Source organism: Etheostoma cragini, chromosome 8 (genome assembly GCF_013103735.1).
Source record: "Etheostoma cragini isolate CJK2018 chromosome 8, CSU_Ecrag_1.0, whole genome shotgun sequence".
NCBI lineage: Eukaryota > Metazoa > Chordata > Actinopteri > Perciformes > Percidae > Etheostoma > Etheostoma cragini.
The window spans coordinates 7106663-7177549 of NC_048414.1; the positions used below are offsets into that span (position 1 = coordinate 7106663).

The following is a 70887-nucleotide window of genomic DNA, read 5'->3' on the forward strand; positions in this document are numbered from 1 at the left end:
AAAAAAGGCCTACTAGTCAATTAGCAAGACTGAAGGTGATCTGTGACAAAAATGATGACAAATTAAGGATGTTGGGAACATTTTCTGAACAGGGATTTTAAATCCTGTTTTTGAAAAAAAAAGGGAACATGTGACTCAAGAAGACCAAAACATTTATGGAGGTAGGCCTAAGCCTAATTTTAAAGGGTTCATCATCACATCTAGGGTAGAAATTGTGTCAACAGCAAGTTTTAGCCATCCAGTCAGAGGGGCAATTATAAATATAAATACCCAAATTATCTGTGGAACATAGAATGTGATCTAAACCAGTAGTTGTAATCACACTAGCTGTACATGTAAAAAATAGGGGAACTGGAAAGAGTTTCATAAGAAGATCGTAGAACATACGTTTTTTTGTAGGCCAAACATTCAATAATGGATTTCTCTATTAATAGTATTGACAAAGAATATCTGGGACAGCTGTATTGGATTAATCTCAGAAGGTTACATTTGAGGGGAATTAATAAATATGTTAACTATTAGCTAGTTTTGTGTTATTTTAATAGTTATTCAATTAAAGAGTTTTTCAGTTACTCCCGTGTGGTGTACACGTTTATTATTCAATGCTTAATATTCACAATGTTTTGATAGTGTAGTAACTTTTTGTTTAAGAAATATTTTGTATACTTTTATTTTGAAGTTTCTGTGTTGGAGGTCCAGCATTCCTCAGACACTGGCCATATGTGTCCAATTTTCATTGGATAATTGACATCTTGTCTGTGCATACATTGGTTAAATGAAGAGCAGACTCTTCCTGTTTAAAAATAAATAAATAAAAGGTTTTAAGAAGGATTTTACTGGTTACACGCGTTTCAGAGATGGGTTAGAAGCGTTAAGCAAGGAAAATAGAAAGCAGCAACAGTCATTACTTATCACATACGTCATAAGTGCCAAGCCTGTAGCATTCTACATGAATTACATTGCGATAGAGTATATTTGTTATCAATTATTAACCAACCGTCAAACTGTAAATTATATTTAAAAATCTTCAGGACGGCTAACGGGCTAACGTTAACTAACGGTAGCCAGCTTTGTCAATAATGTTTCCTATTCTTTATATTTTCCTGGTTAACACACAAGCAGGCCGGGACTTCAATGTGTACACAGCAATGCCCTGTGGTAAATGTAGTCCTAAATAGAAGCTAGCCAAGTTGCTAGCCAACCTCTCTGTTACTCCCTCATGTAAATGTAGTGGCAAGCTAGTAGTCTGTCCAAACAACCATGTCAACATTAAAACAAATAACCTTTACTTTATAAGCTCAATTAAAAAAAATGCATGCTTTTTTTCGTGGTGCGGTCACCAAGCTGACACGGAACTTCCACTGTCAATCTGTGGCTAACGTCAGCGTTAGCATGTGATGAATTAACTGATATTATATGGCTAGCTAGCTAACCGAAATCATGAAAATAAAATGATGCAGGGACCAAGCACGTTAGCTAGCTACGTTATTTCTAAGTCGACTAGCCCTGGCAAGTTGGACAGTTTAGCTAATTAGTTTTCTACTGCATTACATAGACATGTACTAGCTAGCTTGCTGCATCTCTGTCAGTGGTAGCTAGCATCAACCAATCGAACCAAGTTAGCATTTGATGGCTAGCTGTGACAAGCCTACACAAGTAGCGCTTGATATGGTTACTCCGATCTGACGGTGGAGCGGTGTTTTTTTTCCAATCGAAGAACTCCCGTTGGCTAAAAACAAAAACCCCGCCCACCCACTACACACTGTGTATTAAAACGCGCGTCCCCACCATGAAAACAGACAAGGATAGGCCTGTGTCTCTTTAGGAAAACGTCTCAGTTTAACACAACAAAAGCGATATAGTTGACTTTGTTGAAACAAAAGCTTACCATTTGAAGTATACGTCTGAGCATGTCTTCGACTTTGTTTGTCCCGACTCAAAATCCACTCAGTTTTCCTAATCCAAAGTTTACGTCGCTGTACAACGAACACCTGACCAAGATCAGGCAGCAGCGGCGGATGGGCGGGTCACGGAGAGGATGGTTCAACAGGACACAGTCTGGCTATATTCAAGATTATAAAACATGCTGTCATATTCTAGTGCTCTGATTCAAACAATGTGGCAATGGGGATGATCAATAAACATTTTTTTATTTAAAGATTTTATGTACAACACCATGGTACACTGGTACACTGCATAATAATAATAATAGTTTAGTCACACATACACAAATAGAAAAAAGGTTTATAAATTATATACCCTATATGCTGCGAAGTGCACGAGCCAATTCTCAATTAAATGAATTTAGCACATAATTTGCGCTCCCTTTCTGTTGTATTCTCGACATAATTCTGGCACACTGACCATGACTTCCTGTTGTGTTGACTAAAAATCTGTAAATTGCATTCTGAATAAAAAAAGACCATGACTTCCTGTTATAGTTTCCTGTTCATAGAGGGAGTATTTCCCTATTAAAACCTAAATAAATAAATTAAATCAATGCATACTAAGTACTGTACATTCAACTGTCGCAATTGCAAGTTTCCTTCCTCAACATCCTTGTGTTTAAATCTAAAAACAGCTGAGAAATATAAGGGTAGGGTTTCAACTGTGTTGTACTGCTTCCAGTCAGTGCTGTTGGGTTTAAAGTATTTAGAAACTAAACCCAATGTACTATTGTGTTGGTGAAGGCAGTTAGAAGAATAAGACTAAAGCACATTGTTATTCTCCTCTAAAACCAAGGCTTGTCAAACATTAACAGGACTTCATATTTGTTAAATGCACTTATAATAAGTGTCTTACTCCCAGTCTGTAGTGTTGAATACTGTCTTTCTTTGGCACATTTGTGAGTTTTGATGATGCTGACTGCAGTTCTGTTCCACTATACAAAAGCTGACATTTATCTAACTGTACCAATATGCTGTAATTTGTTCAATGCAACAGTCAGTATGACAATATTAACATTATGTACCAACAAAAGGATCTTTGAGTAAGAACTGTTCAGGTCTCCATTCCAGTATGATGGCTGGTTTGCAGATATTTGCCTACTCTTTATTACAGTGTTACTCTGTTGATAGTGCTTGGAGATGGTACTGCATGTAATTGTAAGATGGTAATTACAGGAGGAGAAGTGTTGTTCACTCTTGTATCAAACAGACTTTTCCATTAGCTCTCTTTTTGTGAAATACTTCACAAGTTAAGTTATAGTGAGGTGACATTTGTTTTACTGCCAAAATGTGTCATAACAATTCACACAAAAAAACTGATTTGTAGCAAATTAGGGCATTATTCGGCACTGAGTCATTGTGGTGATATGACATTCTCTGAAAGCAAACACTTCCCAGGAAACCACCCAAACACTTGTGTGCACTGCTAGTAAAATATTCTGCATTGAAGACTAAACAGAACCTTCACATTGGATAATCAGCACACTGAAAAAAATCCATTTAAAGCTGAACACTTTAAAAGGGACACATTTGCTTTATCACCTGGTAATGGTTGTTAAAAAATACACATATAAAAACTTAAACATTTTGGCACTCCCTCAAAATGGGTTTAAAATCAACTTAAAGGAAGTCCATGCTGTACACATTAAGAGGCTGCGTTAGTAATGCAAAAGTCTTTCTTTTATCCCGGTGTTGAGCTGCTTGCCCTATCTCTTGGCTACATCTGAGCCCTGTGTGGAGCAAAACACGTAGTGAGGCGTGTTGTAGTTCATCACTTGGGAGCTCGGGGCGTTGCTATGAGTTGGGCTACACACAGGATTGCAGGCGGGGTTATAGGTGTTTGTGAGCCTGCATAGGTACTCTGCGTGAACAGGCTTGTGACTCTGCAGCACCCTGATGGCTTCGTCAACATTGAACCACTTCCTCTTCCTTCCTGTGAAAACATTCAAGAGAGGACAATGGCTGATCAACAGGTAGAGGTTAGGTGTTGTGCTCAATGCCAGTTGGATTATACTAAATCATCATAGCCATCATTGGGATTGAACCTGAGATCTTGTGGTATAGAATCTGCCAAAATCTCAGCATCGTAAAAATAAAAATAAATAGCCTTGCCTATTCCATATTTTGTCGATTGAACAAGCATACTGTTTGGTATATATTAAGCATATGGACCCTTTAAATGAGACGCTGAATAAATAATAGATGATAATATATGGATAACTAGAATCTGTACTGCCCCTCATTCAATTCTTGCCCTCAACTTGTAGAAAACGTTCGTACTATGATAGATAACCAAGATAAAACTGCCACTGCTCTGCAGCCCATGACAACTTCAGCAGTATTACTGAGTGTCTGACTGAGCAGTGAGTACGATTGCTCAACAAGCAAAATAACCAAAAATTGCTAAACCACAATGTTATACAACAAGCTCAAGGATAAACTGTTCAGCACATGTTGCAGTACTAAAGTTAGAGTGGAAATGGACATTGCTGATGTGCTTTAGTTAGTGTTTATGAAGCCCTCATGTCACCAAACCTTCCTAAAAAGCACCTTCCATAAAAACGATGTGTGTCCAGTAAAGCGTCAGCTGGGAGGTGTTAATACATTTCTTCAGTCCCATCATTTACTCCCATTCAATTTAAAACAGCCTTTTGGTGAAGGACTCTGCCGTGGCCTGTGATTATCGGAGGGTCGTGTGGGAGGGGAGGGGTTTGCCTACTTTACTGTATGTTGACACCCTGAAGTACACCACTGCTGGCCTTTCAGCAGTGGGGGAAAGTAAGCTACACCAGCTCAGTCCCTGCGCCATGCAGGGCAAGAGAGGACAAGTAAGGAGGGGGCTGTGGTGAGACAACTGGGCACAGTAAACAATCCTCCCCCTTGTGAACCGGCAGAACTCTATTTCTATGGGTAAAGGGAGTCAATTATTACTGTTTTCCAGATGAGTTGGTCCCAAGTCCCAAGTGATGCGTTAGATTTGAAATGTCAAAGCCATTCAAAATCACTTGTGACCACACGCTTTTACATGATCCACATTACAAGAAGCGATAAGGGTGAGGGGGGTGTTTTAGGGCTAAAACTAATGATTATTTTCGTTATTAATTATGTTATCTATAAAACGTTTGAAACGCATTTCTTAAAAGTCTTAAAAATGTCAAGCAATTAACGGATTATCAAAGTGTTGCAGATTTCTGTTGATGATTAATCCCAGCTCTAATGAATTGCCTCCAATACGACACCTCCTGATGTTTGAGAGAAATGGGACAAAATATCAACATGGTGGAACATACTTGCAGTGATAGCTCACTTAGGAAGATAAATTGTTGCTACGTGTTTTTTTTTCGGTATTTGAGGACCGTAAACAATGTGGATTGGGTGGTTTGACTTTATAGATAAGTATTTTTCTTAGTTTCTCAGTTTAAAAAAGTGATGACTGGAGGGACACCCCAACAGTCTTTCGCAACCGTCACCTCTACCGCCAAAGAGACAACTAAATCATTTGAACTGAGTGCGAGTCAGAATAAGTTCTTTATGCCGTTATGATTGTGCACAGAAACACTATGAACTGTGTATTGATACGATTTGAACATAAATATTTTAATTTGACTGAAAATCTAAATATATGGGCTTGACAACCTCAATAAAATTCATTTAGTAACAAAATGATCATCCAGATGGAAAGGATTCGCATGCAAAACCTTAAAACACGAAACCGCTTTCTGAGCATCTGGGGACCAGTCATTGACTATCTTAAAAACATGTTTTCTGTAGAGATGTGCTCTTGACTGTATTGCAACTTGTATCACTATAACATCTGGCCGTGTAGATAACAACAATATGACATCCATCCAAGACCCGCTTTTAATCTTAATTTTCCCGGCAGCTCCGTTGTTTGGTTGTTGTCGTTTTTTGTTGATTGTGTTTTTGTTTTGCTTTTTGCTTTCTTTTTTCTGTCCTTTCTCCAAAAAAAAATCATTTAGTGTCAATAAACCCCTGGAATAAAACTAAACGCCTTTTCCCGTGTATGGGTAAATTTCAGCAGCATAATTTATGCAAATGGACGGTTCTTATATAGAGCTTTATTGGTCTTAACAACTACTAAAAGCCCTTTAACATAGTACAGGAACTATTCACACACATTCATACACTGTGATCGAGGCTGCAGTTCGAGGTGCCACCAGCTCATCAAATAAACGCACACATTTACACTCCGATGGCGCAGCATCGGGGGCAACTCAGGGTTAAGTGTCTTGCCCAAGGACACTAAGATATGGTATTGCAGGGCCAGAGATCGAACCACCAACCTTACAATTGGAAGGCAACCGCTCTACCACTGAGCCACAGCCGCCCCATTCGATGACAAAATGAGACTTAAATGTAAAGGCATACCAATGTTAACAGAATCCTCCCAGTCTTCCAGTGTCTCCGTCACTATGAGGGTGTAGACGTACGTCCTGTGCTTTCTGTCTTTATTATGCTGGAAAGGTTTAAATAAAGACACTACTTTATATCACTGCAATAAACTGTGTCAATGCAAGCAACACTTTCATATACAATGTGAACACAGTACTGTTTCTTCATAGATGCAACATGAACTAAAACATGTAACCTGTCTTTGCTTGCCTACATATGTATCCCAGGCATGATAGGAGGGTAACTAGCTAAGTTGATGCCGGATTTGAATCGGTACAATATTATGTATTATAAGCCACTTTTGGGTTTTGAAGAAATTAGTTTGACGCTTACCTCAAAAATCCCGAGTAGTCTACCAAGCTTTCCCTTCACACCAGCCTGAACACACATGAAGAAAACTAATCAGGTGTCATTCAATACATTTACATCTGAGTGACAACACAGTGTTTTTCGCCAGTACTGAACATTACATGTAACTCATTAAGTAGATTTGTTCACTTTTCACAGGGACTGATCAATTCGTACCAACAAAGCTGTCAACAAAGCTGTCCCTGTTTCACTGATATTTTCACACAGCTGCTACACAGCGAGAACAGCTTGTCTCTGTTTAGATATGTATGCACATTCTTAGTTGAACATTTCTCTCATTTAGGACATGGAAGCCTTTGGCGCAAGCGGGTACCATCCTAGCATCGCCGCATGCTTGTGAGGCAGCATAGCAGAGGCGACCAGGTAGACCTAAACTTAGTCTGAGTGACAGGATGACGAGACAGCAGGGCTTAACACACGCATGGTGCACGAGTCAAGATCTGGTTCTGCTTATGCACAGCTTGTGACCATCATACTTTTTTTTTTTAAAGACCACGGCCCCTGAATTTAGTGGGGAAAACATCAACAACTCACATGTATCCTAGAGCAGTGGGCTCCAACCTGGGGATCAGGAAACCCACGAGAAGTTCCAAAGTCAATGGAGATGATTAGTGGGGTAAAAAATAAGACAAGAAAATCAGCTTTAGAAAATTAAGTTTCATTATCCTATTGGATACTGAAGTGTTCACATACTGGTTTTATCGCTTCAGGGTGCTGAAAAATATTCTATGTCACTCTTTATTTTACCTAGTCCCAAACTGATAGACTAACTATATCCTGAGATGACGGGTCACAAGAAGAAAGTGCTTTGATCCAAACCTTTTTTACAGGAAGAAAAGGAACCACCATGCTAGTTTTTGTCATTGAAGCTAGGGAGCTTGTGGAGCATGTTCCGAGTCAGCAGATACCGCTAGCATTAATAATCAACTTTCTGTTACAAATAAAATAAATAAAAATCTCCCCCTGCTGCTGGCTGGACAGCCCACAGAGACACTCCAGGAGCTCATGGCTTGGTTTGGCCCTTGCTGTGCAGCATATTTCGGACTTGGCCTATCACGTTTGATCAGTTAGGATGTCTAACACCCATAGACTGCACAACAGACAGAGACAATTGTTGTGTCCCAATTCCATACTTTATATTAATTGCATACAGTATGTACTGTTATACTTGTCTTCATTGTGTATTATATTGTTTTCACAGTAAATATTCAAGACATCCACATACTTCAAACTTTACAAAATAATACCAAATAAAGCAAAATGTCTTTCTTGAGGCAGTTTAACCACCATCTGCGATATATTTTAATGTGGCGCAGCTGGAAGCAGCTCCTCTAATTTCCTTTGTGGATAGCTTTGTGGTACAATGGTCTACATCAACACACTTAAAAATCACGCGTTTTTCAGTACATTGTGCATGCTGTTCATTTTTGAGAATGCTGTCACTTTTCCGCTTTTCCAGTTGAAACACATTAGATACTCCTGCTTGGAACTGGTATGTAGCGTGGAACTGGGACACAGCTATGGTCTATAGTGAGGGATAAAAAAACACCAAAGATCTATAATGGTTTTATTTGCAGTATATTTGCAAGCACTTTTGTCAAACTGTCATCTGTAACTGTCTTAGTGATTTTACAAAAAGAAAGATTTCACAATTAAATTTGAAAATCGCCTGATAGGAAAGAAAAACCTTCACAAATGAAAACTATCATATTGACATTTATCTTGACAGCAGGGTAATAAACATGAAGTTTTGAATTGTTAGCTTGTCACTGCAGTTGGTGTGAGCTCATCTATATTCAGGTACATGTCTGGTCTGGGAGGCACAGGATGTGGGTAACTGGAAACCCTCCCTAAATGTCACTGTCATACTTCAAAATCGTCAACACACTACTATCCAAGGCAGGGGCTCACAACTCACTCCGCTCCAACTACCAGCAACTCCCTTTACTCAACCACAGAACAATCAACTGGCAATGTACAGTGGGTACGGAAAGTATTCAGAGCCCTTTACATTTTTCACTCTTTGTTTCATTGCAGCCATTTTCCAAAAATCAAAAAGGTTTATTTTATTTATTATTAATAAACACTCAGCACCCCATCTTGACAGAAAAAAAACATAAATGTAAAATATTTGCAAATTTATTAAAAAAGAAAATAAAATATCCCATGGTCATGAGTATTCAGACCCTTTGCTGTGACACTCATATTTAACTCACATCCTGTACATTTCTTCTGATCCTCCTTGAGATTGTTCCACTCCTTCATTGAATAATATTGACCATGTGATATTTCAGTTTTTCTTTTTTTAATAAATCAGTTTTTTCTGTCAAGATGGGGTGGTGAGTGTTCACTAATGAGAAATAAAATGAACTTTTTTGATTTTTGGAAAATGGCTGCAATGAAACAGAGTGAACAATTTAAAGGCGTCTGAGAATTTTCTGTACCCACTGTGTGTAGCTTGCCAAATCTTTCCCTCTCTCATCTGGATCCCTCGATGATGTTTATTGCCTCAAACGTCGCCTTCCAGACGAACCCTGACTTTAACCCTAACTATTGCCGCGGTGCCTGGAAGGAGATGTTGGGGGCAAAATACACCAAACACCATCTGGCTTATAGAACAGTTGAGGCCTTGCATACTGCAACCAGTGACAACAATACATTTCAAGAATTGTTGCTATACTCACTTTGTTTCTATACTTTGTTGCTATTATGTTTATAATAATGATAATTATGTTTATAATAATGATAATTTTTCCGTGCCACTAGTCTGTCAAAAGCTATTATTTTTAAAATGACGCATCAATTATGTATTTTTTGCTCATATTATGTAAGGTTTTAGGGTCATACCAGGATTTAGTTGGATTATTAACCACATTTACACCTACTGAGTCTGGGTTTTAATAATGTTTCTTATGCTAATGAACTAATGCGTTCACAAGCTTGTGCAAAGTTCCAAAATCTGAGTCTTGGGGAGTTTCCCCACTGAAGACCTTTTGAACATATGAAATGCCCTAGTTCACAATCTCTTATTTGCTTAATGATTTTTTTACTTTCATTTACATAGCTTGTAAAAGCAATGCTGTTTATCATCTGACTGTCATTACTCACATGTTGGAAAGTCCCACAACCACTTGAGCTCACCAACAACAAAGTCTCCTACTTTCAGCTGCATTATCATGCAGCAGCATTATACATTTAACTCCCTTAAAAATGTTATATATGACAAATAGGCAATCTCAAGCAAGTTCCAAGACAAGTTGATTTTGAAATGTCTTATTATTTTCATTTTCACACTAGCACAAATGGAAGCAGTGGCTCCCTGGGAGGGAGAGAATAATCTAAATACATATGGAGAGTATGCTTTGGAAAACGGCCAGTAGCATCAAGTGTATGCAATCTGTAGGTAGACACACACACAAACACTATGGACATGTAATGGTTTTACAGGCTGCTTTGAAGTATTGTCAACCCCAAAATGTAGAAGAACAGTCACATGATGTTTTCTTCAGTTTTTTCAGTAAGTGAGCTCACCTCTTCGTACACCTCCCTGACGGCGGCCCCACAGGGCTCCTCCTCAGGCTCCATTCCTCCTCCTGGCACGATCCATTGGTCTGGATGACGACTGCTGCTCACCAGTAGCACCTGCCAAGGAGAAAGACCTTCATCATGACTCTGCTGAGTCCGTGATGCCAAAAACACACCAACGGCATGCCCAAGTTTAGAGTCCGTCACCACTATACATGTTTGGTGGCGGCTGAGTGTGGTGCTACTCATTCAGCAGAATGTGTATCAAACATCTCGCATGTCATGCCAGTCATTCTCTTCATTTACTTAATGCAATATGAGCGTAGTGTGGATGGGGCTGCTTAGCATGTGCCTCCACCTTATTAAAACGAGTGAATGAAAGTAAACTGTTGCATGATGTTCTTGCATTAAAAGCACAAAACATATATGTGAAAAACAGCCATCTTCAGACTGAATATTACTGTGGGTAAGCTACATTTAATTTGATATTATTTCCCCAACACTAAAGCCTTACTCACTTGTCCTGCCTGAGAGTTTTGCAGTCTGAGATATGACCACAGCGGGAAAAAATACAAGCCACACCTGTAAGTAATACCTGTTATTTTATTGTTAAATATTTCCATGACAACAACTTTAACATTAAATACAGTTGAAAACAAAATCCACTATGAAAGTTTCCAACAAGTAATACTACAGTAGCCCATTTCAGCCGTCATTTGTTTAAAAAATATTAGCTTGAGGAGCTATTAAACATGACAAATCAGCAGTCTAATCACAAATAATCTAACTAAAGCCCCACAATAAATGTATTTTACTGACCTCCAACACATGCAGTGGGGTCCTGTTTGAGCACGGTGCCCCTCTAGCGATGCAGTCACTTAACCTTAAACCCTATCTGGCACCACACCAACCCACATTAAGTTTGTATGAATACTTTCAGAATCCTCTCGGACATGTGACGCCACTACATTCTCTAGCACTGGATTAGCCAGATTGGCTCTCTTGGCAGCAAAGATTGATTAAAAGCTAGCACCAAAAATCAGCACACGGCATGTGGAACACTATAGGTGAACACAACTGTCAATTGTCCCAGCAGAGGTTTCCCTACATTAAGATGTGTCTGCATTCCTCCTGGGACCTGATGGTGGAAGCATGGCATACTTGTGATGTAATGATAACAACTTCACTGCCGTCAAAGGTGGTCTCTATTGCACAGAAATGACAGTGATGAGTGAAACTTCATGCTGTACGACTGAGCTTGACAGTAATTCAATTCTGTAACAAAAAGGTCAGGAGTAAGATAAAACCCCCAAACAGTCTCACTGTTAGATTCCTCAGTCAGCACACGATCACGAAAAAGCACACTATGGAACTACAACTAAAAACTCACAAAGAGCTCCTGTTAATGGTCTACAGGCTTTGGACGACTAACAGACGGTAAATGCTTAAATGCATGTGCTTGTCTTTCTCTGGAGACCGTGTGGACCTATGTTAAGAGAGTCATGCAACTTATTCTTAACACAGGCAACTCCGTCAATACCTGTGGATGGATCCCAAGCCAAGTTAAAAGGGACAAGTGATTTAACTGTCAGGTAATCTGCCTCAGCCACTTACTCACTCGTAAACCTGTAAAGACAGATTGTTAACTCTTTATAGGGCAAAATATGGATGCCAAACGATGAAACACAATGATGCATCCCTTGAGGCAATCCTGCCAATCCACCTCACTAATTTGAGGTCTTAGTTAAATCAGTAACGAAGCAGAACTTTACCTAATACATTTCTCTCAGCTAACCCAGAAGAAAAAAGCACATAAAGTAAAAGTAGTTGACCCCACTTGGACGTTTTTGTGTTTTATTGTCCCACAACATTGAGTCAAAGTAGATTTACTTTGGCTCATTTGACAGCCTTTAATGTCAAAGTGATATCAGACTGCTCCAAATTGATCTAAATACAGTATATCAAAGATATAGACACTGTACTACTGTATTTAATGTCCAAAAGGAGTGTTACCAGTGGTCAACGGATATGGATTTTTCAATGTCCGATACTGATGTTTAGAAAGCAGAGCGTCCAATGGCCGATATAAATGCAGATATTGTGTTTTTTGTTCATCTGATAAAATACAATTTAATGATAATTTTAAGTTCACTTGTTATTAACATTTATTTAACACCGTTATTGTCTGGTTTGTCTCTGTTTTTAGTTGTAGACTGAAACTTGCAGCATAGTTTTGAAAACACAAAGGAAAAATGTTGTTAAAACTTTCTGTTGTTATGTGGACGGCCCCTAAAGGCTTCACACTTACACTTGCTTACTGTGCCAAACGCATCCCATATGACAAATCTGATGAATGTTTTGTTCGTCGGGGGTGAAGAAGTGGACGCCTACACAATGGTTTTTCAATCCCTGTAAGTAAGCCACTACATTTTCTGGTAATCAGCCCCGTGAGCCCATGCATCGACCGGTGCCTAATATCTTAAAATGGCAATAATAAACCCGATTAATAGGTCCATCACTTTGTGTTAAACTGTTTGTGGCATTAATGTGGAGCGTTTGCTGCTGATGACTGATGTGGTAGTAAATAAAAGCTGAAAGGGATGAGAGCAGAGTCTCATTTGAGTCCCTGCGCCAAATCCAAACAACACACACATGCATGCCCAATTTTACACAAACGCCACGTGAATCACGTAGGCACTTCCACGTACACAACTACTCACAAACACACACACTCCCAGCCAAAAGGCTTTTCAAAAAACACTGGATCAGCAATCGTTTTTCTGTATGACAACAAAAAGCTCAGCAGAAGAGGGCTAATGACCCCAACAGGCATCACACACCTCAGTGAGAGCTCAGTCAGGAGTGCCTCCAATGCACACAACCACATCAGCTTTAAAGGGGATCTACATCCCATCATAATACACCTAAGATACTGATGACAGATATTATCCTCGGATACATGTTTAAATAATTTTGTCTTGATGTGATGCTTAACCCAGTGGCTACTGTCCAGCCAAAATGCTAAATTTGATATTAATTTTGGAAACAGTTTTTCTACTAGGTTACATTATATTGCAAGACCTACTGGTTAATTGGAGAAATGTTTCCTATTTCCAGAGTACTTACTAGTAACAAAACTTTATACACCATTTACAGCATGATGCTGTATATGGTATAAGGCAGAGCACTTCAACACGGGGTTTGGGACCCCTGGATTGACCCCAGAGTCAATAAAAGGGGGCCTCCAATTTATTATATTGTCAATTTTTGACAATTTTTTTTCAAAAATAGGCTTACTGGCCTCTAGGTAAGGTATAGTCACTAAGATAGCCAAATCCACTAAAGATCCACTGTGCGCTGTGAAATATGATTTATTAAAATGATGCCAACCATTAATATTTTAATAACTTAGAGTTCTATGCACTGAATGGTACAGTGTGTACAAAGACTTCAGGCCAGACTACACATTATTGTAGGCCTAGTTTAATTTTCAACTTAATTTTGTACTATATGTAGCAGGGGGTCTCTGTCTATCTCTCGTTTAATTAAGGGCTCCTTGGTTTAAAAAACAAGTGTAAAGATTGTGTAAAGATTAGAAACATATGTAATATTGTTATTTTACGTTGAATTAAAGATGAACTGAAGGTGCATAGTTTTTCTGAGTACAAACAAAATGAAGTGATGCTGTCTAGTATTCTTCCGGCAGACTTTTTCCTGTCCTCCTGGACTCCAGCTGACATGAAGAGGAAGTGAATGTAAACCAGGCATGCAGACTGGATGGATAGTTTAGCACATGAAATGTGACATATGCAATCAAAGCACAGACATGGCAAATAAAGGACGAGATCAGCATGGTATGTGAGAAAATTTCATCATCCTCCAGTACAATTAAAAATACTCAAAAGTTACTTTAGATATATGTCAGCTATCCAGCAGGAGAGAGAGAGAGAGAGAGAGAGAGAGAGAGAGAGAGAGAGAGATGGGTAAGAGCAGGAGCAGGAAGGCAAATCTGTCAAGGGACAGCAAGTGCCTGCACCTTGTTTTTATAAATCACAGCTGATAGGTCACTTGGTGTTTGGCACACAGTGTTACACTCAACCAGCCCCCTACAACCCCCTACTCCCCCTATCGAATGTGGTCCTGAGATGGGCTGCCGTCACTAGGCAGACTTGTTGGGATCTAGGACAACCGCTGTCCCCAGTGTACAACTTCAATAGTTAATAACTTCTATACCAACTCAGTCTTAATTACTACCAACTAAAAAAAAAAGTTAGTAGCATCAAATGAAATGAAAGGTTCTGGAAACACTTATTACATGCTTAGTTTAGGAGTTTATGTTAGTGGGAGACATATTCTAACATAGTAATTTGTAATGTCAGTGTGCATATATTGTTAAAAAGTATCATTAGCTACACAACTAAATAGGTGGCAGGATGCATTTGATATCAGTATATTCATTATTATTAACATGTCACATTTAATGTTTAACCATAGCAGCCCTCTATTTAAGGAAAGCATTTTTGAGTGGGTTTGTGCAAACTGAGCAGATATAGGACAGGTCCTGCTGCTTATGTTAACTTAGCTGTATGACAAATAGGAATGGATGAGACAAATGTTGCAGCACTTAATCAACATCATAATACAGTTTTGTGACTGCGTTCTGTTTCATGGTTGCACATTGGATATTGTCAGAAATGCAGCAGAGTGAGTGCGTTGCCTGGTGCCTCAGCAATGGATTAGTTATTTCAAAGACATACGTTGATAATTATAAGGCCCTGTACAATAACCACATCAGCGGATGCCAGTGTAAATTACTAAACAGATGCCACCTATATGTGCATAAATGTAGGCTAGATGCATAGTTTTATAATGGTAGATGGTATTAAAAGGCTAAGGTGCATTACATACCCAGGTGCCACTAAAGGTTATGGACTATTATGCAATATTAGACCTATAGGAGCTACATCTGCAGATACAACCAAATAAATTATTGAGGATGCAGGACTGTCAGTGGCCTGCACAGTTTGCACTCCCAGGAAACAATGAGGATGCCTATCTTTATGAATTATAAGTTATATGGATTGCCTCCACGACAGGAAAGGAAAATGATGGTCTCCTGTTGAGTGCTGGTTACATACAGTGAGTGCCAGCTTGTTGTTTGATAGGTCAAGTATTTTGAATTTTAGCCAAGTTATGTTCACCTCTGCCCAACACCTCAATTACAGACTGGGAATGCACCTCACACACAATATTAATCTGCAACTCTCTGTGGCATGTCTGTTCGAGTACAGTGTACACAGATAAAGCGTCCAGTATAGATAGACAGCCAGAGTTCAAACTTTAGCCGTCTTACTTAAGCACCTCTTACCTCGTCCTCCTTCTCGTTTTTAAAACACAAACACGCCGCCCTTCTCTTGAACCCTTCGCCGTCGTACGTCCTGGTCTGGTTGGGCTTAAACTTCATCATTTATTGTATCAAATCGTCGAATGCCCGAAAGAAAATGTCAGAAATAGCGAAACTCTGGATTCAACCAGACACTGAGTGGAGTGGCTTCGGGTGTCCCAGGACGGGGGAGTGGAAGAGCAGCAGCGGCGTAAAACTCCCCAACTTAAGCTTCTTCAGATAGTCCAAGTTACAAAGTGTGTACTCGGTTCATACATTCCTGGACAATGTCAGACTGCTTCTGGTCGTATATTGTACCTCCCATGGTGGTTTAGTGCCGCTGTCAACACGAATGATTCAACAAACTCGCTCCCATCTGTGGTCGCTGAGCTACCAGCTGACCTGAGAGCTGCGCAACAAGCTACCTGTTCGCTCCTACGTTACACTTAGTTTCTTGTTAATCCTTAAAAACACGATTAATGAGCCAAACATGGATCAAGTCTTTATACAACTGCCAGCTTCACGCGGCCGTAGTTTTCATGAAAAACGCCGCGTGCGTGTTTGATGCTTTTCTCAGAATTTCTAATGCTGCTTTCAAGTGCCGCTCTTGAGATCCAAAATCCCTAAACTGAGATAGCCTACTTTGAAGACAATTTGAGTGTCTTCTACTATGAGATACGCACACATTTGTGATAAGAGCGTTTTATTTCAATAATTATTCTTTCAGTTTTGTTTTATTATTATAAAACGTTATTCTCCATCCTATAACACTTTCTTAATTTTCCCCACACTCCCTAATATAATAATTCCCTACCTATATATATATATATATATATATATATATATATATATATATATATATATATATATATATATATATATATATATATATACATATACATAGGTAGGGAATTATTCCTTTCCACATTCCACATCTACAGAAACCAAAACCAAATAGGCCTACCCAAAATAAACAAAGAGGCCAACATAAAAACATAAATAGCCCAAAATAAACCGTGCCTCAATATTTACTGTTTTCTTTCATACCAGAAATGATCTACTGAGGTTCATGTCTAGCGCAAAAAAAATCTCAACCAATAGCATTTGGATTACCGTGATTACTAAACTTCCCACAGTAACTGAAGAGGCAGTTCCCTGCCGGTTTAAGGTCAATCAGTAACAGACCCATATCCACAACAATGAAACGTTTAGTTTCTGTGCAGCAGTCTGGTCTGGTGCTGTGGTGGTAACACTCACCGGTAGTGGTTATTTACAGCAGCATGCTGAGCATACACAGGTACACATGTACAAAGCTCGGGGCTTCCCTCTAGTGGACATGGACTGTCTTTAAACCACAGGATGTGTTCCAGGGTGAACATGTTTCGAGGTGTTTAAAAGTAACACTCTCTGATTAGCTGGATGTGTATTTTTATTGTAGACTTTTCAAGGCTGTCCACAGTCAGGACGTGGTTGACATTCAAAACTTTAGGACACTGATATCTGGTAGAAACCAAACAAAAAATGCATTTAAAATAAGACAGGGCTTTAGTAAAAAATGAATAAACAAACTAAAGCCCAAATCAGCACTATGGCTCACATGAGGATAAAAAATGAACCAGACCACGCTCGCTTTGCAGAGATAATTATTAAAATGTCATGGGCATGGGAGCATACAGGCTACAATTTTATCGACTTATTTATTTATAAGTAGGAAACTTCATACGTTAAGTTTCCAACTTAACAGGCTACAATTTAACTATTAAATTGGAAACGTTGCGTACGCACGAAAAGCACGTACGCTGGTTTTTCAAGAAAAATGAACTTGACGTGAGAATGTGCTGGCCGTCAGCAGCCCTCTCTGGCTCGGTGACGTTGCACAATCAAACGGAAAAGTGCCAAAAATCACCAAACATTACAAAATAACTTTTCCACTTCACTTACTGGCATATGTCTATGGAAAAAAAAAATATTGATATTCCATAAAAGTTTGATCATTTATGTGGATAATATTTCACACAAATATTTGTTTACTTCGCAGGCTGTCTCTGTGGGGATGGGATATCCACTTAGAAAATATTTTCAGTAATCCTCTGTATTTCTCATGGATGAAATGTCTTACTCACTGTGCAACAAAAACATAGGCACGGGAATTTTTCTGTGCGTAGGTATACTTATCAAGTTTTGGCCGTACGCCATCTTCTGGTGTGAAAGCTGCGCAGTCTTTTTTGCATGAAGCCCAAGGGCACACTTCTAGCAATTTATGTGTAGTACAATTTTAACAAGTCACAATTGACACAATAAGCTGCATACATTGTTCTGAATGGCATTAGCTAGTTATTAACTGATAGTAATTAATAGTTATACTTAATTTGTAATTTCCTGTTTTTAGAACCTGCATGTACATAGTCTAAAAATAAACAATTTTGGTGAAGTTACACCCTTTCTTAGTGGTTGAAAGTAACACAAGTACTGTATTATTGACCAAAATGTACTAAAATATGTCTGAGTATTACAATTTACCAACTTTAACCCCACCCCCGCTCCTTATCAGGCACAATATGTGACATGCATGTGTCAAATCAAGAAATACACCACCCAGACAACTACTTATTTATTAATCAACATATTTTATTTACAGGACATAAAGGTATGCAGGGGGACTGTTTCATAGCATTCTGAGAGCAGGAAAACATCTCCTCCCCAGATTAATAGAAATAATGAATTTACAAACAGTGACTTGAATACAGACTTTTCAAGGACCAATCACAACAGTTGAATCAAAGCCTTTAGTGACCTTTTTGAGTTTAATCCTGCATCAACTCAGCATCTCCTCTCAAACAGATCCTACATACCCCACCCCACTCATATCTACCACCTCTCCCGTCAAACAACTGACATCAATGTAACCACTATATTGTGAAATAAATGCCATTGGAATAAGTGAACCACTGAGTCTTGTACAGTAGCATTAAACTGTGATGACATATGGGGGGAAAAGCAAGGTAGTTAGTATGGCAATAGCAAGAAAGATTCACATATAAAAGACTGGATATATTAAAACGTGTGCTAAAACTAAGGAAAAACTAAGGAAAGGTCTACAGCGTCCACCCTGGCCTCCACTCTCTCCCATGCCATTCAGAAGCCTACAGTGAGCGAGTGGGTGGAAAAAGTTAATGTGACAGGCTCAGTTTGTTTTCTTAGTCATTTTATTTTGTATTGAAGGCAGCCAGGTATGACTTAAAGAAGAAGCAGGGCTATGATATACTATGCGTCCTGCTGGGCAAAACTCTGGTTGGTCGCCCTCCATGTGAGTGTCTAAATACAGTGGGCTAGTAGTAGTTAGCTGCAGGTTTTTCTTTTAATAAACAAATCAGCAACACGAGGAAACCAAGTTAAAAGAAATGTAAAAAGTATACAATATTGACCGCATCTAGTCAGGCCCCAGGGCACCCAAACTCACACACCCCCTCCCCCTTAAATGTGCTCGTTAAAGCAGCGGTTGACAAAAGCTTCCCAAAGTCAATGGCCAAAGAAAGCCAGGTGAGTAGATCTAAAACCTCTGTCCATGCATTTCAACAGTGAGTAAGGACAAGACGAGTCATTTCATTACTAGTGCGCATTTAAATCACCAATTGTCAGCAGTTGTTTTTTCCTTTACCATATTTTCACGTTTATTTTATAATATCTATATATTTTTATATATATTTAAGATGATGTCCTTTAAATGTAACTGAAGTAGGAAGAGGTCTTGGCAGAGCATAGGGAATCACACTTGATTTCCCCTTGTTGAGCTGCTTTACACTTCATTTCTGCTTCCAGCATAAAGCCTGGTCCATGACCTGGCTGCAAAGTTAAACAAAACAACTGACTTTAAACATGAGTTACATCAAAATTATTTGCCAATATGGCCTTTTTTTCTCTCTTTTTTTTAAACAAACCTTACATTAAAACAAGTTCATCATAATGAATCCCACACAATTATAAATATTTTCACTTTAAGTGATAAATAAAATTCGACACAAATTAACTGACATTAACTACAACAGACAACTCCTCATCTTATGCCACTTTAAGAAACATAAATATAAATTATTCTAGTTGAGATATAAAAAATTCAAAAAGTAATATGACACCAAACACAAAAGCCTTAAAAAGCAAAGTAAATTGTATTTAGCATATTTTGGTTTTGTTCCTGTGTGTATTTAGGCTGGATATTCCTATAATTCAAAAGACAACAAGGAAAGGGAGAACTAGGCAAGAGCCGGACGGAAAGTGTAATAAAGCCTCTGTTGACCCTCTCACCTGTTTCTATGGCTTCAACTTCGTTGGACTTCCACTTCTCTGCAACGTCATTTGCAAGGGGATCATCAGGGTTGGGTGCACTTAGTAATGCCTGGATTGACAGCAGCACTGTGCGAATCTGCAGAGCTGGTGACCATTTATCTGACCAAATGAAGAACAGAGGAGCTCAATAAGACTAAAATTGAGACAGAGAAAAGCAGAGGAACAATAGAGTGTTTTAAGCTGCAGGGGCTATGAAGAGACAGTGCTGACATGCAGTAGTAGTGGCACAAAGCTCCAGTTAGGGGCCACAAGTGTAACATAAGCGGCCTTTGATCTTTTGAGCAAGATGAAATTTGCAAATCCCTCAATTCATTCACAGGCCAAACATTAGAGGACAGAATACAAACAGGCTTTCCTACAGTAACAGGCCTGACTCAACAGACCAAAAACAGAACAAGGGAAAAGACATTTTCTGTCAGTTGAAAACATGTCCTTTAAGGTAAAGCACCATCTATCTTCCACATAGATGGCCAAGCACAAACTGTGACATTACAGAGAATTGACTTACCTTTCAAAATGTCTAGACATATTCTCCCCAACTTGTCTACATTGGGATGATATATTTTGGTCATGAAGCGCACTTTCGGAGCAGCCATGGGATATTCCTCTGGTAAAAAGAGCTCGAGTTTAAATGTACCCCCCTCAAAAGGTGAGTCCTGAGGTCCACAAATGAGCACATGAAAGTAGCGGGCGTTGCCTTCATCTGGCTCTGCCTCGATGCCTGGGACAGGCTCTGCAATCAAACGTTGAGTTTCCTGGTACAGAAAAAGACAGAGAGAAAAAAAAAAAGAGAGAAAAACGTTATGATGGTGCCACTTTATTTCAAGTCATTGCCACAAAGTGCTTTCACTTTGCACTGCAAAATGCACTGTCACTACCCTAATAAGGTTTTTCAGGCGGAGATGTGTGTTTAAGGAGGAATGCTTTTAAACTCTATATTTCTGTAGGGATGCAACGTCTAGTGTTCAGGTAGTGAAGGGGTACTCAGACATGATTGCACAAGGTGATAAAACTAAAAAAATATTTTAATTTTTAAAGAAGGTGCAGCATAGAGCATATGTCAAACCACACATGCAAACCAAATAAAGCTGGGATTTATAGAGATCTAGGCTACACTTGTATCAAGCATTACAGTTTAACTAACTGGAAACAACACACCATTGACTCTAAACAATATATGCATGTCATATTAAGGGAAACATCCTATAAGAATGTTTAATAATAGTAAAACTTGTTATTAATTCAACATTATTCATTCAAAAGATATATAAAAAGCCATTGCCCACACCTGAGAGCTGTCAAAAAGTTGTGCCACTATTGAATCTTTTCACAACAGAGATGTTAGGCAGGAGGTGGACTGTAGTCTGCTTAGCTTTTATTCTTTAACACAGAAGGCAGGGGGGTTGTGACTGCAGTGGCGGCTCAATGCTGAAGACTCTCTGTGCACTATGTAACTGTCTTTTAGAGGTGACACTGACTCAGCCACCGCACCACAGGAGACCATTACTTTCATACCCATCAGCCACTGCAGCAAGGCTTCTCCCAACTTATAGTAACAGCCAAGTGACCTACAGAAACACATTTTCGCTGTTAAAGAAGAACTTCTCTTGTGGTATACACGAGGCAGCATGAGAGTGCCGCACCTGATAAGGTCTTGAACAAGAAAAGTTGCTAGTATGCACATGCAGGTCGGCAATATAAATGATGAACTGCCGTGTTCTCTACTCTTCTTCACTTTACAGTCACCATTCTCCAAAGTGTAGTGCTGATAATAATCCTGGTCTATGATGGCCTTTATTTTCCCAATCTAAAAACCAAGTATGTACTTGTGCCTGTTTGAAATGCATCCTTGTGCAATAGATGCATCATTCATCCCAACAGAACAATAAATAACTGACATAATTATGGATTAAAAAGAAAAAAAATAGCATCAAAGAATGTTTGCCAACCGCCGGCACTCTTGTGCTGGGCGTTCTTTTCCTGAATACAACTGAGAGTGAGATTCCTGAAATGTTTCAGATAACCCATAGACAAAACCATGCAGTGAAAACACAGACGGGAGAGGGGCACCCGGTCCCAGTCACACGCTCTGAGGGCTCAAGGGCTCGGTCAGCTGAGTATTGTTCCCAGCCCTTCCACCTTTTCCCACCAGCACTAGTCCCCAGTCTGCTTACTAGGGGTGCAAGATATATTGACCCAATGTAATTAGCGCAATATCACGTTACGCATTATTATATCCAGGGGTCCGAGACATATCGACTCAATATCGCTGTTGCAATATATCGCAAGTGTCGTAATAAGAATGCTATATCATGTTTATTTTGTAGAGCGCTGCGTCCCGTCCCATGGCTGTGTGGCTTAGTTATGTTTGATTTAGACTTCGCTTAAAACACTAGAAATCATGTTTCATTGGTCAGTTACCGTGCCACTTGTACATGTTAGTGCACATCAGAACATGGGTCCACTACGTGAAAAACCCTTTGGAGCGTACCATGTGAGTGTGTGTGTGCATATTTCAACAGAGTGACTGTGTAAGTGAAGAAACAGATAGAGAAAACTAAATGAATCGAAGAGAAGGAAAAGTTGTCCTCTTCTCTTTTTTTTATTAATTTTTGTACTGTCCAACCAGTAAAACATGTCCTGTTCTGTAGACATGGTCTTTTTTTATTTATTTATTCATGTTGTACCAGTCCAATATGACAGTCAGCTGAAATAATACTTGTGTTATGAGAAAACTTGTTCAATTTGTTATAAATCTATTTTTATGTGTTTTTCCGTAACTTTTGTAATTTCACGTTTAAAAATATTGAAATTAATATGGATATCGCAATATCCATGATCAATATCACATTTTGTCAATTATGTGCAACCCTACTTGTTACTCACCCACCTGTGCAATCTTCCATTAGACAACTGTTTTGACATATGTTGCAATTATGATATGATTGTGATATTAGAGGGTATGATAATTATTCTCATCTTTATTGAAAACTGTTAGAACTAGTAGGCACATTGCATGATTTTTGTCAGGATCTGTATCAAACAAAGAAGTTTTTCTTAAGTTTGTTGAATATGAGAATATGTGTAGGCCAAGACATCTCTGCAGCACAACAATATTTAATTTAAAATGTTATTTTGGCACACATTTTACAGCAGTTAATCGCAGTAGGCCATTATGTGATTTCCATACCATTTTGATTCATTGTGTAGTCCTATCTTAGACACCTTCATGTTCCAATAATGCTCTCTCTATAAACTCAACACAGGCTAAGCACTAATCCTTTACCAATCATAAGATGTAATTTCATAGAATATGCACAAAAGCAATGACTTATTTGTAGATCCACAGACTTACAGCAAGGGCACTTCAACGGTTCCCCAAAGAAAAAGGAAAGCGTAAGTGGCATCTGAAAGGCTTGTCTACATTTAGCATCTACACAGGCTTGTGTATCTAAAGAAATATTACTAAATTAAGAATCAGCTACATAGTGGGTTTACAAATAGAAGACTGTCAATGTTTGTGTTTCATAAGGTTAAAAATGACATATTTGGGGACTTGTGGCTGGTGGTCAGACAGTGGAAGCAGTATCAACCATTACCAGATCAACAAATCACCCTGGTACCTTGTTTTTTTTACATTTTATAGGCCAAATGATTAATAATTTTATTCATATTAATGCATAATAAAAACATGACGTGCAACCCTAACTGACCACTTCTGAACACATAAGATAAACACGGACAAGCAGTTTGCCAAGTAATCTGAGCTCCTCTCAAATCCTTTGTGTCCATTAAAATGTCATAATATCGTAAAGGTAAAATGCAACTACTTTTTTGACCTTACTTGTGAACACACATTTTTGCTGAATACAATGACTGTCGTAACATTAGCCAGTTCCGGTGCTGAATTTATGAGTTTGCATTTAGGAAGTGCAGGAAATAGAAGGCAGTTGTCAAGCGACACTACTGTATGATATTGATTAAGGCTGCGGATGTAGCTAACTAATTAGCATCTTTAAATATCTGCTGAGCAAACATCTCACTTGTGGTTAGATTGCGCAAATCACTTTCTGATGCTACCCAATTGAGTCAGTGAGAGGTCTGCAGTGGAAGTTATTTCTGACCACAGGCACAAACTGTTCACAAATATCACTTTGTTAGGTTAGCACATGTACGACTATGATATGGTAACGTAGCTAGCTAGCTAACAACTAACGTTTAACTCCTAGTTGGTTAATGGCACACTTAAGAACTTCACTAGCTAGGTAACTTAGCTAAATGAAAAGGCGAAATGGTACAGAAGAAACTACTACAAAAGGAAAACATCCAATATTTGCTAAATACATGTATGCTTAGCTAAATGAAAATTAGAGGCAAATACAGAGAGTATCACGCTACCGGGTTAGCTTTAGCTTGTTCCTGTTTTAGTTTTTTTAATACAGTCCAAACACAAATTAAGCTAACAAACTAGTCAGCATAGTTAGCCAGGTCAACACTTTGTTGAGTAGCAACTGGAGAACATTTGTCCTTGTAAAATATATTTAGAAAAGATCAGCCCGTCACACAGTACATTAATCTGCCATTTTCACGAAGGGTTGATGTATTTTTAACCCACCGTGTCGCGGTGTATCTGAAACGGAAGTTAATTTAGCAAACTAGCGCTAGCGAGCTGGCTGCTAACGTTAGCGCACAGAACTGGTAACTGAGCAGAGCACTGGGACTTTAGGCTGTTTAGGTACAAGTTTGGCCATGATATAAAAGTGACATATGCTGCTCCTTAAAGTGAGAAATAATTACCTTAAGGATCCTACGGGGCAGTCCTGCCATCTTGTCTTAAATGCGGGGTTTCAGCTGTGCCTCCTCTCTGTCGTTGGCATTGACAGCAAACACACGTCTTCCGGGTTCTCTGCGTCACAGCAGTGGATGGACAGGAGGACTTACTGGCACTCAAATCCAATTGAAAATGTTTCCTTGAGTTCTGTAAAACCTACTGAGAGTCCATAGACTGTCCACACCACGAGTGGAGAGCAAAACTCAGACAATTTCCCATCTTAATTTAAATTTAAGAAGAAACAATCAATCAAACAAATTTATAAAAATAATTTCGAACATACAAAAAAAAATAGGACTAGGTTAGGCAAAGATAATGAAAGATATTTTGAGCAATGAAAAACAGAAAGCCAATCAAAAAACTAGACTGCTATCACTTCGTGGGCAGAGAATTTCAGACTAATTCAATCCCTTCTGGGAAAAAACAACACTACAGTAGAACTGGCAGGAAAATATGTTACTGCATGCCACAAAGCAATGCATATTTTTGCTTTGTCAGCATGTTTATAGCATAACATCATGTCATTACTGGCAATAAATAAACACAAATTGTAGCTATGTACCTATAGCTAACTTTATCAATATAAAGGATAAAAATATACCAACATATACATTAGATTGTGCTCAATAGCCCTGCAAATCCTTATGGTAAGCACAAATTGAATATTCACTTTCACCATTTTAACTGGAAATCAATTTGGTCTTTTAATAAATACATTTTGTCACAGAGTCAGAGAAATGTATTTTCAGAGAAAGTCTGAGAAAGTCCAAGAAATATATTTACCTAACCAACACATTTCTAAAAATAATGTCACTTCTGAATTCTCTGGATTTTGTGATATATTGGCAGAGAAATAATTCATTTATTATAAATTTAGTTCTGTGAAATGTTTCTCAACTGATGTGGAACATGCATTTGAAATGCTTTCTGTGGGATAAAGATTCGGCAATGCTGAAAACAGTTTTTATGAAAACAACAAAATGGACAGAAGTCATGTGTTTATTTTTCATGTTCTTAATTTTAATAGAAAAGTGTTATCTGAAAAAAAGTTAATTTTCTTCTTTTCTCGTTTAACCTTCATGATTTAACACCAAATGAACCAAATAAAGCACAACATCAGACTGTAACCTGAAATTATAATAATAATACCACACTTTTCCACACAGATACTTGAAGAATTGGAAAATGGGAGTATTTTATTTTCACACTGTCACATTGCTAAAAAAAATACACCTGAGACACAGAACTCTAAAATTATCTTTGCTACTGACATTAATACGGCCGTGCATTATTTGGCAATTTCTTCTGTGGAAGCAAGAGTTTCACTTAAGTTGAAAAGTCAAACTCTGTGTCCCACAGCTGCTCTATCTGTCTGTGTCCAAGACAAAACAAAGCATGAAATAGACCTAACATTTCCAGGGGCCAATAAGGCTGTACGGTACAGCTGCATTTTCACTTTTTTTGCACTGCAGGCTGAATGGGAGCTATAGATTGGAGGGGACATGGAGCTCCTCCTCCTGACATGTCTGTGTGGACAGATGCTTTGTCCCTTTGTGTGTCAGTCCTGTTACATGGGCATTGTCTTAGTTGTGTAGCAAACTCAGAGGAACTTTATTTACAAAGCTGTCTAAGAAGACGAAGTTCAGCATGCATTTTCTGTCCCAACACAACCCAACAGGTGGGTTTGGTTACTTATTTTGAGTGTGACATCTGTGTGTAGAAGAGGTTGATGTATGCATCATATGTTATTCTACTGGTCTCCGGACACTTTTGTGTTGATTATCTGCTCTAGTTTGTTATAGTCACGCTTTATTTGACATTTTTGCTACACAAACAAGGATTCTTTTCACTAACAATACATCATGTTACACTGTAGATTGTTTTGAAATGTCACAATGTTATTGTTAAAAGTTGAAATCAATCTGAAGGTGAGACTCCTATAAATCTATTATTTTGCCAGGTCACTCATTTCCTAACAGTAACATTTTCATCACAGTTTACGGCAAAATTTCTATCATTAGGGTTTTCTAAAATGTGTATATGACAGATGACAGAGGTAACAGCCAGGTCTTAATTCTGAGCCCATGATTACTACTCATGTTTATTACCTTACCTTAGGTGCAAGGTTTCCACTCATTCATAATCAGACAAATCTGATCTTGTGGGATTTTAAATTGTTTAAATTAATCTACTTCTGTACCTGTCTGCAAACATTATAAACTATTATAGTAATAATAATTTTTGATAATCTGAATCTGCCATGCTCTTCAATGTATGTAAAGGTAAAACGGAAGGATTTCAGGAATGTCAAAAATAGTCCTGAAAAAAGTCTTCAAAAAGCTAAATAATTTCATGAAAATCTTCACATACTAATAATAACTGATTTTCTGCAACTTATCCAAGCGATCTCTTTTAGCATTCTACCCTGCCTCACCTCACCAATTCTCTAAACTTTTTTAGCATTGTTCCACACACACAGGAACAGATGAACCAGCACCTAATCTAGTCCCTTCTCTGAGTGCACAGAGAGAACAGACAATATCAGCCACATCACAGGGGCTGCTGCTCCCACGGAGGGCCGGATTTGAGAGGGAAAATTTATCCTGACAGGGTTTAGCCAGACTTCCTTATCAACCCGGATTATTTTAGAAGGAGCCATTTTGGGTTAAACTCAGTCTCATACGCAAAACTCAAACTAAAAAAAGTTTATTTTACTGTGATATTGAAGCAATTCTTGCAAACCCCCATCACAGGATATGTGTTGTGAGCAGTATAACTAAACAGTGATTTAGAAGCCTGAGATATACATAAATAGTATTTTAAGAAAAAGTCAGAGAGAATAATATGTTTTCTGTGAAAATACTTTTAATTTGTATCCTTTTAAAGCAAAAGGCTCCACATTTCCAGAAATACTCCTATTATTACTGCCTAGATGAAAAGATCAATACCAGTCTTGTCTGGTTAACATGAAGCTACACCAGCAGCCAGTTAGCTTAGCTTAGCATGAATGGGGAACGGAAAAACAGCTAGCGTCCTCTGTCTAACAGTGATGGAATCTGCCTATCAACAAAGAGATTAACCTTTTAGTTCCCACACTTTTTTTTTTAATGGATTTAACAAACAAGACATCGTGTTAATTGGTGGGCTTTAGAGGTGATGGCAGGAAGACAATTGGACAGAGGCTAGCTGTTTCCCCCTGTTTCCAGTCTTTGCCCTAAGCTAAACTATTGTCTGCTGGCTGTTGCTTTTCGATGTGATGGACAAAGAAAAGTGATTTCAATACTCTCATCTAACTCTCTGCCATAAAGCCAATAAACATTTATCCAAAAATGTTGAAATACTCCTTTAATCATTTGGTGATCCTCTTAGATTTGTCTTGTGAACCCTTTGGGAGTCCTGATCACCAGGTTCACTATAAGACAACAAAACATCTCAAATATCTAAGACCCTGCACTTTCACTGATGTATGCTTGTCATCTGTAATGTGATTTCTTTGATTCTCTTTATTTAGCTCATTGGAGCACACACTACTACCTGGCATGTGTATTTATCATGATTGCCTGGTCTGGACCAGCTTCGTCCCTACATGCCCCTCCAGTGATAACAGGACTCCGCTCTGCTTTCTCTGCCACACGAACCAACAGCGTAGTGGGGGGCAAGCAGAAGGCAGTCAGCTTCGACAGGCTCATGGTCAACATTGGAGGGGATTTCAATCCAGACACCGGTCGATTCCGCTGCCGCATCCCTGGAGCTTACTACTTCTCTTTCTCCGTGGGGAAATTTCCAAAGAAGATGCTCTCTGTGATACTGGTGAAGAATGGAGAGGAGGTGCAGGCTATAGCTTATGATGACTACCGCAAGAAAGGGAGGAAAGTTCAAAGCCAAAGCATAATGATCACTTTGAAGGAAATGGACACAGTGTGGCTGCTTTTACAGCAGAGTCCCCAATATGCCTTGTACAGCAATGCTGGCCCTTACATCTCCTTCTCTGGTTACCTCATCTATGCTGACACCTCTCCAAACGGCTACATCAGCAACCACCTGTCCCCATCAGGGGTGTCCTACCCACAATGCCCCCCTCAGGCTGACCCCTTGGCGAGAGGTCTGATGTCAGAGCAGCCCCGGTCTGCCTTCTCTGTGGCACGGACATCCACACTCATAGGTCAAAGTATCAGGCAGCAGGACAAGCCACCTCTGACCTTTGATGTGGAATATGTCAACATCGGTGGGCATTTTAACAAAACCTCAGGCCTGTTCACCTGTCACTTCCCAGGAGCTTACTTCTTCGCCTTCACAGTGGGAAAACACCCCCGTAAGGCTGTTTCTGTGAAGCTGATGACCGGGAAGGGTGTGGTGCAGGCAATGGTGTTTGATGAGGACACTTCGAAGAGACGGGAGATGCAAAGTCAGAGCTTGCTGCTGTCTCTCCGCCGAGGCGACAATGTGTGGCTGTACAGTCAGCAGGATGAGCGGTATGCTGTCTACAGCAACCAGGGGAGGTACACCACCTTTTCTGGCTTCCTGGTTTATCTTGAAGCAGAAACACTCCCACCTCCCAGCACACAGGACAGAACTCAACTCTAAATGTCTTTACCCTTTATAACACAATCTATTGTTTATGTAGACAATCTTATAGATTATTTTCCATGTGGATAAAGCAGGAAAAACTAATATGTGGTCAGTACAGTGTAACTACATTTAGCCTACTGCTTTGTTTGTTTGCTTTTGTTCATTTTCTCTAGTGTGAATAATGTAACTCCAGGGGTAACAGTTGCTGCCAAATTCCTCCACAAGATGGTGCTATGATACAATTATGGACACTGACCAGCATGCAACACGGTTATTTTTTTTTGTACTCAAAGTGCAATTAGCAGCACGATGTACAGCTTGTGAAATAAGTAATAAAATTGGGGGTTTGGTTTACAAATAAATTTACTTTTCAAATTCAAATGTACTAGATGTACTTTTCAAACTCATTTAGATGTTTTTAAAAGCATTTTTTACATGTAAAAAATATTATTGCATGGCAAAGAATATTATGTAAATGATGTATGGTTTATCAAAATCTACTTATTGTAAAAATTAGATTTAGAGATACATCATGGTCATGTGAGTGATAGTCATAACATGGAACTTTTTTATTGTAGATATATCTGTACTGTATATCTTATGATGTTAAATGGGAATTAGCTTTATATGTGCAGTAAACTAAATAAATGCATACACTTCAACAAATTCAAAAGGTCTTGTTTCTTCTAAGTCAAATGCTAATGATGCCATCTGTTTCATTCACTGTTAGTTATATTAATGCTATTAATGCTGGTGCTAAAATGCAAAGTTAGCTGCTGTAACATCTTTGTTACTTCCACTTATACACAGTTCTCAACATATAAAAACTCCCCACAGATATTTCTACTACTGTTACCACTCAGGTGGTGGTGAATTTACTGCTGCAGCAACTACTAAAACTTTTGCTACCGAGTCACGCCTACTTCAACTTTAGCAATAATAGCAGTATACTAAAAATGAAGATAGAGAAAAGGAAAGAAAGAGCTTTACAAAAAGGAAAATTGAGAAACCATTCAAAAGTCAAACCAATTTACAACCCTAATTTTACAAATTAAAAACTGTCAGCAGCAGTGTTAAAATGTTTTAATGATAAAAAATTGGCCAAACGTACAAAAACACAGCTATGGTCCTTTGATTGATTTGCATTTGTTCTGATACCCACTAAAATGAAATATTAGCAGAGGGTTAAATATAAGCATAACATAAAAAAGGGCATAGGAGTCGTTGTTTTTGTTAGTTGTTGCAGGTTATGAAGTGGAAGTGGGACACCACATTTTATCAGGGAAACACATATTAATATTTCTACAGCGTTTAGGGGTAATTTGAACATATTTCAGTTTAGTCAGAAAGATTAAAGAGAAACAATAACCATTATTTATTTTAAGTACCAGATGTCTGTGTGTTTACTCATTCATGGTAATATAACAGAATATATTCTGAAGAATGTTCCAACCTAAACCTTTCTTCTGTTACTCTTATTTATTGAAAACATACAACTTTTGTGTATTTACAGCAAGTAGCCTTTGTAGCAAGTACTATGAGTTTCACAAATAAAAAATAAATGTAGCCATTTTTAAGCTAAATGTAATCTCAACTTTACACTTCTTATCAGCACCTTTGCTTTGAATATGTTTCAGTGTTTGTACTTATCGGGCTAATCACATTGGGACTTCGAGATGTTTATCTTGAGGTATACAGTAAGAAAAAGTGTGCCAAATCCCATCCCTTCATAATTTCCAAAACGAGATTTGTCTGAGTTGGCTGAATCACACAGTAGATAGACATGCAACCAATGAGCAGAATAAACACAAACAATTCAGCCATTCACTGATACATTCACTGATGTATGATTAATGCCATCAACAGGTCACATTACATCTTCACATCATCCAGCATAAATATGCACTGTAGACCATGCCTTTGTCTTGCAAGTTTAAATGTTCATGTTATCATCCTTAGGTTACCACCTTCTTTGCTACTCCTGCTGTGTCACTGCACATCCCAGATCTCACAGAGCAGCGGTGTAAATTTTTGGTCGTTCATTCTCCAGGACGTTAGCATCTCTGCGTGGTAGTGGTTGAGTGTTCTCAGCTCCGTCAGACGGCCCAGGAGACGAGCAAAGTACTGTGGGTCCTGTGGGTGTTGCAGGACACACAGCTTCCTCAGCACGTCCAGCATGGTCTCCTGAAGTCTCTCCACAGCCGGATAATCCTTCACATAAGGCCGATCTGGAGAGGATGATACATTAGCCTTTTAGAATATCAAAAATATCAATTGTAGGAAACACACCTCACGTGAGTTTAAAAAATATGATTGAAAGCTGTTGATGCTGGCTCACCTGGTGTCAGAATGGTTACGGCGGTTAGAAGAGCCTGTTCCTCCTGGCCTATTTGGAGTTCCTCGATGCTTTTGTAAAAGTTGAACATGGGTGTCATGAATTCCTCTGACATACCTGCAGAAAAGGATGCATTCATATAATCAATTACTATTGCTTTAGCACATAAACAGTAGTACATTTATTTGCCTTACTCTGGATCGAAGATAAATTGTTACACACACAACAAAACGGTAGTCTTACATTTTAAAGCTAAAGTGTGAAGTTTGTCTCCCACATGAGGAATTTTAAGTAATGACAACAACACTGTTGTTGCATCCATATGGCACAAGCCTTCCATGATCGCACACCAACCCCACCCCTCCTCCACATAGTTACTTGTGACCAAGGAGGAAAATTGGATTAAAAAAAATAATGGACTCTTCCAAAGAGGTAATTATAATATCTTCAGTGAAGCTTCTGTGTGCAAAAGTTGCCGGACAACACCATTTTGTAAACATAGCCTTGCTGAGAATAACAGACTTTTGTGGAGCTGATAGGCTTAATTAGCTTTGTACCAACTCATTTTGCCATAGTTTGAATGTAACGGATGTCCATGATTATTAAAAAATGTTGAATATAAAGTTAGAATATTTTGAAATGTTACAGTTTTAAATCTGCTGTAGCAACCTATTTATATTAATTGGGAATCTTTCACCAAATGTAAAATATAAACTTGAACATTGTAAACTGACATTGTCTGTTGCTTAACTTTCAAAATAAGAGCTGATCTGTGTTTGTATGCAGATGATGTTAGTTTGTATAGTGATCATGTGACAAACTGTGACGTGTCAAAGGGGGTTCAGGACAAAGAACAGTCAACACAGTCAAAGTGTTTTATCTGGTATGATGCGTGTACAGAACATGCAGAAGGAAGAGCAGTAAAAGAGTAGAAAGAACTTGTGTTACATAACAATCTGCACTTTGATCCAAGACATTCAACAGTCCTCCCTAATCTGCATTATTGTTCATCTATTTGGTCAACAGGAAAATAAACCTGATCTCACACAGAAGGAGAGCAGCATTTCTAGTTCTCCACATATTGCAAGTATTCTGGTGTTCTTTTATTTCTGCAAACAGGGTACATGTGTGATCCAGTTTTTGACCAAGTTTGGACACTTATCCTTCAAACAGAACTGGAGAAAGATTAGGGGGAGAACTTTAAGAAAGAACATTAGAATAAAAAGGGTGAAGAAAAAGAGAACATAGCCATATATCTTTGCCCACGTTGATGAATATGTAGTCCAAAATATTAAGAACCTGACTGGTAAGCTGAGGATAGATCAGTGTAATATTGTAAATTATTCCACAAGAAGATTGCAACTGAAATTAACTGCATTGTGTTTTAACTCAGCTTGAATTATACATTTCTTGGTCATAAATTTGTACAAATTAAATAGTCTCAATGCAGTAGAATCCGTCGTCATTCATCTCTTTACAGGCGAACAATTTTGGGGAGCCCTTAAGCATGTAACAAATACAAACTTCTCTCAGTGTTCAGTAATAAATAAGGATGATTATTACAAACTGCTCTCTATACAATTTCAAATGTTTGGATCATTTTGCTCTTGCAAAATTTTACACTGGCCACATGTCATCCTTTCGATGCTCTGCAAACAAGCTGAGGGTGTCTGTCATCATCAAGCATTCAAAAATGCCAGTGGGGCTCAGAGGGAGAGAATTGGACAATAGCACCCTTGATGTTTTGATAAGGAACAATGGTCTCTTCAGACAGCTTTCTCTTATTCGCCCAGACTGGCCTTTCGTGTGAATGTCTCTTATCCCCACCATTCACACCAGAGCTGCACTGAGGGACCCAGTGACTCACACACACACACACACACACGTACTCCTGCCATCAATGTCTGTCTAACTGTCCAACCTGGTTGACATAATGACACCTCCCATAAATGATTTCTTAAAACCACCAAGCAGTAAACTATTTGATATGGGAGTTATGTGTAAACAGAGAGGCTGCTAAAAATAAAGGTACATCTTGGTGGTTTAATAAATGAAACCCGATGCTACAGAAGAGCTGGATTTGCTTCAAATGCTCTTCTTCTACCTGTCAGCATGCCCACACACATGCCTTAACTGAGTGAAACTATACCCAGTGAGGGTGTGTGTGCATGTGTAACGTACACCTAGCCAGAGATCAACAGGTCAGCACACATCTCCTGGCTGCATCACACAGATCGGGCGGATCAATTATTAAAGCAGGATCAGCCTAGAAACTACAAATGTCATGATGCTGCATGTATAGCCTGCTGGTAGAGCAAAAGCACCAACAACACTTGAAGGTAATGAATTAAGAGTAAATCTGTTCTAGTTCCACACTTATTTTACAATTATACAATAATTTGGATTATTTAGCTTGATGCAAGTTTAGAGGTGTAAGTTAGTGGCTTTTTTACGGATCACTGCAGTTGACTCACCACTATTGCGTACCCTCTCCTTTAAAACTTCTGTGTGTCCATTGGGCATCCTTTTGCTGAGAACCTGAGCTGATCGCAGAAACATGGCCTCCACAGCCGAACCCTTCAGCAGAGCGATCTGATCCTCACGATCCAGAGTAAGAAAGCCTGCCAGAGGCGTCAAACCACCCATTTCAAACAGCATTATGTTATCATCCATTGTCCAAGTGTAATAAAAGTCTGTATTCTGTAAGATACTAGCAAACAATACCTGGAATATTTTTTGTAAACTCCACCAGAACTTGAACTTGACTTGTTGCCATTTCTGTCAATAGGAGGAAGTTTTCCTCTGCGCTGTACTGTTCTTGGAGCTGTAGGAGAAACAACATGAGTGACTAAAAAGATCAGATCAACAGAAAGAAGACTGATCAAGCTACCACACCAGTGGTTGGTTACATCAACTAGGTTTAGCAGCTATGGCGGCATCAGAGGTCCGAATGGTCTAAGTGAAGCGTCTTTCTGTACTTGCTTTGAGCTGCACTCTCTGTTCCCAGTGTTCAGGAACTCATCTATTAGATCTTTCATCCATTCATTGAACCTTTTATTTATCTTTGAAAGATCTTCAAAAGATCAATGTTCATTATCAAAATAGTGTGGGAAAAAGGTGATATTGAGGATGATATACCAGCTTTTTGGTCACGTCTTGAGGAATTTGATGTTTGTTGTAAGCATCCACGATGGATTTCACCAGCGCTTGCTGCTCTTTGGTGATTTTAACTTTTTCCTGAAAAGAAAAAAGTCAAAGTCTATATGACTCAGTGAATTTGGAGGAAATATGAAAATTCCCAAGACACTACAGAGGTTGTGATTACCTTCGACAGTTTGGTGGTAGAGGTGACCTGTTTGTTGTCCGTGTTGTCCGCCCCCTCTGTCTCATCTCCAGTTGACTGTCCCGGAGAGGCCTTGGTGTTCTTCCGCAGCCTTTTAGACTTGCACTGGATCTCTGTCAGCAGGCCTGCCAGCGGTGATGAAGGCTTCACTATGTGTGTTAAATACCTCACAGCTCTTTAGTCAACAGCATTTTTAAATGTTCTTTTTCATTTATCACGAGCCCGTATTCACATCAGTGCCAATACTGAAAAGTGGAGTGAGAATCTTAACTGTAATATGCTGCCAATAATACTTTAACATCATATAGTATATTATATTCAGTGTGACGTAATCCATAGATGTCAATGATCCACAAGTAACATCTTACATTTAAATCCTTGATTTATTGTCTTGTTTCATTCAATTCAAATTCAAGTACTGCATCTGCTTTGTAATCTTACTATGTGTTTTTTTAACAGTAACTTTGTTTTACTTTTACTGTAGCACTGGCCATATTTTCCGTTAATTAATTTTACTTTAACATCCTTTATTATGTTAACTTGTTCTAATGCTAATGGATGAATGCAAAACTTTCTTAGTCCTTTACATTTCTATCAGAGTTCAATCAAAAAAGAATTTCAAGACTTGAGGGAAAGCCAGGAGAGCAAAACCATTCTATCCAGAGAATTAGCATCTGTCTTTTCACACCATGACTGAAAAAATGTCTAATTTGTTGAGCTCTCATTACTCCAGCGGGCAGAGTCATGAATGCCTGCCACCCTGCAATATTCATCACAACTTGCCTGAACTATTTATGAGCAACAGGAGTCCAGTCCATCATCCTGCTCTTTTAAACTGGCAGCTCTTAATAGACCCAACAACTAATCATCCTCCAAAGATTCCAAAAGGTTCACATTTACTAATTCTGTTCCTCATATTAAGGTGTGCTCAGCTTATTAAAAATACAGAAGACATTCCCAAATACAAATGTTTGAAGAAAACAACACTTCGTAGCATTTCTTTTAATGACTGCAGCTACTTTGAAGGTGTTCATTTCCTTAAATGGATCTTAAGGTGTCTTAACTGCTTCTATTCCTGTAACAGTAACAATAGTTGTACGTTTCTATTGTGTGATATAAGCCATGTCAGAACGGATAATGGGGGCTCACTGCGACAGCCTTTGACAGGCTCTTTTGACTCTACTGATTAGACATTAATGTGTGTGTGTGTGTGTGTGCGTGTGTGTGTGTGTGTGTGTGCGTGCGTGTGTGTGTGTGTGTGTGTGTGTGTGTGTGTGTGTGTGTGTGTGTGTGTGTAAGCGCACGTGGGCGATGCAAATCAGCTTGAATTGAGGCATCATAGTAAGCAGAAATGTGTCTACAAGTCATTCATTTCCCATCACATTGATTAATTACTGCCTGTTGGGGCATCCTGGACAAGGAACCAGAGTCTCCTAACTATCAATGATACTCACATTCGGCTAGCATGCCCATCTCTTTGCACTTTCTTAGCCGACACTCCTGGCATTTCCGGCGCATGTACATGTCCATCTCACAGTTTCCGCCAGTCTTGCATTTGTAAACAGCGTTCTTGGTTATGCTCCGTCTGAAAAAACCTGAACGTGGTTGAAAAAGAGGTATTATCATGGGCAAGGTACAGAAGATACAAAGCCAAGACATTTTGTACATTAGTATTTTCTGATGGGCCACACTATTATACGGTGGTGGTAATTACATTCACTTAAAGCAACATTATTTAACTATTTGGGGGGAGGGCAGCCCCGGTGTCGTGCCAGACTGAAGATGGGGCAATAAAACCAGGTTAACTAAGGCATCTATGGACATCATGCCAGGGACAAAGACACCAAAGAGGATGTTGATGGAGGAAGCTAAGAAAAGAAAAGGAGAGAGTCACCCAGCAAGAGGCTGCTATACAAAAATCTCGGAATGGCTTTAAGTCGTTGGCAGGAGTTTGGCAAAATAAAAGGCTGCAAGACAGATGCAGAACTCGCCATCTTGCTCATGGACTAGTAAGTAATATTAGCTGGCTTGCTATGTCTTGTGTTGTTGCAAACTTCATGTTTGGCTGTAGTAGCAAAGGTGTCGACTCACTAGTTTTTTATCAGAAGTAATGCAGTCGTACAGCGCACTTCTACATGTACAGCAGTGTAGAAGTAAGCCTAATTGCACAAAATTACTTCCAGAAGTACTTGTACATTATTGGCATTTATTACTACTTGAACGGAAATACCTCTGCATTGGACTTTGCATTTATCTAATGAACATTATGCAATCTAAATTATCTCCATCTCATCCAACGGCAACAGTTAATAGCTGCTTGCACAAAAAGTGAGAAAATAATAATAAATATATACAACCCTTCAATAGAGCCGATTCTGCATATTGATTGGTCATAGTTATGGTACTTAAATCTATATTAACAGATTTGTTTGGGTTTTTGATGTACACATCCAGCAGACACAGAGCAAGATTATTATTCATCTGGAGTCTTGTTTCTGTAAAGTAAAACTACTAAAACTACTATGTAAAAAATCAGTTAGAAGTAAAAATCTTGCAGTAAACATTTTACTTAAGTAAAAGTATGTAAGTATCATCAGGAAAATGTATTTTAAATACAAAACAGTTCTTTCAATCACATGTTTAATGGGTTATTCTTTTAGCTGTACTTGTTGACCTATAAAGTGTTGGGTAGTTTAATTCAAAATTAAACCTTGTATTTTCATAAAGTAGATGTGTGTAAAAAGATTTGTGTGCAAAAATCTTAATTTGCAAAGTAACTCGTAAATAAAAATGTCAGATTTAGGAAGTGGAGTTAAAATTACAATATTTTTCTCAAAAATGTAGCAACAAGCCAACAAGCAGCAGGGTCGGGTGATAATTCTCTGTAGGTACAAGTGACACCGTCCACATACACATAATTAGGGTGCGAATACTGAAAAAAGCAGAGAGGGGGACGTTTTTTGATCATGTACCACAAAACAAAAACTGCAAAATTTAAAACCTCATTGCAATACCATGGATATAGTGCCACTTGGCCAGGCATGCCAAACACTTAAATATGCACTTCAGTATTCATTGGAAAATACAGCGCTTTCAAGCTGGAGCGCATGGTTCACTTCGCAACAAAAAAATACTTTCACCCAAGAAACGCTTGTTCATTCCTCAGGAATGTCTTAATCCAAACCACAATTTTATTCCTAAATTTAGTTGTTTAGTAGGCTAAACTTAACTGTGATCGCTGCATGACGCTAACCTTTTTCTGGCTAAACTCCACTACCATGGCCTCTGGCGGTACCTGTAGCTGGCTCACAGTTACCTAATGATGGCTAAAGAACTGCCGCTGGTAGCCGGCGTCCCGAAGCTCTGTAAATTCAACAACTTGCTGCTTAGATTGTATCATTCTATCACACTAAAGACTATTCACATTACAGCACTTTTACTTACTTTATTTAGTTTAAAATACTTACATCATGGTCTATATTATGGTCTATTGGTGAAGTAGCATTGATCACTTTTAGGGGGGCATACATTTTGTCCCCTGTGGTTAAAAATACTTCAGCAGAGGCAGTAATATATAGACTAGAAAGGGGGAAATCCCACGCATCCCCCAGGCAAATTGCACACTGCACATAATCGACTGAGCCATTGGCACGAACATTTAATAGATAATCCTTCTGCTCTTAACTTGAGCTAACTTATTATTTCAGAACTTTTTGGGAGTTGTTTTTCTCATTGTGGTATTTCTACTGTACTACTTTTGACAGTATGTATTTCACGCAACCTTTCCCTCATTAAACTAGATAAGGACAAGCTGTTAATGTGATATAAATGAAATTTGGAGGTTACACAGTGTTAATAATGTCAATGAGAGAATCCTGTGAACCCAGCTGCAATGTCCCAGACAGGAAGAGCAGCAGGGCAAAACACACACACACACACACACGTGCTGAATAACTTTGGAACAGTTATTAGACATTCTGACATAGAACATTTAGCAGAATGACATGCATTAGCGTAACTGAGCTCAGGTTGCTTCTGCTTTGTACAGCAGAAAGCTGAGAGGGAACCCAATCTGGCAGCAGTACCGGGTAGACCTGCGTCTATTCTCAGTCAGAGAGAGGCCAGCTGCCGCACTCCTGGCATTGTCCAACCTCACAGTGTGGAATTACACTCATATCCATTCACCCGGTGGTTTGGCAGGAATCTCAGCAACTTCACATTGTCATAAAAACACAGCTAAAGGCCACCACCCCTTTGTAACCAAGTGGATCATATTTACATGGAGAATGGTTGTAAAATTACTGTAATATTGTCTTCCATTCTTTTTCCATCCTCTTTAAATCGGGATCCATTTTCTACAGCTTGAGAAGTCACAGTCAGACCTGAACTTGATGTACTGTAAGATTGCATGGATTTACTGCCTGTCCCCGGCATGTAATTAAATGTTATCAACAGTAGTACGCTACAGTGTACAGCAGTAGTAGTAATTGTTGTAAAGTATGATTAAACAACTCTTAATCAGTTTTTATCAACAGCACACAAACCAGGAACAAAGAAATCAGATGCAGCACAGAAGCTTATTCCTGAAAAAGAACTGTCACGGCATGACCAAAACTATTATATTAATTACAAATGACAAATGTGCATGTGTTAATTACTCTTCAGCAGCTGCTGTTTGGCCTTTAGATATTAACACCCCTGTCAAAGTCAACAACTAAAGACATACATTTTATTTTGTGGGGCAAATGTCACTCTGACATACTGTACGTCTGTAGAATGACATTTCCACTTTGCTTTTTGAATCTATAACAAGGCCCCAGACCCCTAATGACATTGACTCTTAATATGGAATCCTCCTCCACTATATACCTGTCTTCTGCAAATTCTACATATCCTGAACCTTTGCACATCCCTTCACATTTTTTGCACATCCATACAGTCTCTTTTTTCTTAATGTTAAATAGTTATATATGCATGTGTTATTTGTGTCTGCATTTCTTTTTTCATATCCATGTTAAATATGTTTATCAATGCACCAACAACCAAGACAAATTCCTCAAATGCAAATTACCTGGAAATTAATCCCTTCTGATTCAGATTTCTGATTCTGACTCTTTGTCTGTGCCTGTACATTAAACCGTATAAACACAGACATTCACATATATACTTTGAAAGCAAATGTAAACAAATCTGCCAGAACAGAGCGCAGTATAAAAATGTTAGTTAGTTGTTTTGCACTTAAAATCCTGCACATTTCTGTCACTACAGCGACGCTTTCCTCACCTTTACATCCCTCACAGGTAAGCGCGTTATAGTGGTATCCAGAGGCCTTGTCTCCACACACCACACACAGTTCCTCCCCTTTGACCCTTCCAGCCTGCGACATGTGCCGGGTCCTCTTGCACACAGCAGGCACCACAGCAGACACATCCTCCATCTCAGCATCAAAGTTGACCTCCAGCGGTCCTTTCCTCAGTTCATATATCCCCGTGTGTGAATACCATTCATCTCCATTGTACTGTGGGTAGTAGTTCTGACTGGAGTAGTATGGTGTGGAAGACATGGTCGGCTCTATGCATGGGTATTGCATGCTGGGATAGCTGGTGAAAGGTAAGATGTCGGGATCCTGCAAGAGAGGACTTCCTTGATCTGCCAGAATATCTAAAACAGAGGAAGAAGAAGGATTGTAAAACTGCTTAAAACAGACCACTGCCTCCCTTTTTGTTGGTTTTGATTTAAGCTGGATATTGAGGCCTTCTTTAGTGAATGGTGATAGGTTAGTTGTCTCATTGCATAACTATAAGGGCAATCAGAGAGCGCATACCTCTACCAAGGCCATGCTTCTCACAATTGTCCCGCTTTTTTGATCCGCTCCACAATTTGATGGGTTTTCCTTTTCCCATGCTACACCCTTCCACTAAGTTTCATGACAATCGGGCTAGTAGATTTTCACTAATGCTGCTGACAAACAAACCCGCAAACCTAGTCGGAAACATAACCTCCTTGGCGGAACTAAATGTGGAACCAAATAATGTCAGCTGAAGTTATCTCCATGTCAGCTGAGAAAACTCATTCTGCTGACAATGATTTTTAGATGTGGTTAGAAGCTTTTAAAAAAAGCTTCTGAAAGGGACTTGAATTAAGCAAATTGTCTGCTTTCTGTTTCATGTTATAACTTGAGCTTTGTGAGCCAAAGACAAATTTCCAACCTAGTGGAAAATAAAGACATTTTCTATTTTATTAAACAACCCATTTCAATGTATTAATAATAACTCATATAACTCAAAAACTCCAAGCCTCGTATAACTTGGACTAAGCTCATCTGAAAACAGTTAAATATCAATACCAAAGGCTCTAAATCACCCGTTTGTCACAGGGGGATCACGGTCCGTGCAACATTAACTTCCTATCATGAAAACCACAAGATAGTTTTATTTCAAGTGGATCACTGCAAAAGCTTGTCATGTAGAAACTGGCTCAGCAGTAGTAGGTAACCCTCTCAACACATATAACAAACCTGTAAATAATTAACAACTTGCTTTCACAGAGCACACTGTGCCTTTTAAGAATGACATTCAACCTCCACTCTAAACAAGATGGCACGTTTGAAATGGATATAAGAATAGTAAGCGGCAGAGCAGACACACATTTACTGAGAGGTTTGTGCCTTGACACAGAAGTCCAGGGTTTGAATCTGACCTGGGACAATTTCCTGCATGGCTTCTCCCTCTCTCTCCGCTTTCTCACCTAGCTGTCCTATGAAATTAAGTTGGAAAAGCCCAAAAGATCGTTCCAGAAGTGTGACATTTCACAACATAAAATTCCCTTTGAAAACAGCAGCAGAGGGATGGTTTCAAAGACCATTTGTAGTTTATTATAATCCTTCAAATCAATTCTGTCATTACCTGACACACTCAACGCTAATGCATCTAAATCATCTGGACCTTGAGTCTGTAAATAAAGAAATATATATATAGTAATGCAACTCCTGTTCAGTATATGTAACACTGACCTCTTGAAGACTTGGTCTGGACCATGGCCATCTCTGTGCAACCAAACACACAAACTATTCAGAGACTTTAGTCTCTGATGCCAACAGTCCTGCTGTGTTTTGTAGAACAGTCCTTCCTTTGCTTCTAACTAACAAATCATCTTCCATTTATTTCTTTTGATGGGAAAGACGTGAGAACGGCAGATCAAGTACTGAACTCCTTGGCGCTTACTTGAGAAATCCCAAGAAGAGCAAAGGTTGCCTCTGCTACTCATTAACCACACAGTCACATTTCTTGACATTGTTCCAAGTAGCTGGGTATGGTGTGTATAGTCACTTCCAGATTTGGGCAACACCAGCTGACTGCTACTGTATGGTGAGATTTTAAGCCGCCAGACCTGGATGTGAACTGTTTCAAGATAATCAGGTGGATGTACTTTTTTTTTTTGCAGGTGCAGGGTATTTATTTTCCACCTACATGTTTGTATTCTCTTTTAAATCTAAGATCAGATTGATTTTTGAAATATCTAGATTTGTACCAGCCAAGCATTCTTTTAAGATGCCTTATCAGATAAACTCTGCACTGTTCCCCTCAATCGTTCAACCAACCGTCATGTTCATAATGTTTTTAGATGAATTGGTTATTTAAAAGTTCAACAGTTATCTTGGAATTATTGATGTTCAGTTTTTCTTCTTGTTTTTTTCTTTTTCAGTTGGCTCAGTCGAGATTGCATTTGTACAACAATCACTTGGAGTGACAAAAGATGGACATTTTAATCATTGATCTATTTTTAGCAAAGCTACATTTCCCTTCCATGCTTTTTCACCAACTAGTTTGCAGCGTGTGGTGTTATGGTGTTACAACTCACTTGGACAGGTTGGAGGTGGGCCTTGTGCTGTCAGCCTATAATAATGGTTAGTTGATTGCTTGTGACAATAAATGTACGGCTCAGCCTCTCACCAAACTATTTGTAATTGTATTTGCATGGACAAAAACACAAATATTTAAACATTTTCTTCGAATACATTTAACTTTTTTCTGTGTAATTGTTTGTAAAATTTGTGTGAAAAGAAACGCAGGACTAATTCTAAATTATTAAGGCTGGGTTGGCTGCCAAATACTATTGACTGTTGCAACTAACATGGGAATCACCTCTGCATGCCATTTGAGCCCTAAAAGAAGAAAATATGTAATTCACACACACTAAACACATAGATATTTTCCAATATTTCATTAAATGCATGAGGTATGCCTAGGCTAAATATTGTTTTGATAATGACATTATAAAAATGATTCCTATGACTCATACAGTACAAAGGCTACAGTAGCTGGATAATGTTAACTGCCGTTATCAACCTTCCTGTAAAACTCACCACAAGTTTGTAGGTCTTTTTCCTCATGCTGGCCCTTACAAAACCCACAAGCTGACACTACGACAAACTACATTCAACTACGTTACAATGGCCTACACAGTACAGCAGCAAAGACTCTAACGGACTTTTGGGGGTTCAGGGTTTAACCGGACAGTTACATGAGTTCCACTTTTTCAATATTTGTTATGGTCACACTTAAATATTATTTGTATTATGGTCACTTGTTTTGCTATATTATTTAATTACATATTCAATATAATTTGAATGTCACTTACTTACACTGCAATATTTTTTTGTACTATGGAAACCTCCCTTTACTTTACTTAACAATACCTTTTATTAAATGCCACTTAACATTCATTCAATACCTTTTGCACATTTTCTGTTGTTTGCTTGTTGTTTGTATACTTGTTTGTTTTTTTGCTCTTTACTGTAAGAAACTGCTGCTGCTGCTGCTGTAAAAACGGAATTTCCCCACTGTGGGATGAATGCAGTATTATCTAGTCTAATCTAACCAACTAGAGGCATCCCTGTGGGATTGTGCGATTGTGTAGCATTGTGGGTAATGGAGTACTTATCCAAGACATGGCAAATAAAATACATTTATCTCATAACAAGGCTTGGTTCCCCATGAACGTTTGGAATCTATATGAGCATTTACAATTAGTCATGTCGTGGCTGGTTCCAAGTCTACCATCAAACAATTGTATGGCTTCTACTGTAGGTGGGACTGTTGAGGTATATTTGTGTTGCCACGTGTCTTTAACTTGCATTCTATCTAACTTCCATCAGGACGCGACTCCACTGGTAGCAAAACAAAGTCAGTTTTATAGAAGTCCTTGGGGAAATGAAACCTACTTCTCACTTGATTTATTAACACAGAATGCATTTTGATATTAAATTTATAGTTTCACACGCTGTTTTCAAGTGTTCTTCAATACAGCATGATGTTCATGTTGTAAATGATGGACCCATTTACTTTAAAATTGACGATAAAGCAGGGCCTGCTTTAGGATGTGGCTACTCACTGACCAGTCAATCATGATAGAGGTTTGGCAATGCTTAGCATGGTCTTGCGGGCATTAAAATAACTATTAATATGTTTTTGGGTGTTGATGTGTTTTTGTCTTAAATTTACCTCTTTGACCTCTTGGTTTACCAAAAAAAAAAAAGGCTTGTTCAGGGTCTGGTTGCACACTGCCAACCAAGCTAGTGCTAGCGTTAGCTGGTACTTTTAGGGAAAGTATGCAGATTTCAACCAGTTATGGGCACTGCTGAACATGCTGATAAGCAGCTACAGTGCCGTCCGTGTTCACCTGCTGGCAAAACTCCACCAGATGATTCTCTTCAGCCGGTTTAGTTTCCCTCTTTAGCTTATAGTATAGTGCAGCACTACTAAACCGTAGGTGACATTAGCTTGGCCGCGTCTTCTTGCCCAGCTCCAAACCCTTGTCCAAATATGGGCATGTCCGGTTTGAAATAACCAAGATGGCAATGGCCAAATGCCAAACTCAAGGCTTCAAAACTGTAGCCCACACACCAATGGGTGACGTCCCCATCCAGTATTTTTTAGAGTCTATGCTGTCAGCATGTTAGTTTCCATTAGCATTTAGATCAGAACACCACTGTGGGGGTGTAGACTCTTCTTTCTGTGAGCTGCCAAGTAGACTTACCAAACAAGTGGGGGCTCTCTGAGATGGAGAATTCATCGCTGGGTGGGATTTGCAGAGGTCCCACCACATTGATGTCAGGGCACCACTCATTCATTCAGGATGGTCGTCGGGCACCAAATTAGAAAACACAGGTTGGAATGAGTAGTGGTAAGGTAGGTCTGTGTTTACTTCTGTAACAAGCATAAAAATAACGTAATTGGTAAAGCATTGAGAAAAACTTTTGGACACCTTTATAGGTCTGCAGGATCCTCTGAAACCTGCATTGCAATGTAATTAAACATCAGCCTCGGAGTCTCTGCATTAACACAACTGACAGGTCTTCTCTCCCACACATGGATAAGATGTTAAGTAGCTGTATGCAGAAGGTGGAGGATGAAGGTCAGGCAACAACGAGGCCTTCCCAAGAGCATGTCATGGAAAGAAAACTTTCTTTCTACCTCCTCTCAGAATAGTACATGTCACATTTTCTTGCACATACGTTAGGGCTCAGAATGTATCACAAGATCCTTATTGTCTTATGTAATATCATTTTGCGAAACATTAGTTATGCAAGCCTTCAGTCTTAGTTAGCAATGGTAAAACCTGAACTGTAGAATGTACACTAAGGTGTAAGGTCAATAACAGACATATTTTTAAACTTGTCCAAAACATGGGAAATATTATTTATAGAATTCACCTGCCACATTTTTTTAATTAACTCAGTATAATTTCCCTTGAGATCCAAAAGCAACCCACAAGGATTCAAAAACCTCCAGTCCAATCTAACAACCCACACAACAGCCAAACATACTTTAGACACAGTGGCACGCCGCAGGCTCATAACAAGTCACCTGCTCAGCAGAGAACATGAAATATGTTCAGACTCAATCTCATAGTTCTTACCTTTTCCCAGGCAGTTGTTGTTAAATTCTTGCCCGCTAACTTTCCTCTTTTTCAACCTTGTTTCTGATATCCATGCCGTGAGCTACAGCTCAATCAATATTTACTCACGAACATTAAGCTGCTTGTGTCTGGGCTCCAGTGAGAGCATGTGTGACTAGTTGAGGTCAGGGAGAAATGGATGGTGGTTATTAATTAAACTGTCCATTCCTGTCCATGTCATCCTGCTTCCAAAAAAATCCCTCTTTATCTCACCAAGACAAGAGGCTGCCTCATGAATTCTACAGCAGACCAGAAATCCCCCCCACACACTCACAAACATCACACATTGAATATGGATCCTGCCATTAGCAAACAGCTGGTGTTACTTTTGTTTTGTTTTCTTTGACTGAAAACAGAACATCAGGGTGTCTTTTGTTCCCTGCAACAGTTAGGACAGGAAGGAATTAAGGTTATTATAAAAAATCATCTCAAAGCAGACTGTGGCAGTCATTGCCATCCGTCCTTGAACTAATCAAAGCCATTTCATCATGTCACTGCAATGTGCAGTACCAGTCTGCACCACTTTTCTATATAACAGCACTTTCCTACCGTTGCTGTTGTCTTTGCAACTCAAAAATTGACTCACACACAGGAAATCAAATCATTATCATCTTTATCTTCCTTAATTTGTCCCAAAACTCAAAGGTTTAATCATTAACGGGTTGTTGCTACATCCAAAGAGGCCCTTCTGAGTCAACAGACTCTCTCTGAAATAAACAAAACCTTTGCCATGGGCTGCTGGCTGTTTTGTGGACTATCTGATCTGTGTTTGCGAGCATATGGGGAATGAGCTGGCTGCGATGGCCTCGGGAAAAAGAACGGACACAACTCTACTGAACATATAACATGCATTTACACATACAGCAGTCAAAGCTCAAGTATTGATGAGGTTTATATACACTAGTTATAAATTAATACCTTACTTTATATGATGAGGACTAGAACAAATGTTGTGGTGTTCACCTTGTTTTTGTTTTTGTTTTTTTTGCCATCAAATTTTTTTTATTTAAGCAAAAGCGCAAAACATTGGTCCAGATAACAATGTACAGAAAAGTACACTACCCATACCATAGAAGGCACAGTGCACCTCCTCCACAATCCCTGCCAGCGACCAAATGTTTCCTCACCAAAATATAGAAAGGAAATACAGGAAGGAGAGAGACACAACAACAACACAAAAAGCAAGAACGAGGATGAGATGGTTTCCAACAGGTTTCAATCATTCTCTTGGCTGCCGTAAATCCAGCAAAACAGCTGGAGGGCTGACAGATCATTCACAATCAAAACATTGACAGTAACAGGTACAGTATCATTAATCAGGGCAGATATTTTGGATGCAATATTGTTACAGAACTGACCAACAGGAGAGCACACCCAGTTCATGTGAAGATATGTATCTTGAGCTTTTATTGGGCGGAAAGTGCATAAAGGGCTGTTAGTTATTTTCATGAGGTGCAATTTCACTAAGGTGAGAAATGTCCTTTAAATAAAATTGTAATGAATCTGCTGATGGTCTGGATGGCGAGACACTTCTGGAACGTTAGACCATACATCATGCCAGTGAAGATTGACGCTGAGTCCTGGGCAATCGTGATCCTCTCAATAAGGAGGCTAAAGCGGCCTGATATCACCAAGCACTGATAAAGCCTTGATACCATACCACAGGTTTTAGGCTGCACAGTAAATAACTTCCGGATAGGATGGATGGGCAAAGGCCTCTGCCAAGGGACACCTTACGCCAGATCTTAAATGAAGGTAAAAGAACAAAGAGGAACGTGGTAGATTGAATGTGTTTTGTAAGTCAGAAAAGGGTAACAAGCCAACCTTGCAAACAAATTCTTTCAGACAATAAACCCCACCCTGTGTGGTGCTGTCATAGGTCTCCCACCATTCAGGAGAGATGTGTTATTGAATACTGGCGAAAATGGGTGCCAGTTACAAGCAATACGGCAATATGTGTCTGCCAATCTGACAAGTTTTGATAAGATGAGAGATAATGGAGCCAAAGGGGAGCTGGCACTGTTTGTTAGAGACATTGGCAAAAAGAACGTCACGGAGTGACCAAGGTTCTGTCATACCTATTTTCATTCCAGACAGACTGTATTCTGTGTGATATACACATGAAATAACAGAAACAATCCCTGGAAAGTGACATAATCACACATGTGTTTCTCTGGACTTAGAGCAATGTGCGGACGTCCAGCAAGAAAGTCTAAAACCCACAACCATTTCATCAGTGTGTGTGAGGGAACCATCATTAGACTCTTCATTGGTCAACAAATAAACACAAAGCATCACTTTTAAGTGTTAAGCATTTGTATATTTCACAATATAAGGATTCCAAGTAACATATGTTAAAGTGTCAGTATAGGAGCAAACTGACACTGGTGACAAATTTCCTGTACAGTAATTATTTTCTTCTGGTGATAATGAAGCAAGAGGATAAAGACAGATAAGACAGAGGATGTTTACCACAGTTTGATGGAAAACAGAGCAGTCTTTGGAATATTTAAAAATGTCTAAATTGAGCTCACTAACATAAACAGGCAACAATAAGGATAGCCTGCCCTGTTCTTAGCAGTTACAGATGAGTCTATTGTATAAAGGTCACATTGTGTATTTTTAAAGGCTTCATTTTAATTATTCAATGAAAAAAAAGAGCTGGAAAAAGCTGAACTATACTATAGAGGGAAAGTGTTACTGTGATACTTTTTCTCATCCTTTCTTTCTTTTCAGTCATGCTAGCAGCACAGCTGTAAGAATGGCAGTGTTGGTCGGTCCACCCCTTTGATCCAGAACAAATATCCCAACTATTGGATAGATTGTCATGATATTCGTGGTCCCCAGAGGATGATGACTTTGGTTATCCCGGCTTGTCTTCTGATGTCACCAGCAGGTTAACATTTCTGGTTTTGATATCAATCTTGACTGAAATTGAATCCAATCATTCTTGAGATTCTTTTATTGTTCATCATCAGTTAAAAATTTAAATTCATCCAATAATTGTTTATGAACAAATTGCGGTACGTCTACACTGTAATTCCAAAAAGCTTCAGCTTTCAGCTGTTTGGTGCTAATTAACAAGTGTTAAAAACTAAGATGGTGAACATGGTGAACATAATACCTGCCTAACATCAGCATGTTTGCATCGTCATTATGATCATATTGACCTGCAAGTGTTAGCATTTAGCTCGAAGCACTGTCGTGCCAAACTCAGTCTTGTTTTCCATTATACACAATTTGCAATCTGATGATTCATTATTTTTTTTATAATTTCTCTGAAACACAAAGTAACATGAATATCAAATACCCTCATACAAATTATTCAGTCATTTAGAACCTTCCCAGGATTTTACGTCTCTAAACAATTAAGAGAATAGAAATGTAGTTTATTACATCTCCAGTGTATTCAGGTAAAGTTCAAATCATATCAATGCTCTCTCAAACAATATATTAATTTACTGTACAAAACCAATTCTCTCTCCTTTAGTATTAATGATAAACAGTGAGTGTAAATGTCCTGTTCTATTTTATAATTAATCATTACATTATCTTTTAGGAATGACACGGGTCTCCATGTATCAAACCTTGAGAAATTGCAAAAAAGAAACAGCAGGAGAATAAATAGCGTTACACTAAATGCTTCAGCACTGAACTCACCTTCATTACGTCCCATAATGAGCTCAGAGAACTATAAATAATAAAGCTGATATAATGCTGGAAGAAGTGCATTGCAAATGGAGGGTAAACTAAGACCTGCTCAAAAAAGAAGAGGGAGCTAAGCTTTGACAGCGTGCTGTCATTCAGCAACAGCAAATGCATACAAGCAAAAAAAGAAAAAAACTGTACGGTTTAACAGTGCTGTCAAACCCATTATTACATTTCAGAAGCACATCTTTTTTCACGTTGCATAGCTGACACAAAACATTTCAAGAACTGTTCACGTGGTTCAGCTACATAAAGTTCAGTTTGCTTGCGCAGACGGAGTACGATCCACACAGGTTGCAGGAAAAGTAAAGTCAGGTTCAAAAGTTGATATGTGTTTCTGATGTTCTTTTAACACAGCACTAGTTGGTTCATTAATGTGGGTCTGTGGCTGACTTTCTATTATACTAAGCATAGGCTACTAGTCTGTTGTGCATGTCAGTGTAGATTCAATTTATAGTTAAATTTCGGATTATAGCGTGCAATTGTCTATGTTTCTTTCTTTCTCATTTTGCCTCAGTGGGTTTATTATAAACATTATATTTGATTTTACCATTTTCCCTTTTTTGTTGCATTTCCCTATTTTAAATTTGTATTTTTATTTTTACAGTACATAACAGTTAAACTGGAGTATTGACCAAACAGGAAAAACAACCATCTTGAGCTACAAATAATGCTGCCGCTCCTGTCCCTCCTCAAATGTTTCTGATATTTCCTCAGGTGGGAAATCAAACCTTCAGCTTCGACTAGACTTGAGTGTTTTGGAAGTCCTTTGCCCCACAGGGCGTCTCACTGGTACCGGTCCTGGTAATCTCCATTACCAAAATGTTCCTCCTCCTCTTGCATGGTCACCCCTCTCTTTTTTTTCCAGCCCTGTTTTCCACCAGATGAATTGTCTGTGGTTCCGTAACTCTTTTTGGGAGCCACTGTGTTCTCCTTGTTGAGCTCTGACTCTTCAGCCAGCTCGTCCTCATCAATAATGCCACATTTATCCTCGCTGGTGCTCTCAGGGTCAGCCCAGTCCTGCTGCTCTCCCGAGGCAAAGATAGCGTAGAAGATGACCCCTGTGTAATGCACCATGGACGCAATAATAAAGACATGTTGCCACTCCAGACGAGTCTGTGAGAAGATGAATAGAGTCATGAATTTCCTGTCCAAAGCAGATTTATTGATCTTTTGATTACGTACTACTGAGGTAGGTTGTAAATCCACTGCTTTACTCATGACATCTGAAAAACTACAACTTGAATGTGTATAATAAATTTTACAGGACTGTAAACTACTAACAATGGCTAGCAATAACATTGCCTACAGTGATTCTGTGTTTGACCAAAAAATGAAACTGATATAATTTATACATGCCTTGAGGGACAACCTCAGTGAAGGACACTGTGGGTTTTCTGTTATGTTTCATACACTTCTAATTAAAAATAAAAGAATTTCAACAGAATAGGAGATCGAAGGAATCAAGTAATCTTCAGTTACAGTCAAGATAAAAGCAAAAATATGAGTTTAACGACAACTAATCAATGTGCTGTGCGTCTGTTAATATATATACAAAACAGTTACTGTTACAAATCAACTTGTTATACCTTGTTTTTAGTCAGGGCTCCAACAATCAGAGGACAAACCATTCCGGATAGTGTCCCCACCCCGTTAGAAATGCCCATCAGGATGCTGGCATAGCGAGGAGCAATATCCAAATGATTGACATTAAAACCTGGAGACAAAGCACACACATACATTCAATTAAGTAAAAACTAACACAATTACAAAAACAATATTCTAAAAGACCACACTTTGATTTAGATCCACACACAGTTTGGATTTGTGGTTGCCTTGAGAACAATCTGGAAAATGTTCAAAGGAAAACTAATTCCACATTTCAGTTTTTAGAGACATAGAGAAAAAGGTACAGGAGAAAAAAAAAAGCATCTCTTGCATTTGAGTGATTTCAACTGACTCAAATTTCAAACAAAACCTTCCTGTTTTACGTTTGGAACATAGCTAGTCTTGCATTAGACCTATCTCCACAGCTCTGTGTCGGTGTTGGAGTATGGTCTGGCTACACCTTGCCAATGCCTTGGCTGTTTTGTATTTCTTCAAAAAAACAATCACAAACAGCCTGAACGGCACCATTCCCTGGATGCAGCTAAAGAGCAAAAGAGATAGCGGAGATAGGGGACACACATCTGTTGAGCCAGACTGGTACATACTGTAGCTAAAGTAAAAGTCTTGCATTTCAGGTAAAACACAAATGTTTCTTCAGTGCGGATGTTGTAATACCTGAGATGGCGAATCCACTGAACCCTACAGCCAGAACTAAGAAGGAGATGGCAACCCCTCTTGTGTGAGAAAACCCAACCACCAACAGTAGAGTGGCTTCCATACCAAATCCTGTGAAAATACAGGACCAAAGACTGTCATTAGCCAAGGATCTGTAAGAAATTAATCAAGTCATCGTCCTGCTCAATACATGAATCATCCCTACAGGACTCCTTTGAAACTGAAACGTATTATTTTTTTTATATTACACTGCACTGTACATACTTAATCTTCTTAAATTTGTACTGATATGGCTTCTTTTTTAAACACCAGTACTAGCTGAAAGCTAGCTAACAGTCACAAAAAAATGATATGATGTAATCACGTTGGTGTTTGCAGTAGAAACAATTAACATTTTAGCACTGCAAGAAAGGTTGAAAACCATTATTGGGCATTATATCACAGTAAAATCATAGAGTCTTCTAGTTATAAAATATAAAGACAAAAAAAAATGACAAAATGCATTGCTTCTAGTTTACCACAACCTACCTCCACAGTTCATGAGTTTCCTCACATTTGTGGTAGACATGATTTTGTTACTGCGTAAGAAGTCAGCCAGCTGTCCTCCAATAGGAACTACAATTGTCATCACCATGTGGGGGACAGCGGACAGGAGCCCTACCTGTAGGGAGACCATATATTCAGAAATCCATAATGTAGATCAATCCTATGATTACTTATCATGTCTTTGCGGATATTTGTCACAGTCAGTTGAATAGCTATAGTGAAACTGTGAGGCTACCTTGCTGATGGGAAAGCCAAAGACTTCCTCAAAATACGCCGGCTGGCTGATAAGGAGCAGGTAGAAGGTCCAGCTGCGGCAAAAGTTGGCCACGATGATGGCATAGACTGGCATGGAGGTAAAAAATCGGCGCCAAGGAGTCTTGAATTTCTGTGATTGGATGGCAAAAGTTATTGTATGCCGTTTGTACTGTGTTTGTGTTGTGTGTGTGTGAAACTGGCAGCCTTTTACATATACAAACCTCAGTCACACTCAGTTGGCGCATTGTTTCACCAATGGTGGTCTCGATGTACGTCCTCTCCTCCTCGGTGATTGTGGGATGTTCAGCAGGACTTCCATAGGCCAGCAGGAGCCACATGATATACCATATGATCCCAAAAACACCTTTTTATGAAATGACACCAACAAAAAATGAAAATTGGGGGCTTTTTAAGGGGCAGGGCAGACTAATTAAAACTAGCTCTGACCACAAGAATTTTCATTATTAAAATGAAATGGACAAGGTATGAGTCACAGAGCCCAGACAGGAAAATGCTAATTCACATCAATAAATCATGAGATCATATCAGAGCAGAACCATAGTAGATTTTGATTAAAACACATTTGGCAAAGTATGAATTTAGTGTCAGTGTTAATCATTTTAATCAAACTCTAAAGCAATTCAGATAACGCTTATAAGCAAAGACTACAAAGTACAACCGCCACAACACTTTGCATGTCACTAAACTGACACCTAGAGTATACAATGACTCAACACTATATGTGTGTGTGTGTGTGTGTGTGTGTGTGTGTGTGTGTGTGTGTGTGTGTGTGTGTGTGTGTGTGTGTGTGTGTGTGTGTGTGTGTGTGTATATACATGAATAGTTTGACAATTTGGGTGTTAGTATTGTTATCCTATTCGCTTTCTTGCCAAGAGTTAGATGTGAAGATTTACACATACAGCATGTCATGTGCCTGTGTGATAAATATTAAGCTACTGCCAACTGCCTGTTAATTTAGATTAGGACAAAAACTGCAAAAATGTGTCCGGGTCTGTCCAATGTTAAATAAATTATTCTATAAAACACACTGATGGACATTTCATATGTATTTTGTATAAACAACAAACAATTGTAAAAGTGGAAATATGCAAATTGTTGATTTATGTTGGGTTATGTGCTAAACTATTTCTTGGCCAGTGGCAGTAGCTTCCTGGAGCCTCAGCGGTTTTCATCGTTTCCAGCCTTCCTGTCAAGAAGCTAATTGGTTTCTGGTTGCAGTTACATATTTATCTTCCCATCAAATTCTCTGCAATATCTTTATCTTTACATGAACATGTACACGTCCTGGTTGTTTTCAAGAGAGTGATCAAAATGTTTGTTGTGATTATATGTGTTTAATGTTTATTCAAACAGCAGTCTTACCATAAATATAGAAGACCGAAGACCATCCAACATATTGAACGAGCACTCCAGCTAAAGGCATGGCGATCACTGCTCCTGCATAAGATCCTGGAAACAGTAATTTTTTTAATATCAAGGTGAGATTATACCATCAGTAACATTGGATCTTAGTAATGAATAACTAAAGTATATATATAATTGTAGTGTATATTATATGCTTGTGTTTCCTTTTCACAACTTTTAACATTTTACAACAGAAATACATTATGTTACAGTGCAACAGCCTTGTAAATGCTCTAAAAACTACACTGTATAGTGAAAATGTGTCTGAATAAAGACAAACACATCAAAGAACACATTTGTTTCATTGAATAAATGCTGGGTTGTTGGCACTGTCGAGACAGACAGGGTGTTTTAATGTGTTTTCTATTATCAGACAGATTCATGAACACTGTTGTTTTAAATAGAGCAGGGAGCATGAGAGTGCTTTTGGACCATAATGTGACGCTTCATTTAGGTGAATAGAGGGAGAAGCTCCTTCTGAGTCAAGAGGGTTTTGATGCGTGGGTTGTCATGGTACCAGTTAAAAGTAAAACATGGTTATTTTAATTTCAGGAGACACAGCAGTGAACATCTGCAAAACAAAATGAACTCCCTCATGTCCATTAACTGACCAGCCCCACTGTGACTTATAAGGATGCATAGACTGGTTTGTAAAAGGTAAAAGCTTTGTGTTTTGGTGCATTTTTGAGCGTTCATTGAGTTTTTGGAGAGGAATTTTTAAGAGGAAATTAGAGGCATCCCTCACCACAAAATGAAGTTGTGGCCAGTCGACTCCGTTCCAGAGGTGGCGCCCATTTGGACCACATCCCATGACATGCTGGGTAGGTGACACCCTTGCAGAGACATGGTGTGGAAGATGTCAAAGGTCAAAGACAACCTATGATGTGACTGCTTTCAAAGAATATTTCAACACTTTGGCAAATACACTTATTTTGCTTTCTTGCGTAGATGTTTGTACGATAAATATGAAGCTACTGAACGGAGCCGGATAGCTTCCCGCAAAAGACTGGAAACAGCTAGTCTGGCTCTTCCAATGATCACTAATAAAAACTTTATATCTTGTTAAATCAGCACAAAGATGGGTCTTTGGGTAGCAAGTCTTGTGAGAGTTTTCACAAATCTAGGGTTACCATCTAGACAAAACCCATGCAGACAGAGCCAGGCTAGTTTTTTCCCCCTTTTTCCAGTCTTTATGCTAAGCTAAGCTAATTGGTGTTAGCTTCGTGGACAGGGCAGACATAAAAGGATATTCTCTTCTAAGTCTCAACAGTAAATCAAATAGACACATTTTCTAAAACAATGTAGAATTATTACTTTTACTGTAAGCCAGAAATGTTCACTATTTTACTGCTTTTCTTACCTCCACTAAGCCCTGCAGGATGCGAACAAATATGACACAACCGTAGTGCACCCTTGCTGCTGATGGGATGAACATGTTCAGCAGTGATGTCAGGAAAATGGCAGCCCCAAACACCCTGTAGAAATACTGGAGTGTCATTATATTTCTCCATCCATGGCTTAAACTAGGTTCCTACTTGAATACTTACTTTTAGTATGTCTTTCAGCTGACCATACAAAATTACATACTGTTGCATGCATTATGCATAAAATTGGGACATACAACTTTGTCATAAAATTTCCTTGAACTTTGACTCTCTTGGTCATACTGTTTATCCCTTACAGACCTCTGTCAATCCGGCTGTCATCAGTCTGTTCTCTCTTGGAAGCTCAGTCAATGTGACATATCTTCCACTGCAGAGGATTGTGGGTCAGAATTGCAAGAAAAGCATGCTGATTTGCATAATAAACAACTAGATGTAACTGGATGCAGTTTGACATTCTGGTGTTTTTGGTTATACGGAAATGTTCTAAATATATTAGGATACTAAATACTTTCCTTTGCAAAGGTACGTTAAATTAGCTTGCTAGCCAATCAGAGCAGGCTGGGCTTTTTCGGGAGGGGGGCTTAAAGAGACATGCACTTAAATGGATCATTTCAGACAGAGGGTGAATACAGGCATATTCAGAAAGACTGTATTTTTTAACGTTAACGCACGTTTCAGTAGAAACCTAAGTACAAACTTTAAAATGAGCATATATGTCCCCTTTAAAGTTATTGGGAAAATACTGCATTGTTAAAGTACTCTACATTACCAATACACTTTCAATTAATTAATTTCAATGTATTGGTAATGTAACCTCTAGTACTAGTCAGTGCACAGCTGAACATGCGACAATGTGAAATGTATCCTCCAGTCAACATGAGAGGAAAGTCTGTAAAAATAAATCAATAGTGATTTTTACTAGATGGAGTACAATGAAGCAGACATTTCCTATTTCCTATTACCAAATTAAACAATTATTTCAATGAAAAAGCCTTAGAAAAAATTAGGAAATCATAACGTTGACTTATATTGTTATATTTGTCTGGTAACAAAACAACACATACTACATAGTGTCAATAGGTGACTGTAGATGTCTAATAATGGCAGGCAGTATCTCCAAATATCTCACGGTCAAAGCATCTCAGTCAGCCTTATTACGAGACAGATCTCGTAAACTCTGCCTTTCATACGCTGAGATAAAGACATCCCATTCAATCGGCAACTTTCTGCTTCATCACCACGGTGGCGCTTAGCTCCCATCTCTTTTCTCCTTCACCCCATCCCCCCTTCCTTCTCTTTTTCCCAAACAGTGTGTAAGTGACACTTGTAATATTCCAGTGGCTGGTGTTTCAGAAAGAAATCAGAGGCAGGATCTTTCATTATTAACTCTGTCAGTGGCGTGTCCTCTTTTCCTGTGAAGCTTTTATTACAGGACTGCTATCTGCTCCATCGGCACCGCTCACCACACCGTACAGCTTTAACCCTTTAACCACGCAGACTCTCCCCAAACCTTCATCCTGTTTTAGCCTTTCTTGGGATCCTTTTAACATACATGGCTGCAGTGAGCACTACCTCTCCATCAAATCGTGGAAAAACATGTACCATCAATAGTTTCTCATCTCTCATGGGCAACCAGCCATGGGCAACAGCGTTACAACTAATGAGTAGTTGGGTTATTGGTTAATCCTTGGGTTTATAATATATCAGAGAAAGGTAAAGAGTGGCTTTCACAAAGCGTCATCATTGATAATGACATAAAACCAAGATTACAGCGTTACAGTGGAACTACTTATTGTCATAAAGTGCATGTCACCTGTTCGCAAACAGCTTGTTGGAGATGAAACCACCAGGGATTTGAGTGACAATGTAGCCCCAGAAGAAGGAGCCGTGGATCAGCCCCACTGTCTCTGGGTCCCAGTTAAACTGAGCTTTCTGGAGAGGGTGATAAAAAACAAAGCAGATGCACGCTAAAATCTGGAAATAACCCCCATTTACCACGAAAGTGCATTCTGTATGATCTACCTAGCTACTTCACTGATACGTCCCTAAAAGGGTTGATAAAAAAAGTGGTTAAACTGCAATTTAGTTTGCTTCTGTAAGGTCAGACATCTTCTGGCCAACAAAAGAAAAACGCACATTACACAAAGTCCTACAGTGTCAATAAGCCAGGGGTCCTGTTGGATTTGATCCAGCTACCTGAAGCACAGGAGTCCCATTGATATAGACGGTGTTGTTGTTCACCATCTCCACAATGGCCACACCAAGGTTGCAACGGATGCCAAAGGAGATGCAGAAGCCCAGGCCGCTGAGGATGGCCAGGATGTAGCGTTTGGGCAGACCGCCGCAGCTGCAGTCCAGTAGTGGGGCAGGACGTGGTGCTGATGACACCGGACGCCCATCCTCTGTCAGTTCAATGGTGTCCTCTTCTTCTACATTACTACCATCTATTTTCCTAAGATGCAAATAGCAGGAAAATAAATTACAGTAAGAGCATGTGACCATCAGCAGTACTAGTCAGTTGTTGTTTTTTTTAGCTTGAAATAAACAGTATTTGTCCTCAACTATTTTCTTCCTTCCTATTTTTGCACCAAAAATCTGTGATTTTTTAAATCCGGTTACTTATAGGTGCGACACGCACCACACCTTTCCCACCAGAATCCTTCTCTGTCTCTGTTCTCCTGCTCACATGAACCACTTTCATCTGCGTGAAGAAGATCTACACTGCTGTTCTCTTTCAGCAAGACACAAATTAACCAAAACCTGGGATCAACATTTCATATCAAGCACTCAAATCTTCCCTTTTGTTGAGTTCAGTGTTTGAAAAATCATTACTGTCTTTAGTTGTAACAACAGTTAAGTCCATTATATTATCCATTACAAAATAAAACACACTAAGCATGATTCTTTGAAAGAATAGTTAGGTGTCGTTCCAACATATAAGCAGCTGTTTACAAATCCTCTGACCTCTTTGTGTATGATTACAATACAAAGACCATCCTAACAACATTTCATGTCCTTTCAGTGTTAATGTACTGCAACCAGACTGGTTGCAGTACATTATACTATACTATATAACATATAACGTTTAACGTGTTTTATAATGTACTGTGTATGGTTACAAGATGACAACTTCTCTATAGGTGCATTAAAGTGACTATAAGTAACTTTTACATGTTTCTGAAACTGTGTAATGTTCCATCTGATGATCCCAAATGACCAAACAAGGCTAACAGTAAAAATAAGTTTTTTTTTATATAGTTTTTATGAATTCTGCCTGCGTCCAATTTTTCCCGCAATGTCACAAAATGATTTAAGGCAGGCAGAAACCGCTACAGAGCACACATTCTGAAGCGTCATGGAGTTTGGTGTAACACCCAAAATGCCTGTGTAATTGTATCCGGCCAGGTAAAAGGTAGCAGGAGATTTCTTTATATAGGCCTTATTGTATTTTTATTTTGTTTTATGGGGAAGCAGGGCCATAAATTAAACGAAGAACAACTAAAAACTAAAAGGGAAAGTAAAAGACGACCGGCGAAATCGAGTCAATCTAGGTCGGGCTTTTAACAGATGGAGACAAGTACGAGATTGTAAATGATTCAAAAACGTCCCAGAATTGTCCCTCCGGTATGTAAAATGTCTATTTCATTGATAAAATAACTTCACAATGCAGTTGTATGTCAGTAGCCGACAGAAATTTACATCCCCTTTCCATTTAGCGTGGACGTGTTATTCCTTTTAGTCCGTGTCGCCCTACTATTTTCTTCTTTCTTTCAAAACTGAAAGTTACATATATCTACTTTAAACAAAAAAAGGCCCTAACCAATGATATTCAAAGTCCAACATTTGTACAGCCATCTATGAAAGTTGCGTTTATTTGTCCTTTTTTATATATTTGGCATAAAATGTCAAATAGGCTATGTGTGTTTAGGGTGGCGGAACGTCCTTATCTAAGACACTGAACAAATTATTAATGGAGTTATACAGATTAGATTGTTGACAATTTGACATAAAACTGGCTTTGTTGGCTCTTGAAACTGGTTTGAAATCCATCTGGGAATGTTGCCATAGCAACAAGTCCTTAAACCCAAACCTGCAAAAGTGCATTCTAAGCAATAGTTAGCTGGAACATATGTATGATTGCACATTTAAAATGAACACGCAAAATTAGTTTTCCAGGAAATTGCCTACTTAGTCCTTTATCTCTTAAAATGACAAAAATCTTACTTCAAAATGGGGGCACACAAAAGCCACACACACATCTCTCTGTGAATTATGTATCAGAAATTAAATATGTATTGATGTCTTAGAATATAATCTGTGATTACATCACTGGCATTGCCTGGCAAGCACAAGAATCAAATATTTATTTATCGTCAGGATCTCTGGGAACACGCTGCTCGCTTTCAGGCTCTCCACATCCTTCTGACAGTGGATGTTTTCATTCGTAGTTATGGTAATGTAAAACATGCACATGTACAATATATGGATTACGAGTGAAGTGCATATTCCATGCAGTCCAACAACATCTAAAAAAGCCATGGAGTGTGGATCAAACACCCTACACACGTAGTCTTCACATCTCCTTCCCAACACTCTTCATACAAACCCTCTCACCTTTGCAGTTTTCCTAGAGAATCCCCCACTGTGCTTTTCACTTCCTCCTTCCCAGGCTTAAGCACCTGTTCCTTCAAACCTGCCAACCCACTAAAAGGCATTTTTGTGTCTCTGTTTCCTCTCCCCCGTTGAAAACAGTGTCTTGATACCTAACTAACACACTCTGTTCTGACAAAGAGAAAAGAATCCACTAGAAGCTGTTCGTCATCCTTTCTGAGCTTGTGGCACCGGGGGTTGGCTCCACCTTTGAGAGGTGCCACGGGTCCCTCTGAGGAAAGACAGACTTTTTCTCTCCACTTTTCTCCGGGGTGAGGACTCAGTGGAGAAGTAGAGGTGAGGATGATGTTAAAGTATTCCTCAATGTCCAAAGTACCATGCAGCCAGAGCTTCTGGAACTTCTTTCATCCTTTAAAGGTCCAGTTTAAAGAAATAGTGATGAACAAGGAAGGAAGGAAGGAGATCAAATGAAAGTGTAGAATCCAGGTTTTAATCTCTGGACATTGTGAGCCACCTTTTGTCTGCAGCTGATCTGAATGAACCACTTGGATCTCTCCATCTCATAACACATTGATTTCTGGTGAGGAGGGGCAGGTGTACTGGTTTTTCAAAACCCAACCCCCTCGCTTTACGCACCATCATCATCATCATCATCATCATCATCATCACTGTTTCCCCCAGCACCACCCTTTCAGCTAGTTAGGTTCATCTGATAGCAGCCTGAACAGTTAAATATGCATGAGCTTCACAAGTTGCATTGAGGAGAGACGGGGAGAAACAGGACTGCTGTGGTGTAAAATGGGAGCAGGGGAGACTCAAGTAGGGCTGCACAATGTTAGGAAAATATCTAATGCTTTGGATATTGGATGGATTGATCGTTTTTGTATTATTATTCTTGTTTGTATTGAAAATGATTAATATTGAAAGAAATTAAAATTATTTCAGTGTGATTTTTTTTTGTTGCAAGGATCAGTTCCAAAGGGTACGATTTGTGGGCCAGGGCATCTCTGTACCACCTCAAAATATATTTCAGAAAGGTTTGACATATTTTGCCATTAACAAAATATGCACCACCCTACAATTTGGATATTGCTGTGGTCCATATTGCAATTTTTATGTAATTGCAATTAATTGTGCAGCCCTAAACATAAGACAGAGTAACCTGGAACCTGATTTTTGACGGAGAGACAGGAATCACAACTGCGGTCATGAAACTGTATTGTTTATGGACTTAGCAAGAATACCATATCTCATATTTGACACTGATGAGTATTTCCCTGAAATACTCATTTTGCCAGCAGAGAGAATTTTTTTCTTTCAAGATGATCAAATATGCAAACTTTTAGTGATAGTTTTAAATTTGAACAGTTGACAGGATGGTGTGGGCATGAGACCTAAGAGTTAAATTTGGGGATGGGCTGTTGCAAAGCAACTGCTCAGGGTGATCCTGGTCCTCCAGCTGTTTATGCACTCCATAAATAAACTGAGAGCTTGATCCCCAGTGGACATTTTTTCAAAAAATAATATACCACAATAATATACCACAACTCCATTACAGGAAATAAAGTTGAACTGCCTTCAGAAAATACATGTATACTTGATTTAAATAGATTTTTTATGAGGTTTATTACAGTAAGAAGTCTTTAGAACAGTGTTCGGGTTAACAAAATGAATACACTTGAGAAAATATCAAATGATCAGCCAGCAAGACCTTTAATGCTTCAATGAGATTTATTTTAATTAAGATTATGAATAACAGTGGAGTGACTATGATTACATTACCGATTAATAAAAAGTCACATGCATTACAATGGCAAACAAAACAAGAAACAGTGTAACCAAACACTCGCAGATGTAACTCAACTAAATATTCAACTTCACAGTCTTGTGGAATACGTAAAAAATCACCTAACCCACAATAATGCAATTATTGAATTTGGCAAAAAGTTGATTTAAAGTATTCTGTGGACTTGTGATGCAACATTTTTCTGAGTGTAATATCTGGATATGAAGGCAAGGACATTTTGTCCCTACGTCTTTCAATTTCAGAGTAAGCCATGCCTACCATCTAGTGTTTGAAAGAAGAAGTCACATGTAATCATTCTACAGACATACAATCAATACACATATATAATTATGTTGTTTACCCACTGTGGAACTAAAACTAACTTGAGAAATGATTAGACTTTGGGGTGAAGAGAAGGGCTTTTCTCCGGGGTAAATAAAAGCAGTTAGACAGTTTCAGCACCGGCACATCTGTTTTAGTCAGTGGGAGACTGAGGACTCACTTGACCTTGGGATGACGCAGGGGATGCTAAGAACAAGATTAACCCTCCACCTGTGAACAGACATGAGTGACAACTTAAAGGTATAATATGTAACTTTAAAGCATTCCAATGTTTAAACTTTTTTATGTTATCTATTTTGTTGAGTTGTGTATTTAAATTATCCCAAATGTTTAAAGATTAAAAACAAACAAATGGCTACACGGTTCACGGAAAGAAGTTCTACCTCTAGATCTATTCAGACAACGTGCTAACACCACCTGTCGCTCTGATCTCCTATCAAATACTCAAGAGACACTGGCGTGTGGCTTAAGCACAATAATCTTTATTTAATAATCAAATACCCTCCCTTTTTCTCATTCAGGAAAGCAACCAAAATTAAAAATACAATCATGTACAACAATATCACTCAAAACAACATGGCGGACAACATTTTTAAAATGTAAGTCAATTCATGTGATATTATGTAAAGAAAATATGGATTATGCGATTAAATTGCTAATTATTATTGTCAAATCATGGTTTACCTTCTTCATTAAAGTTCTGTGGGATTGAGAAAATTATGATAGTTACTAGAAGAGGTGATGTTTTAAAAAACTGTCCCAGAGGTCACTGTTTTGGACATACTGTATATGCGATTGAATATTTTTTTGTGGCAAGTTTGGTCTGTTTGTAATGTTTCAAATCCACAACGCCATAAATGTGACCATTCATTGAGAGGTAAATCTAGGATCCCCCTTTAGATCATCCTAAAATTAAACGGGCCAAATAAACAAGGGTATTGGGAGTATTTTGTCCTTCTCGACTTTGTGATGGAAATTGTGACGTGCTACCTTTTCACATTTATTGGAACAAGCTGATTCGTTGTCAGGCTCCTCTACTCCACCTCATCTTCCTCACACCACCATAAAATGATCAACTGAAAAATGTTTTGTCATCTACGTTCATTTTACATGCAATACCTGTCACACTTACTTACTTACTTACGCCTACTACCCCTCCTGGGGCATAGGCCGCCGACAAGGGTTCTCCAGGCACTCCGGTCCTGTGCGATTTTCTCTAGTAGTCCCCAAGAGTGGCCTGTTCTCTTGACGTCCGCATCCAGGTCTCGACGCCAGCTGTTTTGGGGTCGACCCCTTTTTCTCTTCCCCTGAGGGTTCCAGGAAAGAGATTGCCTGGTGATGTTTGAAGCCGGCTTGCGGAGAATGTGTCCTATCCATCTCCAGCGCCTTTGGATGATCTCTTCATCTGTCGGTTGTTGATTTGTTCGTTGCCACAGTTCTTGGTTGCTGATGGTATCGGGCCAGCGGATCTGTAAAATGCGCCGCAGACATGTGTTGATAAATGTCTGAATCTTCTTGGTGGTGGTAATGGTTTCGGCGCCATACAACAGCACTGACTTAACATTGGTATTGAAGACCCTGATCTTTGTTTTCATGGAGAAGTCTCTCACAAATCCAGAAATTGCATCAGAAAATATGCAAAAAAAGTTTTGTTTCCTGGCAAAACACTACAATCAGCCCAGTGCAATCATTTTATCATTCCAGATGGGAAACTTGATTAGCACTCAGGAGTGCAAGATAATGATTATGATTATTTAAACTGGCACTTTAACCACCGTGTCACATCCCTGCAACATTCCTTTTGTCGTTGCGTGGCCCCTAATGGGTCCAGGTACAAGCACTTCTTTTGCCTTTTTCCTCCTGTTAGGTGACAGTGATAACCACTGCACCACTATGTTGCCCTGCTAAATAAATGTAAATTATGAATTTATTTGTATTCACGACTTATATTTATACATACATAACTTACCCTTTGCTGTTCAGAAGGGATGAGGCAGCCTGGGAAGTCCCTTGCAGGTTGGCTGTAGCAGGCTGTAGGCACAGTCCCATAGGTTGCAGTTACAGGGTGCATTGCAGTTGGCATTCCCTGTGCTTGTCAGTACACCCATGGTGGCAATAACCATAACACCAGTGATTAAGCCAACATGCCAATATGCTTTCAGTGTACCTGTAGCACAGCGACGCCACCAGCTTCTGGTCTCAGCCTGAGCAGCTGGAGTCCCCAGGATGATCTCATCGTTTTTCTCCTCAGGTGTAGTCTTGCAGGGGTTCTCATCACTCTGTTCCTCAAGTGTAGCCTCGAGGAGGTTCTCATTGCTCTGCTCATCAAGTGAGTCTTTATCCTCGGCTCCAATCCTGTATTCTTCTCGGAAATTCTCAACGCCAGCTAGTATCTCTTCCTCCTGCCTTGTCTCTAGCTGCTCTTTAAGATCAGAGATTGTTTGTTTGAAATTGCTAATTAGGTTGTTAAGCTCCTCTAAATCTTCATTCTTGTAAGCAAGGTTGTGGGATTGCTTAGTTATTATCTCATCCTTAACACAGATGCTTTGCTCAGCATCCTTTACTTGGTACTGAAGAGCTTGCACATCTTTCTTCAGGTTTTCAATCTTCTCATTTTGTTTAACTGTCAGGGACTCAAGTGGAGCCAACTCTTTGGTGACGCTCTCATTCTGCTCCTTCAGAAAGACTTCATTTTCCTGAGAACCGTGCAGTGCTAGTCTCAATTTGTTTATCTCTGTCAGGTATTTATCATTAGTCAGCTTCTGTAGGCTAATTTCCTCATCATTATTCCTGCTAACTTTCTGAGCTTCTTTTACTTGACGTTGAAGATCATGCACTTCTTGAGATAGATTTTCAATCTTTACTTGGTGTTTCTCTTTCAGAGATTCAAGGAGGGCCACCTCATCACTCAGGCTCTGGTTCTTCTCAGTTAGGATATTCTCTTTTTCCTGCAGATCTTGAATTTCTGCCCAAAAATTATCGCCCTCTGCCTGCATTTTGTCTGTGTGAGAATCAAGCTTGGCCAGTTCATCACTAATGGTCTTATTCTGCTTGGTTAGAAAGTTCTCCCTTTCCTCATGATCCTGCACTGTTGCCAATAGGTTTATAATCTTTGTCTGCAGTATCTTATCATTGTGTTCAAGTCTGGCCACCTTCTGTTTTAGCTCATCTTTGTCTTGCTGAGCTTGGTTTAAATAAAGCTTACATTTATTCAGCTCTTCTTTCAGGTGGTTCATTTCTGCTTGTCTTGTCTCTTGGAGACATTGAAATTGGACCGGACTAGGCTCTAAGATATCTACTGTTTCCACCAGACGGTTAATCTCTGCTTGATTAGTTTTCTCCAGACATTCAAGCTGAGCAACCTTCTGTATGAGTACATCTTTGTCTTCTTCAGCCTCCTTTAAACGCAGTCTAAAGCCCTTCGCTTCTTCTCTCAGACGCTTAATCTGTGTTTGCTCCAGACATTCAAGTTGGTCCACAAATTTATCAGTCCTATTGTCATTCTCCTCAATCAAACCCAACTTTTCCTCTTTCAGCTTTCTTCTGCATTTTTTCTCCCTTACTTCCCTTATTTCTTTTATCTCCAATTTAGGTATCTCTTTCACCCTATCATCCTCGGTCATATTTTCATTCTTCTCAATCAAACCCAACTTTTCCCCTTCCAGCTTTCTTCTACATTTTTTCTCCCTGACCTCCCTTATTGGTTTTATCTCGAATTTAGGTATCTCTTTCACTCTATCATCCTCAGTCCTCACTTTGGGTAATGCCAGATCCTGGGGCTTCTCAGGCACATACAGGAGATGTGAGTTCTCAGTCTCTGGAGAGCACCGAGCAGTGTGGAAAAGATCTTGAAACATCTTGTTACTCTTCCTAACCGCTTTCTTCATTTCTCTTAGATGTTCTCAAAACCCTTTGAATAACAGCTTGTTTTACAGCTGAAATAAATTCTGAGTATAGACCTTTAACGTCAGCCCCAATCACAATGTTTGTTTTCAATAACTAAAGGGTAGACCAGTGGTGAGATGATGCTGTTCGTAAGGCTAGATTTGGTTAATCAAAGATTAATTAAGCAACAGTCCACAATGCTTAACTATAGCCTATACCTAACTTACAGTTATGGCTGAAAATGACAACAGAAATAAACTATTGTACCTAGGTCACGTATCTGTGATTTATACTAACTGCCAAGAACTGCTGTCAAGTGATGTTTGTGTAGGAGCTAGCCTATTTTACTTTGATCTGATGGCTTTGCATAGATATATATAGCCCTACATATATCTTTATGATGCCTTTGATGGTGATGTCATGACATTCTACGAGTCATAACATTCTATGCCCATGTGCTTGCCATACAAAGTGTTTTTGTTTTTTGTTGTTTTTTAAAATCGTCCTTCCTTAGCACACAGATGTTTAACATTGATGTAATGTATGGGGACACAGACAAATTTCAGAGTGCAGCTGAAGTTGTGGTGGGCATATGTCATGTGCTCATAACTCATACAACCTACTTGGGGAAATCCAGCAGTGGATATTTTTCAACCCCACACAGACCATAACTTTGTGGAGAACACATTTCTGGTTCAAATATGCATTTCTGAAAACACGTTGCTAAGAGACAAATTATTATAAATATACAATACAAGCCAAATGTTTGGACACACCTTCACATTCAATGTGTTTACTTTAAACAGACATATATTTTAAATGTTTTATTTATCATTATGATAGTCTGCATATATCTTTTAGACATATTTTTTAAGTATTTCATTCATTTGTATGATTGCCGTTACTGTAGTTAAACAAAATATATATATACATTTCGAGTATTTTATCCATTAGCATGGTAGTTGACAAGAGCCTTTACTTTGAAAAGTAGGTTGAGATATTTTTTTAAGTATTTTATTTTGAAAAGTAGAAGCTTGGGGACGGGATCAGGTGGGATTACAGAATTTTTTTTTTTTTAGTTTGCCTATAATCTACATTTATTTTATAGACAGACATATATTTTTTAAGTATTTTATTCATAGCTTGATAGCTGAAGCAAGTTTATTTTATTCCAGAAGCGAGCTTTTATTTTGAAAAGTAGAAACTTGGGGATGGCACCAGGCGGGACGGCATGAGACGTGACGGCATGTCATGGGACGCTCCAGGCTGCAGCCATACACTCTTGGGGGCGGGCGGGGACATGCTCTTGCTGGCCTCAATGCAAGCACACATGACAGATCAGTGAAAGTGAGCCCCCTCGCGGCTGGCTACAGTGGCTACAAGTCATAAGTCCTGCACCATTCATAAAAGTGACACTAAAAACTCTAAGTATTCTTCAAATACAGTATCTCCAACTGTGTTGATTATTTTGGGTATTTATTCTTACGTTTATCCAAGTTCAAGAGTCCATTTCCCTGGATTAAATGTTTTGTATTCATTATTTAACACTATAAACTACACTGACCTTCTCGAGCGTTTATTTTGGTACTTCCGGTTACCGGCATTTTTAATTTGCATATAAGTCAAATATTTAGTTTCACCAGAAACATTTAGATTTAAGATTTAGATTTAGATTTAGATTTAGCTATAGATTTCATATTCATATTTAAGATTTAGATTTAACATTAAACATTTAGGTGTAACATTTAATATTCGGATTTAACTATTTAAAATATCTCCAAGTTAACAAATATTGTTGTAAATGTGCAAGTAAGTGACCCTCAGAAATTCATACCAGTTTTTAAAGATTATTTGACGCTAAATGAGACATAATGTTGCTGTTATTTCCAGCTTGAGCCGCTTTACAAACGGCACCCCATTATCGGCCACCATACAAATGTCATCACAAGAAGAAGCGGCATCTATCCATAGCTTGGGTTCATTGCAGAATAGGAGAATACATCCCTGCGTTGGATCGATGAAGCTGTTGTATATCTGGTGCGCCGGAAGAAGGCGACAATGCCCATTTCTCTACTCTGTCCTGATTGCACACAGCTACCTCGGTGCATTTTTGTGCGCCCTCTCCTTTTTATTTCTTCATACAGGGAACATAATAGGGTCCTTTTACAGAACCCTGTCGCCTTCTCGGCTTCCCCACAACCTGTCCTATTACCATAGCAACGTCCGGGAATCGTCGACGGCTTGACCCATGCATTGCAGTCCTTGGCCCCAGTGCACCGGCTCCGGCTTCAGCCATGTCGGACAAGAATACAGCGGCTGGCGGCGGTGACAGAGCGAGAGGCGAACCGGCAGGTAATTGAATCAGTACTAAAGCTTTTCACCACTTTGAATGTTTAGCTAGGTTTCCACCAACATATGTGCGGGATTGAGATTTGGCGTTACGAGAAAAATAGAAACTCAGTGGTGTTTTTTTGGCTCATGTCTCAGCATTTGACCGTAACTATCCCAAAACTAGGTCAGTAGAGCAAACTCGTCCTCTATCCTGTTTATGTTGCCATCACTGCAAGACATTGTTTGTCATCTCATCAGCGTGCAAAATATATGACGAACGTTTTTTCTCAGTTTGTCATTAGCTATAACGTCAACTAGCTAGCTACATCTATAGTGTTGTAGCTAGTGCTTGCTTATGTCAACATAAAGGACTGAACCACGTAAATGTTAGCTTAGCAATGGTAGCGAGGCCTGTTTACCGGGCAAACTGGTTCACATCAATGAGTTTGTCTGAGGTGGTTTTACAGCCAATGACACTGTATGTATGTTTTACATTTTGACGTTTTATGCTTGTCAAACTCACATTAATGCGTGGTGCTGTTCAGGCCCAACTAACGTTAGCTAGATAAATAACGCTATATGGTCACTTGCCCTAACTGTCTAATGTGTAACGTTAACGTTAAGCTTGGACATATAAGGCTTGCTGTTGGTTAGCTAGCTGTACCATGTTCATGGTCTCTTTAGGGGCTGTATATCTCTGCATGTCCACAATCTACTCAGCTTCACTTTAATTTGAATATCTTAAATCAATAAGTGAAAGAACAACCTAACTTAAATACTTTTACCTCACAATAAACACGAGTTGTCAGTTACAGTCATAGTGTCAGTAACGTTATAGTGTCCCTGGATTTACCGTATACATAAATTCATGGTAAACTGCTGATGATCATCTTTTTAGCTTTTGACGTTATGTATTAGCTAGTCTTCAAGAAACATCAGCTACCATGTAGGCTCAAACTGCTATGGGGTGTAGGTTTTCAAGAGATTAAAAATGTGTTTAATTTACAAAAAAAAAGTTAAAATAAGGCCATATCTAGAGTCTATATTAGTCCTGCACAAAAAAGTTCTGTATTTTGCCTTGTAAAGACAATTTCTTGTGATGTTTGTAGGCTCAATAGTGTTGCATGGTAAAGTTATATAAAATAGTCACATCAGGAATAAACAACAGGATCATTAACTTTAGTTAAGTCATTGCACATAGGTACTCTTTAAACATTGACAACAGCCTAACAGTGTTTGTATATACCAGGGACTTGGCTGATAAAGCTGGAATCAGTAAATGAGGTATTTAAAGCTCAAGTTCAACAATTATACAATGCATTACTATAAATAACACACTTCCAACTAGGGCTCCACAATGTGAGGGAAATATCTCATTGCGATTATTTTGACTGATATTGGAATTGCAATAGTGTGCACGATATTGGAGGGAATGGTCATTTTGGTGAATAATGTGAGGGTCTGTACCAAAAGAAGATCTTTTCTTTAGTCTGGAGGATATAATTTCTAGGTCCGGGCATCTCTGCAGCACCACTATACATAATAGAATAGTAAATAATAATGGAAAATAGAATGGGTTTACACATATTTAGCCTTGTAGTAAAATATTGCACTAGTCCATACTGCGATTTTGATGAAATTGCGATTAATTGTGCAGCCCTACTTCCAACTGAATTTTTGTTTGTTTAGTTTCATGGAGACTGCTGAGATACTTGATAAGGTGTTTCTGTCAAATGGACAAGCTCCATTATAATGTTAAATTGTTACCACATTGTAGTGTTTCTAAACAGACAATGCTGGTTAGTGTTACTGATTACACCAATATAAAAATAAAGCAGTGGTCTTTTCTCTGAGAGATACAAGATTGGTTCTTCTCAGTAATCTTTTAACAAACTGAAATCCCTGAGTGTCTTTGGTGAGGTTTTTCGTGCAAGTGGATATTGTGATGGTATAATCAGCCTTTATTACATTACATTTTTGCATAGAAAAATCAATTACGATGACTATAACCAAAACATTCAATGGACAAATGGATTTGTAGTATTAGCTCATGAGGATATTCCGTTTTGAATAGGCTTTCAACCTAAAAACGTTGCCCTCTTTTGTAAGCATCTACTGTAGAGAAGTATTTAAGGCATCTTTATTGAAATGCTCAGTTAGAATGCTGTAAACATAAGTAACAAGGACTATCTGCAGTGGCAGATCTACATTGAATTACGCCTCAGGCAAGACCCCCTTTCGAGGCCCCCTCCCCCCCCCCAAAAAGGAGAAAAAAACCCACAACATTCTACGCAATCAGTAATATTTTACTAT

At 38.9% G+C, this 70887-nt stretch overlaps 7 protein-coding genes across 18 annotated transcripts in view; 2 read left to right on the top strand and 5 right to left on the bottom strand.

Annotated features, from left to right (window-relative positions):
* The window catches only part of eea1 (early endosome antigen 1), a 20275-nt gene extending 18224 nt beyond the window's left edge, over positions 1 to 2051 (bottom strand). For both annotated transcript variants that reach the window (XM_034879381.1, XM_034879380.1), the window contains exon 1: positions 1889 to 2051. In XM_034879381.1, the coding sequence (XP_034735272.1) occupies positions 1889 to 1912 (24 nt within the window). In that variant the 5' untranslated portion in view covers positions 1913 to 2051. The remainder of the gene's footprint in view (positions 1 to 1888) is intronic.
* Positions 2052 to 2402: 351 nt separating this feature from the next.
* nudt4a (nudix (nucleoside diphosphate linked moiety X)-type motif 4a) lies at positions 2403 to 16218 on the bottom strand. Of its 3 annotated transcripts, XM_034879387.1 has the most exons (6): positions 15622 to 16218; positions 10260 to 10370; positions 7263 to 7289; positions 6693 to 6737; positions 6336 to 6423; positions 2403 to 3879 (listed from the first exon to the last, which is right to left on the bottom strand). In XM_034879387.1, the coding sequence occupies exons 1-6, from the start codon at positions 15718 to 15720 to the stop codon at positions 3653 to 3655; spliced, it is 597 nt and encodes a 198-aa protein (XP_034735278.1). In that variant the 5' UTR covers positions 15721 to 16218; the 3' UTR covers positions 2403 to 3652. The 3 variants fall into 3 exon arrangements, with proteins under 3 accessions (XP_034735278.1, XP_034735279.1, XP_034735280.1); XM_034879388.1 differs by lacking the exon at positions 7263 to 7289 and having other exon boundaries at positions 15622 to 16212; XM_034879389.1 differs by lacking the exons at positions 7263 to 7289; positions 10260 to 10370.
* A 2025-nt stretch (positions 16219 to 18243) lies between these two features.
* On the bottom strand, positions 18244 to 24918 carry ube2na (ubiquitin-conjugating enzyme E2Na). Its single transcript, XM_034879378.1, has 4 exons — positions 24778 to 24918; positions 20489 to 20735; positions 19939 to 20079; positions 18244 to 19479 (listed from the first exon to the last, which is right to left on the bottom strand). Exons 1-4 carry the CDS (start codon positions 24805 to 24807, stop codon positions 19433 to 19435), a joined length of 465 nt encoding a protein of 154 aa, XP_034735269.1. The 5' UTR covers positions 24808 to 24918; the 3' UTR covers positions 18244 to 19432.
* A 1422-nt stretch (positions 24919 to 26340) lies between these two features.
* Positions 26341 to 29681, top strand: c1qtnf13 (C1q and TNF related 13). Its single transcript, XM_034879819.1, has 2 exons — positions 26341 to 26489; positions 28323 to 29681. The coding sequence occupies exons 1-2, from the start codon at positions 26459 to 26461 to the stop codon at positions 29393 to 29395; spliced, it is 1104 nt and encodes a 367-aa protein (XP_034735710.1). The 5' UTR covers positions 26341 to 26458; the 3' UTR covers positions 29396 to 29681.
* Positions 29682 to 30448: 767 nt separating this feature from the next.
* nr1h4 (nuclear receptor subfamily 1, group H, member 4) lies at positions 30449 to 46172 on the bottom strand. Of its 4 annotated transcripts, none has more exons than XM_034879422.1 (10): positions 45979 to 46172; positions 45097 to 45266; positions 40342 to 40719; positions 36513 to 36653; positions 35041 to 35207; positions 34854 to 34952; positions 34440 to 34539; positions 34190 to 34336; positions 31719 to 31832; positions 30449 to 31608 (listed from the first exon to the last, which is right to left on the bottom strand). In XM_034879422.1, exons 2-10 carry the CDS (start codon positions 45188 to 45190, stop codon positions 31370 to 31372), a joined length of 1479 nt encoding a protein of 492 aa, XP_034735313.1. In that variant the 5' UTR covers positions 45191 to 45266; positions 45979 to 46172; the 3' UTR covers positions 30449 to 31369. The 4 variants fall into 4 exon arrangements, with proteins under 4 accessions (XP_034735313.1, XP_034735314.1, XP_034735315.1 ...); XM_034879423.1 differs by having other exon boundaries at positions 35041 to 35183; positions 45979 to 46165; XM_034879424.1 differs by lacking the exon at positions 45979 to 46172 and adding an exon at positions 42071 to 42223 and having other exon boundaries at positions 45097 to 45161.
* Positions 46173 to 48751: 2579 nt separating this feature from the next.
* slc17a8 (solute carrier family 17 member 8) lies at positions 48752 to 60334 on the bottom strand. Its single transcript, XM_034879211.1, has 12 exons — positions 60234 to 60334; positions 57816 to 58071; positions 57433 to 57551; positions 55595 to 55709; positions 54980 to 55067; positions 54193 to 54279; positions 53031 to 53173; positions 52790 to 52939; positions 52537 to 52669; positions 52009 to 52119; positions 51315 to 51442; positions 48752 to 50841 (listed from the first exon to the last, which is right to left on the bottom strand). The coding sequence occupies exons 1-12, from the start codon at positions 60332 to 60334 to the stop codon at positions 50512 to 50514; spliced, it is 1761 nt and encodes a 586-aa protein (XP_034735102.1). The 3' UTR covers positions 48752 to 50511.
* Positions 60335 to 68282: 7948 nt separating this feature from the next.
* arntl2 (aryl hydrocarbon receptor nuclear translocator-like 2) overlaps positions 68283 to 70887 on the top strand; it is a 15950-nt gene continuing 13345 nt past the window's right edge. For 3 of the 6 annotated variants that reach the window (XM_034879205.1, XM_034879206.1, XM_034879210.1), the window contains exon 1: positions 68707 to 68758. In XM_034879205.1, coding sequence (XP_034735096.1) covers positions 68722 to 68758 — 37 coding nt within the window. In that variant the 5' untranslated portion in view covers positions 68707 to 68721. Of the gene's footprint in view, positions 68596 to 68706; positions 68759 to 70887 lie in introns of those variants that run through there. The other 3 variants (XM_034879209.1, XM_034879208.1, XM_034879207.1) reach the window with 2 other exon arrangements.

Excerpts from the sequence above, each read along its gene's own strand:
- nr1h4 (XM_034879422.1), bottom strand. The coding sequence starts at position 45,190 with ATGAATGAGTGGTGCCCTGACATCAATGTGGTGGGACCTCTGCAAATC. Across the intron at positions 34,953-35,040 it reads CTACCACCAAACTGTCGAAG|GAAAAAGTTAAAATCACCAA; the intron begins GTAATCACAACC and ends TTTTCTTTTCAG. Across the intron at positions 34,540-34,853 it reads AAGACGTGACCAAAAAGCTG|CTCCAAGAACAGTACAGCGC; the intron begins GTATATCATCCT and ends TTTCTCCTACAG.
- slc17a8 (XM_034879211.1), bottom strand. The coding sequence starts at position 60,334 with ATGCCTTTTAGTGGGTTGGCAGGTTTGAAGGAACAGGTGCTTAAGCCT. Across the intron at positions 55,068-55,594 it reads TCCTGCAGGGCTTAGTGGAG|GGTGTCACCTACCCAGCATG; the intron begins GTAAGAAAAGCA and ends TGTCTCTGCAAG. Across the intron at positions 54,280-54,979 it reads GGCCACAACTTCATTTTGTG|GATCTTATGCAGGAGCAGTG; the intron begins GTGAGGGATGCC and ends TACTGTTTCCAG.
- nudt4a (XM_034879387.1), bottom strand. The coding sequence starts at position 15,720 with ATGATGAAGTTTAAGCCCAACCAGACCAGGACGTACGACGGCGAAGGG. Across the intron at positions 10,371-15,621 it reads AAAACGAGAAGGAGGACGAG|GTGCTACTGGTGAGCAGCAG; the intron begins GTAAGAGGTGCT and ends TCTCCTTGGCAG. Across the intron at positions 7,290-10,259 it reads TCAGGGAGGTGTACGAAGAG|GTTGGAGCCCACTGCTCTAG; the intron begins GTGAGCTCACTT and ends CCTGATCCCCAG.
- c1qtnf13 (XM_034879819.1), top strand. The coding sequence starts at position 26,459 with ATGCATTTTCTGTCCCAACACAACCCAACAG. Across the intron at positions 26,490-28,322 it reads GTCCCAACACAACCCAACAG|CTCATTGGAGCACACACTAC; the intron begins GTGGGTTTGGTT and ends CTCTTTATTTAG.
- ube2na (XM_034879378.1), bottom strand. The coding sequence starts at position 24,807 with ATGGCAGGACTGCCCCGTAGGATCCTTAAG. Across the intron at positions 20,736-24,777 it reads TGCCCCGTAGGATCCTTAAG|GAAACTCAACGTTTGATTGC; the intron begins GTAATTATTTCT and ends TTTCTGTACCAG. Across the intron at positions 20,080-20,488 it reads ATGTCTAGACATTTTGAAAG|ATAAATGGTCACCAGCTCTG; the intron begins GTAAGTCAATTC and ends TCATTTGGTCAG.